This window comes from Oncorhynchus mykiss, chromosome 23, assembly GCF_057628025.1.
Source record: "Oncorhynchus mykiss isolate SJ-2025 chromosome 23, ASM5762802v1, whole genome shotgun sequence".
NCBI lineage: Eukaryota > Metazoa > Chordata > Actinopteri > Salmoniformes > Salmonidae > Oncorhynchus > Oncorhynchus mykiss.
In genome coordinates, this window is record NC_143044.1 from 44,349,876 (window position 1) to 44,421,964 (window position 72,089).

Below are 72,089 nucleotides of genomic sequence, written 5' to 3' on the forward strand. Positions count from 1 at the left end.
TACATAACTACTGCTGTACACACCTTTTCTGTTCATATACTGTCCATACTGTCTATACACACCATCCTATATAACTACTGCTGTACACACCTTTTCTGTTCATATACTGTCTATACACACCATCCTATATAACTACTGCTGTACACACCTTTTCTGTTCATATACTGTCCATACTGTCTATACATGCCATCCTATATAACTACTGCTGTACACACCTTTTCTGTTCATATACTGTCCATACTGTCTATACACACCATCCTGTATAACTACTGCTGTACACACCTTTTCTGTTCATATACTGTCCATACTGTCTATACACACCATCCTTTATAACTACTGCTGTACACACCTTTTCTGTTCATATACTGTCCATACTGTCTATACACACCATCCTTTATAACTACTGCTGTACACACCTTTTCTGTTCATATACTGTCCATACTGTCTATACACACCATCCTATATAACTACTGCTGTACACACCTTTTCTGTTCATATACTGTCTATACACACCATCCTATATAACTACTGCTGTACACACCTTTTCTGTTCATATACTGTCCATACTGTCTATACACACCATCCTGTATAACTACTGCTGTACACACCTTTTCTGTTCATATACTGTCCATACTGTCTATACACGCCATCCTATATAACTACTGCTGTACACACCTTTTCTGTTCATATACTGTCCATACTGTCTATACACACCATCCCATATAACTACTGCTGTACACACCTTTTCTGTTCATATACTGTCCATACTGTCTATACACACCATCCTATATAACTACTGCTGTACACACCTTTTCTGTTCATATACTGTCCATACTGTCTATACACACCATCCTATATAGCTACTGCTGTACACACCTTTTCTGTTCATATACTGTCCATACTGTCTATACACACCATCCTTTATAACTACCGCTGTACACACCTTTTCTGTTCATATACTGTCCATACTGTCTATACACACCATCCTTTATAACTACCGCTGTACACACCTTTTCTGTTCATATACTGTCCATACTGTCTATACACACCATCCTATATAACTACTGCTGTACACACCTTTTCTGTTCATATACTGTCCATACTGTCTATACACACCATCCTATATAACTACTGCTGTACACACCTTTTCTGTTCATATACTGTCCATACTATCTATACACACCATCCTATATAACTACTGCTGTACACACCTTTTCTGTTCATATACTGTCCATACTGTCTATACACACCATCCTATATAAATACTGCTGTACACACCTTTTCTGTTCATATACTGTCCATACTGTCTATACACACCATCCTATATAACTACTGCTGTACACACCTTTTCTGTTCATATACTGTCCATACTGTCTATACACACCATCCTATATAACTACTGCTGTACACACCTTTTCTGTTCATATACTGTCCATACTGTCTATACACACCATCCTATATAACTACTGCTGTACACACCTTTTCTGTTCATATACTGTCCATACTGTCTATACACACCATCCTGTATAACTACTGCTGTACACACCTTTTCTGTTCATATACTGTCCATACTGTCTATACACACCATCCTATATAACTACTGCTGTACACACCTTTTCTGTTCATATACTGTCTATACACACCATCCTATATAACTACTGCTGTACACACCTTTTCTGTTCATATACTGTCCATACTGTCTATACACGCCATCCTATATAACTACTGCTGTACACACCTTTTCTGTTTATATACTGTCCATACTGTCTATACACGCCATCCTATATAACTACTGCTGTACACACCGTTTCTGTTTATATACTGTCCATACTGTCTATACACACCATCCTATATAACTACTGCTGTACACACCTTTTCTGTTCATATACTGTCCATACTGTCTATACACACCATCCTATATAACTACTGCTGTACACACCTTTTCTGACTAATTAAGAATGATATTATATGATTAATTATGAATGATATGAAAATGAAAATCTTTCTTGCATACAAGTTTTAAAAAAGTGTTAAGGTTTTGGTCAGCTGGTTGAAAGTCACACCAACAACAGAATGGAATTAGGTTGCTACGGCTTTTTTGCTAGCTGGTTGGAATAAACCTCAATGGCACTCTGCCCTGGTTGAGACAGCAACCAGCAGCTAGTGGTCCAGACAGCAACCGGTAGCTAAAGGTCCAGACAGCAACCAGCAGCTAGTGGTCCAGACAGAAACCAGCAGCTAGTGGTCCAGACAACAACCAGCAGCTAATGGTCCAGACAGCAACCAGCAGCTAGGGGTCCAGACAGCAACCGGCAGCTAAAGGTCCAGACAGCAACCAGCAGCTAGTGGTCCAGACAGCAACCGGCAGCTAGTGGTCCAGAGAGCAACCGGCAGCTAAAGGTCCAAACAGCAACCGGCAGCTAAAGGTCCAGACAGCAACCGGAAGCTAAAGGTCCAGACAGCAACCGGCAGCTAGTGGTCCAGACAGCAACCGGCAGCTAGTGGTCCAGACAGCAACCGGCAGCTAGTGGTCCAGACAGCAACCGGCAGCCAGTGTTCCAGACAGCAACCAGCAGCCAGTGGTCCGGACAGCAACCAGCAGCCAGTGGTCCAGACAGCAACCAGCAGCCAGTGGTCCAGACAGCAATCAGCAGCCAGTGGTCCAGACAGCAACTAGCAGCCAGTGGTCCAGACAGCAACCAGCAGCCAGTGGTCCATGTTGAACATAATAAACGGCTCTCTATCCACCGGATGTGTACCAAACTCACTAAAAGTGGCAGTAACAAAGCCTCTCTTGAAAAAGCCAAACCTTGACCCAGAAAATATAAAAAAACTAATCGGCCTATATCGAATCTTCCGTTCCTCTCAAAATTTTTAGAAAAGGCTAAAACTTTTAGAAAAGGCTCACTGCCTTCCTGAAGACAAACAATGTATATGAAATGCTTCAGTCTGGTTTTAGACCCCATTATAGCACTGAGACTGCACTTGTGAAGGTGGTAAATGACCTTTTAATGGCATCAGACTGAGGCTCTGCATCTGTCCTCGTGCTCCTAGACCTTAGTGCTGCTTTTGATACCATCGATCACCACATTCTTTTGGAGAGATTGGAAACCCAAATTGGTCTACACGGACAAGTTCTGGCCTTGTTTAGATCTTATCTGTCGGAAAGATATCAGTTTGTCTCTGTGAATGGTTTGTCCTCTGACAAATCAACTGTAAATTTCGGTGTTCCTCAAGGTTCCGTTTTAGGACCACTATTGTTTTCACTATATATTTTACCTCTTGGGGATGTCATTCGAAAACATAATGGTAACTTTCACTGCTATGCGGATGACACACAGCTGTACATTTCAATTAAACATGGTGAAGCCCCAAAATTGCCCTCACTAGAAGCATGTGTTTCAGACATAAGGAAGTGGATGGCTGCAAACTTTTTACTTTTAAACTCGGACAAAACGGAGATGCTTGTTCTAGGTCCCAAGAAACAAAAGAGATCTTCTGTTGAATCTGACAATTAATCTTAATGGTTGTACAGTCGTGTCAAATAAAACTGTGGACCTCGGCGTTACTCTGGACCCTGATCTCTCTTTTGAAGAACATATCAAGACTGTTTCAAGGACAGCTTTTTTCCATCTACGTAAGATTGCAAAAATCAGAAACTTTCTGTCCAAAAATGATGCAGAAAAATTAATCCATGCTTTTGTCACTTCTAGGTTAGACTACTGCAATGCTCTACTTTCCGGCTACCCGGATAAAGCACTAAAGAAACTTCAGTTAGTGCTAAATACGGCTGCTAGAATCTTGACTAGAACCAAAAAAATTGATCATATTACTCCAGTGCTAGCCTCCCTACACTGGCTTCCTGTCAAGGCAAGGGCTGATTTCAAGGTTTTACTGCTAACCTACAAAGCATTACATGGGCTTGCTCCTACCTATCTCTCTCATTTGGTCCTGCCGTACATACCTACACGTACGCTACGGTCACAAGACGCAGGTCTCCTAATTGTCCCTAGAATTTCTAAGCAAACAGCTGGAGGCAGGGCTTTCTCCGATAGAGCTCCATTTTTATGGAATGGTCTGCCTACCAATGTGAGAGACGCAAACTCGGTCTCAACCTTTAAGACTTTACTGAAGACTCATCTCTTCAGTGGGTCATATGATTGTGTGTAGTCTGGTCCAGGAGTGTGAAGGTGAACGGAAAGGCTCTGGAGCAACGAACCGCCCTTGCTGTCGCTGCCTGGCCGGTTCCCCTCTTTCCACTGGGATTCTCTGCCTCTAACCCTATTACAGGGGCTGAGTCATTGGCTTACTAGGGCTCTTTCATACCGTCCCTAGGAGGGGTGCGTCACTTGAGTGGGTTGAGTCACTGATGTGATCTTCCTGTCTGGGTTGGCGCCCCCCTTTGGGTTGTGCCGTGGCGGAAATCTTTGTGGGTTATACTCGGCCTTGTCTCAGAATGGTAAGTTGGTGGTTGAAGATATCCCTCTAGTGGTGTGGGGGCTGTGCTTTGGCAAAGTGGGTGGGGTTATATCCTTCCTGTTTGGCCCTGTCCGGGGGTGTCATCGGATGGGGCCACAGTGTCTCCTGACCCCTCCTGTCTCAGCCTCCAGTATTTATGCTGCAGTAGTTTATGTGTCGGGGGCTAGGGTCAGTTTGTTATATCTGGAGTACTTCTCCTGTCCTATCCGGTGTCCTGTGTGAATTTAAGTATGCTCTCTCTAATTCTCTCTCTCTTTCTTTCTCTCTCTCGGAGGACCTGAGCCCTAGGACCATGCCTCAGGACTACCTGACATGATGACTCCTTGCTGTCCCCAGTCCACCTGGCCGTGCTGCTGCTCCAGTTTCAACTGTTCTGCCTGTGATTATTATTATTTGACCATGCTGGTCATTTATGAACATTTGAACATCTTGGCCATGTTCTGTTATAATCTCCACCCGGCACAGCCAGAAGAGGACTGGCCAACCCACATAGCCTGGTTCCACTCTAGGTTTCTTCCTAGGTTTTGGCCTTTCTAGGGAGTTTTTCCTAGCCACCATGCTTCTACACCTGGATTGCTTGCTGTCTGGGGTTTTAGGCTGGGTTTCTGTACAGCACTTTGAGATATCAGCTGATGTACGAAGGGCTATATAAATACATTTGATTTGGTCCAGACAGCAACCAGCAGCCAGTGGTCCAGACAGCAACCAGCAGCCAGTGGTCCAGACAGCAACCAGCAGCCAGTGGTCCAGACAGCAACCAGCAGCCAGTGGTCCAGACAGCAACCAGCAGCTAGTGGTCTAGACAGCAACCAGCAGCTAAAGGTCCAGACAGCAACCATCAGCTAAAGGTCCAGACAGCAACCGGCAGCTAAAGGTCCAGACAGCAACCAGCAGCTAGTGGTCCAGAGAGCAACCGGCAGCTAGTAGTCCAGACAGCAACCAGCAGCCAGTGGTCCAGACAGCAACCAGCAGCTAGTGGTCCAGACAGTAACCAGCAGCTAAAGGTCCAGACAGCAACCGGCAGCTAAAGGTCCAGCCACAACCAGCAGCTAGTGGTCCAGAGAGCAACCGGCAGCTAGTAGTCCAGACAGCAACCAGCAGCTAGTGGTCCAGAAAGCAACCGGCAGCTAGTAGTCCAGACAGCAACCAGCAGCTAGTGGTCCAGACAGCAACTGGCAGCTAGTGGTCCAGACAGCAACTGGCAGCTAGTGGTCCAGACAGCAACCAGCAGCTAGAGGTCTAGACAGCAACCAGCAGCTAGTGGTCCAGACAGCAACCGGCAGCTTGTAGTCCAGACAGCAACCGGCAGCTTGTAGTCCAGACAGCAACCGGGAGCTAGTAGTCCAGACAGCAACCAGCAGCTAAAGGTCCAGACAGCAACCAGCAGCTAGTGTTCCAGACAGCAACTGGCAGCAAGTGGTCCAGACAGCAACCGCCAGCTAGTGGTCCAGACAGCAACCGGCAGCTAGTGGTCCAGACAGCAACCGGCAGCTAGTGGTCCAGACAGCAACCGGCAGCTAGTGGTCCAGACAGCAACCGGCAGCTAGATGTCCAGACAGCAACCAGCAGCTCGTGGTCCAGACAGCAACCAGCAGCTAGTGGTCCAGACAGCAACCAGCAGCTTGTGGTCCAGACAGCAACCAGCAGCTAGTGGTTCAGACAGCAACCAGCAGCTTGTGGTCCAGACAGCAACCAGCAGCTAGTCTGTCTGTAGCCTACCATGTACCTGTCCTCTGGGATCTCTGCTCTTTGTAGTGTTTAGGAGGGGAATCATGCTGTCCTGACAGGAATCTGGTCTAGGGTCTGTAGTGTTGAGGATGGCGACCATGCTGTCCTGACGGGCATCTGGTCTGGGGTCTATAGTGTTGAGGAGGGGGACCATGCTGTCCTGACCGGGATCTGGTCTGGGGTCTGTAGTGTTGAGGAGTGGGACCATGCTGCCCTGACCGGGATCTGGTCTGGGGTCTGTAGTGTTGAGGAGGGGGACCATGTTGTTCTGACGGGCATCTGGTCTGGGGTCTGTAGTATTGAGGAGGGGGACCATGCTGCCCTGACCGGGATCTGGTCTGGGGTCTGTAGTGTTGAGGAGGGGGACCATGCTGCCCTGACCGGGATCTGGTCTGGGGTCTGTAGTATTGAGGAGGGGGAACATGCTGCCCTGACCGGGATCTGGTCTGGGGTCTGTAGTGTTGAGGAGTGGGACCATGCTGCCCTGACCGGGATCTGGTCTGGGGTCTGTAGTTTTGAGGAGGGGGACCATGCTGCCCTGACCGGGATCTGGTCTGGGGTCTGTAGTGTTAAGGAGAGGGACCATGCTGTACTGGCCGGGATCTGGTCTGGGGTCTGTAGTATTGAGGAGGAGGACCATGCTGTCCTGACCGGGATCTGGTCTGGGGTCTGTAGTATTGAGGAGGGGGACCATGTTGTCCTGACCGGGATCTGGTCTGGGGTCTGTAGTATTGAGGAGGGGGACCATGCTGTCCTGAAGGGGATCTGGTCTGGGGTCTGTAGTATTGAGGAGGGGGACCATGCTGTCCTGAAGGGGATCTGGTCTGGGGTCTGTAGTATTGAGGAGGGGGACCATGCTGTCCTGAAGGGGATCTGGTCTGGGGTCTGTAGTATTGAGGAGGGGGACCATGCTGTCCTGAAGGGGATCTGGTCTGGGGTCTGTAGTATTGAGGAGGGGGACCATGCTGTCCTGACCGGGATCTGGTCTGGGGTCTGTAGTATTGAGGAGGGGGACCATGTTGTCCTGACCGGGATCTGGTCTGGGGTCTGTAGTATTGAGGAGGGGGATCATGCTGTCCTGAAGGGGATCTGGTCTGGGGTCTGTAGTATTGAGGAGGGAGACCATGCTGTCCTGAAGGGGATCTGGTCTGGGGGCTGTAGTATTGAGGAGGGGGACCATGCTGTCCTGAAGGGGATCTGGTCTGGGGTCTGTAGTATTGAGGAGGGGGACCATGCTGCCCTGACCGGGATCTGGTCTGGGGTCTGTAGTATTGAGGAAGGGGACCATGCTGTCCTGACCGGGATCTGGTCTGGGGTCTGTAGTATTGAGGAGGGGGACCATGTTGTCCTGACCGGGATCTGGTCTGGGGTCTGTAGTATTGAGGAGGGGGACCATGCTGTCCTGAAGGGGATCTGGTCTGGGGTCTGTAGTATTGAGGAGGGGGACCATGCTGTCCTGAAGGGGATCTGGTCTGGGGTCTATAGTGTTGAGGAGGTGGATCATGCTGTCCTCATGGGGCGCCTCTTTCCTTCCCCGTGCTTCCCTGAGGACAATACCACAAAATATTTTTATAATTATGAGGTCCAGACTCTTGGAATAAATATTTCACTGTGGAGATGAAACATTAAGATTCACTCCAAACACAAACCATGCAATTCTGTGCTCCGCAAAGCGCCACCACCATCTCCCCACAACCCTGGGGTAACCATTACTGGTTGAGGCTAAGACGTAAATTAAAGACATACCTTATTATGTCTACATTTTTTATTTGCAGCGTATTCGATCTATAAACTCATGACAACTCTTGTATAACAGACAGAGACTTAAACACGTAAACAATGACAAGAAAAAGAAGAAAAGCCAGTTGTCAACATCTGCCTCAGACAGGCATGCAGGTAGACACACAAGTACACACACATGTACATGTCACACACACACACACATACACACACGCACACACTGGTAGTTCTGTTTTTGTCTTATTTTCACTAATGATTAGAGGGGTCTCAATATGTTGCTAAAATATTGAGTTCCTCTAAGGTGAAACAAATATTTTGACCCTACTAACCATGATATACAGTGCCTTACGAAAGTATTCGTCCCCCTTGAACTTTGCGACCTTTTGCCACATTTCAGGCTTCAAACATAAAGATATAAAACTGTATTTTTTTGTGAAGAATCAACAACATGTGGGACACAATCATGAAGTGGAATGACATTTATTGGATATTTCAAACTTTTTTAACAAATCAAAAACTGAAAAATTGGGCGTGCAAAATTATTCAGCCCCCTTAAGTTAATACTTTGTAGAGCCACCTTTTGCTGCGATTACAGCTGTAAGTCGCTTGGGGTATGTCTCTATCAGTTTTGCACATCGAGAGACTGAATTTTTTTCCCATTCCTCCTTGCAAAACAGCTCGAGCTCAGTGAGGTTGGATGGAGAGCATTTGTGAACAGCAGTTTTCAGTTCTTTCCACAGATTCTCGATTGGATTCAGGTCTGGACTTTGACTTGGCCATTCTAACACCTGGATATGTTTATTTTTGAACCATTCCATTGTAGATTTTGCTTTATGTTTTGGATCATTGTCTTGTTGGAAGACAAATCTCCGTCCCACTCTCAGGTCTTTTGCAGACTCCATCAGGTTTTCTTCCAGAACGGTCCTGTATTTGGCTCCATCCATCTTCCCATCAATTTTAACCATCTTCCCTGTCCCTGCTGAAGAAAAGCAGGCCCAAACCATGATGCTGCCACCACCATGTTTGACAGTGGGGATGGTGTGTTCAGCTGTGTTGCTTTTACGCCAAACATAACGTTTTGCATCGTTGCCAAAAAGTTCAATTTTGGTTTCATCTGACCAGAGCACCTTCTTCCACATGTTTGGTGTGTCTCCCAGGTGGCTTGTGGCAAACTTTAAACGACACTTTTTATGGATATCTTTAAGAAATGGCTTTCTTCTTGCCACTCTTCCATAAAGGCCAGATTTGTGCAATATACGACTGATTGTTGTCCTATGGACAGAGTCTCCCACCTCAGCTGTAGATCTCTGCAGTTCATTCAGAGTGATCATGGGCCTCTTGGCTGCATCTCTGATCAGTCTTCTCCTTGTATGAGCTGAAAGTTTAGAGGGGCGGCCAGGTCTTGGTAGATTTGCAGTGGTCTGATACTCCTTCCATTTCAATATTATCGCTTGCACAGTGCTCCTTGGGATGTTTAAAGCTTGGGAAATCTTTTTGTATCCAAATCCGGCTTTAAACTTCTTCACAACAGTATCTCGGACCTGCCTGGTGTGTTCCTTGTTCTTCATGATGCTCTCTGCGCTTTTAACGGACCTCTGAGACTATCACAGTGCAGGTGCATTTATACGGAGACTTGATTACACACAGGTGGATTGTATTTATCATCATTAGTCATTTAGGTCAACATTGGATCATTCAGAGATCCTCACTGAACTTCTGGAGAGAGTTTGCTGCACTGAAAGTAAAGGGGCTGAATAATTTTGCACGCCCAATTTTTCAGTTTTTGATTTGTTAAAAAAGTTTGAAATATCCAATAAATGTCATTCCACTTCATGATTGTGTCCCACATGTTGTTGATTCTTCACAAAAAAATACAGTTATATATCTTTATCTTGCGAAAGTATTCGGCCCCCTTGAACTTTGCGACCTTTTGCCACATTTCAGGCTTCAAACATAAAGATATAAAACTGTATTTTTTTTGTGAAGAATCAACAACAAGTGGAACACAATCATGAAGTGGAACGACATTTATTGGATATTTCAAACAATTTTTCAGTTTTTGATTTGTTAAAAAAGTTTGAAATATCCAATAAATGTCGTTCCACTCCATGATTGTGTCCCACTTGTTGTTGATTCTTCACAAAAAAATACAGTTTTATATCTTTATGTTTGAAGCCTGAAATGTGAAAAAAGGTCGCAAAGTTCAAGGGGGCCGAATACTTTCGCAAGGCACTGTATTTACTAACTGGTAAATTTACTAACCATGTCGGTTTTGGAGAAGTTCCCATTCCCATCTATACTTCAACAGTTATTTTGAGTTATGATAGATTTTGTCTACAGAACTATTTGATACTTTCGAACTGAAGCTCCCTTTCCACACTCAATATCTCATAGTATTTGTGGTCCACTGAAGTAGGCTATCATACACTAATTCAAATACTGTGTGTGGACAAAGAGCAGACATTACAAATCATATCATAGTAGCAAAACCAGCAAAAGTTCTACAAAATGTAGGTCATACTTGACGTGTTGTTCAACGTTAAGAGAACAAACAGATGGAGAAAATGTTGCCTTCTATGTTCTTTTAATCTCTATAGAGAACCACAGGAAGCAGGATGCAAGTTGAAAGCAGTGGGGTTGAGGCCTTTGTAAAAGACTAGTTCTGGGACGTTATAATTTGGTTGTCTTGTTATGTTACTTAATATAGATCAAGTCCTACAAAAATAAACCCAGAATTATTCTTGTTATAACAAAGTATCTTGAGGAGCCAAAAGTATCTACCACTGTAACTTTTTCAATGGATTGGAGCCCAGATGGATCATATTATAGACTGTAGAGACTACTGGGTATTGTTCCCCCTCAAGGGGCACCAACAGTCCCGCATGGTACAGTACACATTCTCTCTCAATCATCATTATTTCCTTTATTCAGAACATATGGATAATAATAATAGGCTGTCTCTCTTTGAGCGTGGCAAAGAGTAGCGATGTCTTTGCCTCAGGAATCACATAACTTTGGGGAGGATACTATGAAGACTCCTTAAGTATTTGTTGCCATGGCCTTTTTAACACTAGCCTAAACAAATAGTATAGGCAGATATAAATATATTTAGTAAATACATTGAGCGGATGGACTCTGTTTCATCTCACTAATAGACTCTGTGTTTGTGTAAATACAGTATGTGTGCCATGTTCACCGACACTGGGACCTCAACATGTTTCATTAGTGAGATTAATATGTCTCACCGGGCTGTGTTGTCCGTGGTCTGGCCAAGATGGTCTGGACTAGATGGTCTGACCTAGATGGTCTGGTCTGGACTAGATGGTCTGTACTGGACTAGATGGTCTGGTCTGGATGGTCTGGACTAGATGGTCTGGTCTGGACTAGATGGTCTGTACTGGACTAGATTGTCTGGTCTGGATGGTCTGGACTAGATGGTCTGGACTAGATGGTCTGTACTGGACTAGATGGTCTGGTCTGGATGGTCTGGACTAGATGGTCTGGACTAGATGGTCTGTACTGGATTAGATGGGCTGTACTGGACTAGATGGGCTGTACTGGACTAGATGGGCTGTACTGGACTAGATGGTCTGGTCTGGATGGTCAGGACTAGATGGTCGGGACTAGATGGTATGTACTGGACCAGATGGTATGTACTGGACTAGATGGTCTGGACTGGATGGTCTGGACTGGATGGTCTGGACTGGATCGTCTGGACTAGATGGTCTGGACTGGATGGTCTGGCCTGGATGGTCTGGAAAAGATGGTCTGGACTGGATGGTCTGTACTGGTTTGTCTGGACTGGATGGTCTGGCCTGGATGGTCTGGTCTGGACTAGATGGTCTGTACTGGACTAGATGGTCTGGTCTGGATGGTCTGGACTAGATGGTCTGGACTAGATGGTCTGGACTAGATGGTCTGGACTAGATGGTCTGGTCTGGACTAGATGGTCTGTACTGGACTAGATTGTCTGGTCTGGATGGTCTGGACTAGATGGTCTGGACTAGATGGTCTGTACTGGACTAGATGGTCTGGTCTGGATGGTCTGGACTAGATGGTCTGGACTAGATGGTCTGTACTGGATTAGATGGGCTGTACTGGACTAGATGGGCTGTACTGGACTAGATGGTCTGGTCTGGATGGTCAGGACTAGATGGTCGGGACTAGATGGTATGTACTGGACCAGATGGTATGTACTGGACTAGATGGTCTGGACTGGATGGTCTGGACTGGATGGTCTGGACTAGATGGTCTGGACTGGATGGTCTGGCCTGGATGGTCTGGAAAAAATGGTCTGGACTGGATGGTCTGTACTGGTTTGTCTGGACTGGATGGTCTGGCCTGGATGGTCTGGTCTGGACTAGATGGTCTGTACTGGACTAGATGGTCTGGTCTGGATGGTCTGGACTAGATGGTCTGGACTAGATGGTCTGGACTAGATGGTCTGGTCTGGACTAGATGGTCTGTACTGGACTAGATTGTCTGGTCTGGATGGTCTGGACTAGATGGTCTGGACTAGATGGTCTGTACTGGACTAGATGGTCTGGTCTGGATGGTCTGGACTAGATGGTCTGGACTAGATGGTCTGTACTGGATTAGATGGGCTGTACTGGACTAGATGGGCTGTACTGGACTAGATGGGCTGTACTGGACTAGATGGTCTGGTCTGGATGGTCAGGACTAGATGGTCGGGACTAGATGGTATGTACTGGACCAGATGGTATGTACTGGACTAGATGGTCTGGACTGGATGGTCTGGACTGGATGGTCTGCACTGGATGGTCTGGACTGGATCGTCTGGACTGGATGGTCTGGAAAAGATGGTCTGGAAAAGATGGTCTGGACTAGATGGTCTGGACTGGATGGTCTGGACTGGATGGTCTGGACTGGATGGTCTGGACTAGATGGTCTGAACTAGATGGTCTGGACTAGATGGTCTGGACTGGATCCTCTGGACTAGATGCTCTGGACTAGATGATCTGGACTCGATAGTCTAGACTGGACCCTCTGGACTAGATGGTCTGGACTAGATGATCTGGACTCGATAGTCTAGACTGGACCCTCTGGACTAGATGGTCTGGACTGGATGGTCTGGACTAGATGGTCTGAACTGGATGGTCTGGACTAGATGGTCTGGACTAGATGGTCTGGACTAGATGGCCTGGACTGGATGGTCTGGACTGGACTAGATGTCCAGGGTCTTGACAAGAGGATGAGCCAAGTTACAGTAAGAGAAACACTCCCCACTAGAGTGTACACTCAAGGTAGGGTTTCCCTTGCAATATATTAACTTCTATTTGTTTCAAATAGAAAACTTTGGAGCCACAATGCCTGTTGCTTTTAGGGCCTCATCTTGAAAATCAAATTGGGGAAAGACTGACTCGAAGTTAGAGGAGCCAGCTATCCTACTACCACTGTTACATTAGTTAATAGCTATAATCAACCCTACTACCACAGTTTTTTTTAGTTTTTTTTATTTAACTAGGCAAGTTAGTTAAGAACAAATTCTTGTTTACAATGACGGCCAAACCCTAACCCAGACGACGCTGGGCCAATTGTGCGTCACCCTATGGGACTCCCAACTATTGCCGGTTGTGATACAGCCTGGAATCGAACCAGGATCTTTAGTGACGCCTCTAGCACAGAGATGCAGTGCCTTAGACCGCTGCGCCACTCGGGAGCCCTGTTACAGTAGCTAATAGCTAGAATCAATTCTACTAACAGTGTTTCCACTTACTCACATTGCCCTCCAGCAGCTCCCGCTGTGGCCTCCATGAGTGAGCCAGCAGGTACTCTGAGTGGAAGAGCAGGCCGTCAAAGGTGTTCAGGGCACCAGCTGCTACATGGGGAAGGGGCAGCCGCAAGCGCTCTTGGCAGCAGCCAAGTGGGTCAGCCCTTAAACAAACAGAGAGCCCAGCTGAACCGCTCGGGGCTCCACATGAGAGACCTGCAGAGAAGATAGAAATGGAATGAACAGAGCTGACATGATTCTCTATTCTACATGTCATACAATTATATTTGTTCGACACCAAATGTTTCTATGGGAATGTTCTGTAATGTATGGTCCTAACTGTATGGCAAGTAGAAGAGTATGCTATAGCACATACAGCATGGAACCAGGCGAGTTACAGTAAATAAACTCTGTCCCAGAGAGTTGATCTGCAGCAGCACAGAGAGAGGAGAGCCAGGGGTCGCAGCAGGACAGGAGTGGTAGCTAGCTAGCCAACAGGCAGATGTCCCCTGTATTTACCCTCAGGTCTCACCTGGGCCCTCAGCCCATAGGAGATCAAATAGGGCTGATTAGGCCCTGTCAAACACATGGGCCCAGAGACCTGCCTGCCACCTGCTCCCCACTCAAACATAGCTTCAGCTAAAGCAAAGAGGGAAGAGAGATCAAGCTAAAGAGGCTGCAGCCAGCAGCAGGCGCCTTCCAGGCACACCACCCCTAAACAAAGCACTCATCCCACATTTAAACATACATACAGGCAAGCAAGGGAAGCAACTACTTTGGGGCTTCTTCAAAACGGAGTATCTCTGAGCATACAGAAGTAGTAATTTGACAATGTGTGGCTACACTTGTCCTGTTCATTGGTTGAAAGTGGCAGTTCAAAGTAGGAAACACATGCTTGTGTGTGGGAACCCTGGCCAATTAGCATAACAGTTACAATTTTCATTTTTCTAAACTTAGTTGGGCCTCCTTTCCATAATTTAGTGTGTTTTTCTCGAAACCAGAATGCTAATCTCCAGCCATGGAGCCACCCTCAATGAAGAAGGTTAGGAAGGCCCACGTCTTCATGTACAGGAGTGCAGCTGTCCACACAGTAGCTTCACCAAAGCATAAACATTAAAATCTCCTCCAATCAGGTGCCTGAGACAGTTGATACCCCTGGGGGCAACCCTCTATGTTTTGGACAACCGTCTCCCCGTCCATTACACAACAGAGGATATTACCGGTGAGAAACAGGTCTCTTTGAAACAGCACCACAATTCCCATTCTGCTGAATAAGCTTAGATGATCAGTGCTCATGACTAGGGTTCCAAAATTCCGGTGACATTCAATAGAATCTCGGTTGGTGGGTTCCAAAAATCAGGAATGAATAAGCAGGGAATCCGGTACCCTCCAATCAGGATTTCTGGAAAACCAGGGAATTTAATGAAAGTTCCATGAATTTTGCAACCCTACTCACAACACTAGTAGGAACTAGGACTGGTCTAATCTGTAGTCCTTGCCATTGAATAAAAGGGTTCATTTATGTGTATGGATGGCTGAATGCTGGCTCCCAGCAGCTCCCTGATGCAATGGCATCCCCTGATCCCCAGCCCTAGGCTTAATGGACATTCCCCCAGTATGAGAAAGCACTGCAGGGGGAGAGAGATTAGAGAGAGGGGGAGGGGGGCGAGAGAGAGAAAAAAAAGCATCAGACTGCCCCTGGAGAGTCTGCTGCCATCTGTCTCCCCCTTCTCCTCTCTCTACCCCTCCCTTCCCCTGGCTTTCTGAGATTTCAGGCAGATGTGACAATATCCTTCCTGATGGGATGCAACAATGGCGTGGGGCAACAGGTGCGTGTGGAGCCCCGGAGTAGGAGGCAGACACAAATCTACACACACTCTAATCTGTCCAGCAGCAGGCTGTCATCATCTCTCTCTCTCTCTCTCTCTCTCTCTCTCTCTCTCTCTCTCTCTCTCTCTCTCTCTCTCTCTCTCTCTCTCTCTCTCTCTCTCTCTCTCTCTCTCTCTCTCTCTCTCTCTCTCTCTCTCTCTCTCTCTCTCTCTCTCTCTCTCTCTCTCTCTCTCTCTCTCTCTCTCTCTCTCTCTCTCTCTCTCTCTCTCTCTCTCTCTCTCTCTCTCTCTCTCTCTCTCTCTCTCTCTCACACACTTTTATAATAACCTCCTCCTGCCCACGCATTCAACACCTGCTGCTACTGTGCACTCACTAAACAGAAATCTCCCCAACACAAACAATTTTTATTACCTCATATATTCTGGGATCTAGGGTTACACTAGCTGGAGTTTACTGAAGTTAGCTGTTACACTAGCTGGAGTTTACTGAAGTTAGCTGTTACACAAGAGGGAGTTTACTGAAGTTAGCTGTTACACAAGAGGGAGTTTACTGAAGTTAGCTGTTACACTAGCTGGAGTTTACTGAAGTTAGCTGTTACACAAGAGGGAGTTTACTGAAGTTAGCTGTTACACAAGAGGGAGTTTACTGAAGTTAGCTGTTACACTAGCTGGAGTTTACTGAAGTTAGCTGTTACACAAGAGGGAGTTTACTGAAGTTAGCTGTTACACTAGCTGGAGTTTACTGAAGTTAGCTGTCACGCTAGATGGAGTTTACTGAAGTTAGCTATTACACTAGCTGGAGTTTACTGAAGTTAGCTGTTACACTAGCTGGAGTTTACTGAAGTTAGCTGTCACGCTAGATGGAGTTTACTGAAGTTAGCTGTTACACTAGATGGAGTTTACTGAAGTTAGCTGTTACACAAGAGGGAGTTCACTGAAGTTAGCTGTTACACAAGAGGGAGTTCACTGAAGTTAGCTGTTACACAAGAGGGAGTTTACTGAAGTTAGCTGTTACACTAGCTGGAGTTTACTGAAGTTAGCTGTTACACAAGAGGGAGTTCACTGAAGTTAGCTGTTACACAAGAGGGAGTTCACTGAAGTTAGCTGTTACACAAGAGGGAGTTCACTGAAGTTAGCTGTTACACTAGATGAAGTTTACTGAAGTTGTTATATAAACAAACACACACAAAAACCGTTCGATGGTTACAACAAACATAACTTTTAAAATAAGAGAAAAACGACTGCAAAGTAATATGTACAAATAGTTACGATGCTAGGCTAACTGATACTTCTCCATAGTTAGGATGCTAGGCTAACTGATACCTCTCCATAGTTAGCTGTTACACTAGCTGGAGTTTACTGAAGTTAGCTGTTACACAAGAGGGAGTTTACTGAAGTTAGCTGTTACACTAGCTGGAGTTTACTGAAGTTAGCTGTTACACTAGCTGGAGTTTACTGAAGTTAGCTGTCACGCTAGATGGAGTTTACTGAAGTTAGCTATTACACTAGCTGGAGTTAACTGAAGTTAGCTGTTACACAAGAGGGAGTTTACTGAAGTTAGCTGTTACACTAGCTGGAGTTTACTGAAGTTAGCTGTCACGCTAGATGGAGTTTACTGAAGTTAGCTATTACACTAGCTGGAGTTTACTGAAGTTAGCTGTTACACAAGAGGGAGTTTACTGAAGTTAGCTGTCACACTAGATGAAGTTAGCTGTTACACTAGCTGGAGTTTACTGAAGTTAGCTGTTACACAAGAGGGAGTTTACTGAAGTTAGCTGTTACACAAGAGGGAGTTTACTGAAGTTAGCTGTTACACTAGATGGAGTTTACTGAAGTTAGCTGTTACACTAGATGGAGTTTACTGAAGTTAGCTGTTACACTAGATAGAGTTTACTGAAGTTAGCTGTTACACAAGAGGGAGTTCACTGAAGTTAGCTGTTACACTAGATGAAGTTTACTGAAGTTGTTATATAAACAAACACACACAAAAACCGTTCGATGGTTACAACAAACATAACTTTTAAAATAAGAGAAAAACGACTGCAAAGTAATATGTACAAATAGTTACGATGCTAGGCTAACTGATACTTCTCCATAGTTAGGATGCTAGGCTAACTGATACCTCTCCATAGTTAGGATACTAGGCTAACTGATACCTCTCCATAATTAGATACCAAAAAAGTGTTAAACACTCTTGGCATTCTCTAAACCAGCTTCACCTGGAATGCTTTTCCAACACTCTTGAAGGAGTACCCAGATCTGGGCACCCGAGTGGCGCAGTGGCCTAAGGCACTGCATCTCAGTTTTACAGGTGTCACTACAGACCATAGTTCAATTCCAGGCCGTATCACAACCGGTTGTGATTGGGAGTCCCATAGGGCGGCGCAAAATTGGCCCAGCATCATCCGGGTTTGGCCAGGGTAGGCTGTCGTTGTAAATAAGAATTTGTTCTTAACTGACTTTCCTAGTTAAATACATATATTTATTTACCTGTTGGCTGCTTTTCCTTCACTCTGCGGGCCAACTCATCCAAACCATCAATTGGGTTGAGGTTGGGTGATTGTGGAGGCTGATGCAGTACTCCATCATTCTCCTTATTGGTCAAATATCCCTTACATAGTCTGAAGGTGTGTTGGGTCATTGTCCTGTTGAAAAACAAATGATAGTCTCACTAAGCGCAAACCAGATGGGATGATGTATCACTGCAGAATGCTGTGGTAGCCTTGCTGGTGGTGTGCCTTGAATTCTAAATAACTCACTGAGTGTCATCAGCAAAAGCACCATCACACCTCCTCCTCTATGCTTCACGGTGGGAACCACACATGTGGAGATCATCCGTCACCTACTCTGCGTCTCAGAAAGACACGGCAGTTGGAACCAAAAATCTCAATTTTGGACTCATCAGATGAAAGGACATATTTCCGCCAGTCTGATGTCCATTTCTCGTGTTTCTTGGCCCAAGCAAGTCTCTTCTTATTATTGGTGTCCTTTAGTAGTGTTTTTTTGCAGTAATTTGACCATAAAGGCCTGATTCACACAGTCTCCTCTGAACAGTTGATGTTGAGATGTGTCTGTTACTTGAACTCTGTGAAGCATTTATTTGGGCTGCAATTTCTGAGGCTGGTAACTCTAATGAACATATCCTCTGCAGCAGAGGTAACTCTGGGTCTTCCTTCTCTTGTGGCGGTCCTCATGAGAGACAGTTTCATCATAGCGCTTGATGATTTTTGAGACTGCACTTGAAGAAACTTTCAAAGTTCTTGAAATTTCCGGATTGGCTGACCTTCATGTCTTAAAGAAATGATGGCCTGTCATTTCTCTTTGCATATTTGAGCTGTTCTTGCCATAATATGGACTTGGTCTTTTACCAAATAGGGCGATCTTCTGTATACCGCCCCTACATTGTCACAGCACAACTGATTGGCTCAAAGGCATTAAGAAGGAAAGAAATGCCACAAATGTACTTTTAACAAGACACAAGACACACCTGTTAACTGAAATGCATTCCAGGTGATTAGGTGGTTGAGAGAATGCCAAGAGTGTGCAAAGCTGTCATCAAGGCAGAGGTTGGCTCCTTTGAAGAATCTCAAATATATTTGTATTTATTTAACACTTTTTTGGTTACATGATTCCAGATGTGTTATTTCAGTTTTTATGTCTTCACTATTATTCTACAATGTAGAACACAGTAAAAAATAATTAAAAACCCTGGAAGGAGTAACCTTTTGACTGGTACTGTTTATGGCAGAGGCTCAATCAAGGTAGCTGTCTTGATTACTTTCTTATGTCATTCTCGCTGGTACCAAACGTTTAAAAAGTTTGATAGGGAACAGAATGCGGTCGGACCATAAAATAATTGGCATATACATTACTCTTAAAGAATTTCCACGTTGGCGAGGATATTGGAAATTAAATCAAAGCCTATTGGATGACAACTTGTTTTTAACTAAGACACAACTTACTTTTTCCTACATAACATAATGGCAAGAAAAAGTATGTGAACCCTGGATTTCTGCATAAATTGGATTTCTGGATTTCTCCATAAATTAGTCATACAATTTGATCTGATCTTCATCTAGGTCACAACAATAGACAAACACAGTCTGCGTAAACTAAAAACACAAACAATTATATGTTTTCATGTCTTTATTGAACACACCGTGTAAACATTCACAGTGCAGTATGTAAACAATTGGATTTAATAATGGTTGACACTCCTTTGGCAGCAACAACCTCAACCAAATGTTTTCTGTAGTTGCGGATCAGACCAGCACAACGGTCAGGAGGAATTTTGGACTATTCCACTTTACAAAACTTGGGATGTCTGGTGTGAACTGCTCTCTTGAGGTCATACCACAGTACCTCAATCGGGTTGAAGTCAGGACTCTGACTTTTCTTCCGTTGAAGCCATTCTGTTGTTGATTTACTTCTGTGTTTTGGGTCGTTGTCCTGTTGCGTCGGCCAACTTCTGTTGAGCTTCAATTGGTGGACAGATAGCCTAACATTCCCCTGCAAAATGTCTTGATAAACTTGGGAATACATTTTTCCGTCGATGATAGCAAGTTGTCCAGGCTCTGAGGCAGCCCCAAACCATGATGCTCCCGCCACCATACTTTACAGTTGGGATAAGGTTTTTATGTGGGTGTGCTGTGCCTTTTTTCTTCACACATAGGGTTGTGTGTTCCTTCCAAACAACTCAAACTGTAGTTTCATCAGTCCACAGAATATTTTGCTAGTAGCGCTGTGGAACATCCAGGTGCACCTTTCCAAACTTCACATAGCAATGTTTTTTTGAACAGCATTGGCTTCTTCCGTGGTGTCCTCCCGTGAATACCATTCTTGTTTAGTGTTTTACGTATCATAGACTCATCAACAGAGATGTTAGCATGTTCCAGAGATTTCTGTAAGTCTTTATCAGACACTCTAGGATTCTTCTTAACCTCACTGAGCATTCTGCACTGTGCTCTTTGCAGGACAGCCACTGCTAGGGAGAGTAGCAACAGTGCTGAACTTTCTCCATTTATAGACAATTTGTCTTACCGTGGACTGATGAACATAACGGCTTTTAGAGATACTTTTGTAATCCTTTCCAGCTTTATGAAAGTCAACAAATCTTAATCTTAGATCTTCTGAGATCTCCTTTGTCAGGAAATGCTAATTGTGAATAGTGTTTTTATAGGGCAAGGCAGGTCTAACCAACATCTCCAATCTTGTCTCATTGATTGGACTTCAGGTTAGCTGACTCCTGACTCCAATTAGTCATTAGCCTAGGGATTCACATACTTTTTCCAACCGACACTGAATGTTTTAATGATGTATTCAATATATATACAATAATTTGTGTTATTAGTTTAAACACACTATGTTTGTATATTGTTGTGACTTAGATGAAGATCAGATCAAATTTGATGACCAATTGATGCAGAAATCCAGGTCATTCCAAAGAGCTCACTTTTTCTTGTCACTATAGGTACTGCAGATCCCCTTATTGTATGGAATACTTTTAAATGTGCCTTTAGAGGCAATACAATTTAATACTCAACAATTTAGGTCAAAAGAGTTCATATTAACAAAGGAAATAGAGGGACTAACAGTACAGATAGCAATTGAAACTGTACCATTGAGGCACAGAATAAGTTACAGGAAACACTAAAATAACTGGAGGAACATATTCAAGAAAGATCAAGTGAAATATATTATACAAATAAAGTGAATTGGATGGAATATGTGCCACGTTCGTCATAGTGGGGAGACCAAGGCGCAGCGTGATATGAATACATCTTCTTTAATTAACGACGAACACTAAACAAAATACCAAAACAAAAAAACAACCTTGAAGCTACTCCAACGAGTGCTGACATGCAACTACACATAGACAATAACCCACAAAACCAAAATGGCAACCTAAATAGGATCCCCAATCAGAGACAACGATAAACAGCTGCCTCTGATTGGGAACCAATTCAGGCCACCACATTACCTAGACATACAAAAACCCATAGCTATACAAAAACCCTAGACAGGAAAAAAACCACACATACCCACCCTCGTCACACCCCGGCCTGACCAAAATAATACATAAAACATAGATAACTCAGGTCAGGGCGTGACAAGGAAAATATATATAATAATATACAGTAGAAATATATATTTCAAATAACACACACACACATATATTTACAAAAAATATATATGGGGAATTGAAAATGATGCAGACAATTACATTGTTAGAAGCCACAATCTGAAATATTAAATATTACCCTAAAACAAACAACAAACAACAAAAACATGCAGTGATTTGGCAAGACCAGAGAAACTGACTGACGCGAGCTTTAGGGGGGACGCTGGGAGGATGCTATGGAAGCACCGTAAATCAGGATGTGGCTTTCTGGATGTCTCCCACCAGGCTCTAATTTGTCGCTGCTATCATCCATTATCTCTACCGTAGGGAGCCTCTATCAAACCGGGCCCAGGATAACCGCCGGCCACTCTGGGCGGCTGGAGCAGAAATAGCAGGCGTAGTAGGGTTTAAAGTAGGGTGGGGAGGTGCAAATAGCCACTGTGGTCAGTGTCGGGGACAGCTTGGAGTCCGTCGCCAGAGCATCATTCTCAGGTTCAGACCACAGTTAGAGCAGTTTGAGCAGGAATGTTGCAATGCGCCCCAAAATTATCCCCTCTCAGCAGTTTCTGCTGCTACATCTTCTTGCATATTGAGAAAGAGACAACTGAGTTTCTTCTGTGGGACTTACTATATTGTTGAAAAATGGCTTCTTGACTATTCTCCCAGCCCCGTTCTCTTGTTGTTGTCCTGGGTGTGGTTGCATTAGGGCAGGTAGCATTCTCCTGTCATCCACCAAACCCAGATTTGTCCGTTGGACTTCCATATGGTGAGTGTGATTCATCCCTCCAGAAAATGTTTAACTTGGATGAGTAAGATAAAGATGCAGTGCCTATACTGGAAAGACTACTATGCGTTCCGAAAAGCTTTCCAAAAGCTTTCCAACTATCTTAAGTTTTTCCACAAAAGAAAGGTCAATCAATCAATCAAATGTATTTATAAAGCCCTTCTTACATTAGCTGATGTCACAAAGTGCGGTACAGTAACCCAGCCTAAAATCCCAAACAGCAAGCAATGCAGGTGTAGAAGCACGGTAGCTAGGAAAAACTCCCTAGAAAGGCCAGAACCTAGGAAGAAACCTAGAGAGGAACCAGGCTATGAGGGGTGGCCAGTCCTCTTCTGGCTGTGCTGGGTAGAGATAATAACATGGCTAAGATGTTCAAATGTTCATAGATGACCAGCAGGGTCAAATAATAATAATCACAGTGGTTGTAGAGGGTGCAACAGGTCAGCATTTGCTACACAAATAATTTATAAGAAAATGTACAACTACATAAGTAACAGGTCTTTATATCTGACACTTTCCCAAATATGATATAACCACTTTAGGAAGATTCTATAAACCCCATATAACGGGTTTATGTCAGAGACACTAGTGTATCTCACTCAGCCTTGCATAGGATATGTACTGACGCAGATAGCTTGGCTGAGATGTGCATCTATGTCTTCCAAGGAGAGGTGACCCACATAAAAACAAGCATGAGAAGTGTTCTGAACATTATTCAATCTCCACCAAACTTTACAGTCGGCACTATGCATTTGTGGCAGGTAGCGTTCTCCTACCATCTGCCAAACCCAGATTTGTCCCTGGACTTCCACATGGTGAAGTGTGATTCATCACTCCAGAGAACGTGTTTCCACTGCTCCAGATTCCAATGGCGATGAGCTTTACACCACTCCAGTCAACACTTGGCATTGCACATGGTGATCTTAGGCTGTGTGCGGCTGTTCGGCCATGGAAACCCATTTCATGAAGCTCCCGACAAACAGTTATTGTGCTGAAGTTGCTTCCAAAGGCAGTTTGGAACTCGGTCCTTAGTGTTGCAACCGAGGACAGACGATTTTTCAAATCTTGTGTGGCCTAACTTCGTGGCTGAGCCATTGTTGCTCCTAGACGTTTCCACTTCACAATAACAGCACTTACAGTTGACAGGGGCAGCTCTAGCTGGGCAGACATTTGACAGACTGACTTGTTAGAAAGGTGGCATCATATGATGGTGCCACGTTCAAAGTCACTGAGCTCTTCAGTAATGCCAATGTTTGTCTATGGAGATTGCATGGCTGTGTGCTCAATGTTATACACCCGTCAGCAATGGAAATAGCTGAAATAGCAGACTCCACTATTTTGAAGGGGTGTCCACATACTTTTGTGAAAATTCTGTAGCTTCATTGTCGAAGAGAGAACCACGGAGAAAAGGAGCCATCGAGTTTCAGTCAGAGCGTCAGGGGTAAATTACTTCAAATGAAATCAAAATATTATTTGTCACATGCTCCGAATACAACTGGTGTAGACTTTACAGTGAAATGCTTTCTTACGAGCCCTTAACCAACAATGCAGATCAATGTGGAGCTACATACAGGGAATACCAGTATCAGATCAATGTGGGGCAATATACAGGGAGGACAAGTGCCATATCAATGAGGTACGAGGTACTTGAGGTAGATATGTACATGAAGGCAGGGTAAAGTGACTAGGCATCAGGATAGATAATAATAAGGTATTTGAGGTAGATATGTACATGAAGCCAGGGTAAAGTGACTAGGCATCAGGATAGATAATAATAAGGTATTTGAGGTAGATATGTACATGAAGGCAGGTTAAAGTGACTAGGCATCGGGATAGATAATAATAAGGTATTTGAGGTAGATATGTACATGAAGCCAGGGTAAAGTGACTAGGCATCGGGATAGATAATAATAAGGTATTTGAGGTAGATATGTACATGAAGCCAGGGTAAAGTGACGAGGCATCAGGATAGATAATAATAAGGTATTTGAGGTAGATATGTACATGAAGGCAGGGTAAAGTGACTAGACATCAGGATATATAATAATAAGAGTAAAATAAAGAACAGCGTAGCAGCAGCAAATGATGAGTGTAAAAGTGTGTGTGTAATGTGTATGTGTTTGTGTTGTGTTGGTATGCATGTGTGTGCTATGTTTATAGTATATGTGAATGTGTGAGGGTATTGTGTGGGAGTGAGTGTGTATATGGTGTGTACAGTGGGGAGAACAAGTATTTGATACACTGCCGATTTTGCAGGTTTTCCTACTTACAAAGCATGTAGAGGTCTGTCATTTGTATCATAGGTACACTTCAACTGTGAGAGATGGAATCTAAAACAAAAATCCAGAAAATCACATTGTATGATTTTTAAGTAATTAATTTGCATTTTATTGCATGATATAAGTATTTGATCACCTAGCAACCAGTACGAATTCAGGATCACACAGACCTGTTATTTTTTCTTTAAGAAGCCCTCCTGTTCTCCACTCATTACCTCTATTAACTGCACCTGTTTGAACTCGTTACCTGTATAAAAGACACCTGTCCACACACTCAATCAAACATACTCCAACCTCTCCACAATGGCCAAGACCAGAGAGCTGTGTAAGGACATCAGGGATAAAATTGTAGACCTGCACAAAGCTGGGATGGGCTACAGGACAATAGGCAACAGCTTGGTGAGGAGGCAACAACTGTTGGCGCAATTATTAGAAAATGGGAGAAGTTCAAGATGACGATCAATCACCCTCGGTCTGGGGCTCCATGCAAGATCTCACCTCATGGGGCATCAATGATCATGAGGAAGGTGAGGGATCAGCCCAGAACTACACAGCAGGACCTGGTCAATGACCTGAAGAGAGCTGGGACCACAGTCTCAAAGAAAACCATTAGTAACACACCACGACGTCATGGATTAAAATCCTGCAGCACAAGCAAAGTCCCCCTGCTCAAGCCAGTGCATGACCAGGCCCGTCTGAAGTTTGCCAATGACCATCTGGATGATCCAGATGAGGAATGGGAGATGGTAATGTGGTCTGATGAGACAAAAATAGAGCTTTTTGGTCTAAGCCGTGTTTGGAGGAAGAAGAAGGATGAGTACAACCCCAAGAACACCATCCTAACTGTGAAGCATGGAGGTGGAAACATCATTCTTTGGGGATGCTTTTCTGCAAAGGGGACAGGACGACTGCACCGTATTGAGGGGAGGATGGATGGGGCCATGTATCGCGAGATCTTGGCCAGCAACCTCCTTCCCTCAGTAAGAGCATTGAAGATGGGTCGTGGCTGGGTCTTCCAGCATGACAATGACCCGAAACACACAGCCAGGGCAACTAAGGAGAGGCTCCATAAGAAGCATCTCAAGGTCCTGGAGTGGCCTAGCCAGTCTCCAGACCTGAACCCAATAGAAAATCTTTGGAGGGAGCTGAAAGTCCGTATTGCCCAGCGACAGCCCCGAAACCTGAAGGATCTGGAGAAGGTCTGTATGGAGGAGTGGGCCAAAATCCCTGCTGCAGTGTGTGCAAACCTGGTCAAGAACTACAGGAAACATATGATCTCTGTAATTGCAAACAAAGGTTTCTCTACCAAATGTTAAGTTAGGCTTTTCTGATGTATCAAATCAAATCAAATGTATTTATATAGCCCTTCGTACATCAGCTGATATCTCAAAGTGCTGTACAGAAACCCAGCCTAAAACCCCAAACAGCAAGCAATGCAGGTGTAGAAGCACGGTGGCTAGGAAAAACTCCCTAGAAAGGCCAAAACCTAGGAAGAAACCTAGAGAGGAACCAGGCTATGTGGGGTGGCCAGTCCTCTTCTGGCTGTGCCGGGTGGAGATTATAACAGAACATGGCCAAGATGTTCAAATGTTCATAAATAACCAGCATGGTCGAATAATAATAAGGCAGAACAGTTGAAACTGGAGCAGCAGCACGGTCAGGTGGACTGGGGACAGCAAGGAGTCATCATGTCAGGTAGTCCTGGGGCATGGTCCTAGGGCTCAGGTCAGTTGAAACTGGAGCAGCAGCACGGCCAGGTGGACTGGGGACAGCAAATACTTATGTCATGCAATAAAATGAAAATTAATTACTCAAAAATTATTCTATGTGATTTTCTGGATTTTTGTTTTAGATTCCGCCTCTCACAGTTGAAGTGTACCTATGATAAGAATTACAGACCTCTACATGCTTTGTAAGTAGGGAAACCTGCAAAATCGTCAGTGTATCAAATACTTGTTCTCCCCACTGTATATAAAGTCCAGTGAGTGTGCATAGGGTCAGTGTATGATAGAGTCAGAGCAGATAGTTTGGGTACCATAAATGGGCTATTTAGCAGTCTGGCTATTTACGGTGTCTTGCAAAAGTATTCATCCCCCTTGGCGTTTTTCCTATTTTGTTGCATTACAACCTGTGATTTAAATAGATCTTGGGGGGGATTTCATGTAATGGACATACACAAAATAGTCCAAATTGGTGAAGTGAAATTAAAAAATTACTTGTTTCAAAGAATTCTAAAAAACGGAAAAGTGGTGAGTGCATATGTATTCAGCCCCTTTGTTATGAAGCACCTAAATAAGATCTGGTGCAACCAATTACCTTCAGAAGTCACATAATTAGTTAAATAAAATCCATCTGTGTGCAATCTAAGTGTCACATGATCTGTCACATGATCTCAGTATATATACACCTGTTCTGAAAGGCCCCAGAGCCTACAACACCAAAAAGCAAGGGGCATCACCAAGCGAGCGGCACCATGAAGACCAGTTAGCTCTCCAAACAGGTCAGGTACAAAGTTGTGGAGAAGTACAGATCAGTTAAAAATATATATCTGAAACTTTGAACAGCCGACGGAGCACCATTAAATCCATTATTAAAAAATGGAAAGAATATGGCACCACACCAAACCTGCCAAGAGAGCCGCCCACCAAAACTCCCGGACCAGGCAAGGAGGCATTAATCAAAGATGCCAAAGAAAACCCTGAAGGAGCTGCAAAGCTCCACAGCGGAGAGTATCGGTCCATAGGACCACTTTAAGCCGGACACTTAAGCCGGAAATTCTTGAGGGAAACCTTTCAGTCTTCCAGAGATTTGAGACTGGGACGGAGGTTCACTTTCCAGCAAGACAATGACCCTAAGCATACTGCTAAAGCAACACTTGAGTGGTTTAAGGGTAAACATTTAAATGTCTTGGAATGGCCTAGTCAAAGCCCAGGACAATTAAGAATATGTGGTATGACTTAAAGATTGCTGTACACCAGCAGGAACCCATCCAACTTGAAGGAGCTGGAGCAGTTTTGCCTTGAAAAATGGGCAAAGATCCCATTGGCTAGATGTGCCAAGCTTTTAGAGACATGGGTAGTCGGTCGTAAGCAATTTTTCGGGCCTTCCTCTGACACCACCTGATATAGATGTCCTGGACGGAAGGGAGCTCGGCCACAGTGATGCACCACCCTCTGTAACGCTTTACGATCAAGGTCAGTCCATTTTCCGTACCAAGCGGTGATGACTGTGGAGGTGTGTGTGGACCATGTTAAGTCCTTAGTTTTTATTTTATTTCACCTTTATTTAACCAGGTAGGCTAGTTGAGAACAAGTTCTAATTTGCAACTGCGACCTGGCCAAGATAAAGCGTAGCAATTCGACACATACAACAACACAGAGTTACACATGGAATAAACAAAACATACAGTCAATAATACAGTAGAAAAAAGGGAAAAAAAAGTCTATATACAGTGAGTGCAAATGAGGTAAGTTAAGGAAATAAATAGGCCATGGTGGCAAAGTAATTACAATATAGCAATTAAACACTGGAATGGTAGATCGGCAGAAGATTAATGTGCAGGTAGAGATACTGGGGTGCAAAGGAGCATAATAAATAAATAAATAAATACCAGTATGGGGATGAGGTAGATAGATAGATGGGCTGTTTACAGATAGGCTAAGTACAGGTGCAGTGATCTGTAAACTGCTCTGACAGCTGGTGCTTAAAGCTAGTGAGGGAGATGTGAGTCTCCAGCTTCAGAGATTTTTGCAATTTGTTCCAGACATGGGCAGCAGAGAACTGGAAGGAAAGACGACCAAAGGAGGAATTGGCTTTGGGGGTGACCAGTGAGATATACCTGCTGGAGTGCGTGCTACGAGTGGGTGCTGATATGGTGACCAGTGAGCTGAGATAAGGCGGGGCTTTACCTAGCAGAGACTTGTAGATAACCTGTAGCCAGTGGGTTTGGCGACGAGTATGAAGAGAGGGCCAACCAACGAGCGTACAGGTCGCAATGGTGGGTAGTGTATGGGGCTTTGGTGACAAAACAGATGGCACTGTGATAGACTGCATCCAGTTTGTTGAGTAGAGTGTTGGAGGCTATTTTATAGATGACATCACCGAAGTCGAGGATCGGTAGGATGGTCAGTTTTACGAGGGTATGTTTGGCAGCATGAGTGAAGGATGCTTTATTGTGATATAGGAAGCCGATTCTAGATTTCATTTTGGATTGGAGATGCTTAATGTGAGTCTGGAAGGAGAGTTTACAGTCTAACCAGACACCCAGGTATTTGTAGTTGTCCACGTATTCTAAGTCAGAGCCGTCCAGAGTAGTGATGCTGGACGGGCGAGTAGGTGAGGGCAGCGATCGATTGAAAAGCATGCATTTAGTTTTACTTGTGTTTAAGAGCAGCTGGAGGCCACGTAAGGAGAGTTGTATGGCATTGAAGCTCGTCTGGAGGTTAGTTAACACAGTGTCCAAGGAGGGGCCAGAAGTATACAGAATGGTGTCGTCTGCGTAGAGGTGGATCAGAGAATCACCAGCAGCAAGAGTAACATCATTGATGTATACAGAAAAGAGAGTCGGCCCGAGAATTGAACCCTGTGGCACACCCATAGAGACTGTCAGAGGTCCAGACAACAGGCCCTCCGATTTGACACACTGAACTCTATTAGAGAAGTAGTTGGCAAACTAGGCGAGGCAATCATTTGAGAAACCAAGGCTGTCGAGTCTGCCAATAAGAATGTTGTGATCGACGGAGTCGAAAGCCTTGGCCAGGTCGATGAATACGGCTGCACAGTAATGTCTCTTATCGATGGCGGTTATGATGTCATTTAGAACCTTGAGCGTGGCTGAGGTCCACCCATGACCAGCTCTGAAACCAGATTGCATAGCGGAGAAGGTATGGTGGGATTCGAAATGGTCAGTAATCTGTTTGTTAACTTGGCTTTCGAAGACCTTAGAAAGACAGGGTAGGATAGATATAGGTCTGTAGCAGTTTGGGTCTAGAGTGTCACCCCCTTTGAAGAGGGGGATGACCGCGGCAGCTTTCCAATATTTGGGAATCTCAGACGATACGAAAGAGAGGTTGAACAGGCTAGTAATAGGGGTTGCAACAATTTCGGCAGATAATTTTAGAAAGAGAGGGTCCAGATTGTCTAGCCCGGCTGATTTGTAGGGGTCCAGATTTAGCAGCTCTTTCAGAACATCGGCTATCTGGATTTGGGTAAAGGAGAAATGGTGGGGGCTTTGGCGGGTTGCTGTGTAGGGTGCCGGGCAGTTGACCGGGGTAGGGGTAGCCATTTGGAAAGCATGGCCAGATGTAGAGAAATGCTTATTGAAATTCTCAATTATAGTGGATTTATCGGTGGTGACAGTGTTTCCTAGCCTCAGAGCAGTGGGCAGCTGGGAGGAGGTGCTCTTATTCTCCATGGACTTTACAGTGTCCCAGAACTTTTTTGAGTTAGTACTACAGGATGCAAATTTCTGTTTGAAAAAGCTTGCCTTTTCTAACTGCCTGTGTATATTTGTTCCTAACTTCCCTGAAAAGTTGCACATCACGGGGGCTATCCGATGCTAATGCAGAACGCCACAGGATGTTTTTGTGCTGGTCAAGGGCAGTCAGGTCTGGCGTGAACCAAGGACTATATTTATTCCTAGTTCTACATTTTTTGAGAGGGGCATGCTTATTTAAGATGGTGAGGAAGGCACTTTTAAAGAATAGCCAGGCATCATCTACTGACGGGATGAGGTCAATGTCATTCCAGGATACCCCGGCCAGGTCGATTAGAAAGGCCTGCTCGCAGAAGTGTTTCAGGGAGCGTTTTACAGTGATGAGGGGTGGTCGTTTGGTCGCAGACCCATTACGGATGCAGGCAATGAGGCAGTGATCGCTGAGATCTTGATTGAAAACAGCAGAGGTGTATTTGGAGGGCAAATTAGTTAGGATGACATCTATGAGGGTGCCCATGTTTACTGATTTGGGGTTGTACCTGGTAGGTTAATTGATAATTTGTGTGAGATTGAGGGCATCAAGCTTAGTTTGTAATATGTGATGTGGTCGCCAAGGAACTTAAGCTCTTGACCCGCTCCACAACAGACCTGTCGATGTGGATGGGAACTTGCTCTCCCCTCTTTCTCCTATAGTACACAATCAGCTCCTTGGTCTTACTGACTTTGAGGGAGAGGTTGTTGTCCTGGTACCACATTGCTAAGTATCTGACTTCCTCCCTTTAGACTGACTCATCGGCATCGGTGATCAGTCGTGCTTGGCCACAAAGTTGTGGGTGAACAGGGGGACTAAGCATACACCCCTGAGGGGCCCCGTGTTGAGGGTCAGCGTGGCAGAGGTGTTGTTGCCTACCCTCACTACCCTGGGCTGGCCCCGTCAGGAAGTCCAGTATCTAGTTGCAGAGTGAGGGTGTTCAGTCCCAGGGTCCCTGATCTTTGAGGGGACTATGGTGTTGAACTCTGAGCTGAAGTCTATGAACAGCATTCTAACATAGTTATTTCCCCTCTTGTCCAGGTAGGAGAGTTCAGTGTAAAATGCAGTTGAGATTGAGTCATCTGTGGATCTGTTGGAGCGGTATGCAAATTCGAGTGGGTCTCTAGGACAATGGTGTTGATGTGAGCCATGACCAGCTTTTCAAAGCACTTCATAATTACAGATGTGAGTACTTCAGAGCGATAGCCATTTGGCAGGTTACCTTGGAGCTCATGGAAACACGGACAATGGTGGTCACCTTAAAACATGTTGGGATTACAGACAGGGACAAGGAGAGATTGAAAATGTTTGAGTACGCGTCCTGGTATTCTGTCTACTCCGGCCTTGAGATTGTTAACCTGTTTAAAGGTTTAGCTCACATTGGCCATGGTGACCAAGATCACACAGTCATCTGGAAAAACAGGAGGTTTAATGCAAGGCACAGTGCTATATTCCTTGAAGTGAGAAAAAAACAAGCATTTAGATCATTTGAGAATTCTGCATTGCTAAGCATCTTATGGCTGGGTTTCCCTTTGTAATCCGTTATTGTCTGCAAGCCCTGCCACATACTGCAGCTGTACACTGCCCATCTGTAAATGGCCCATCCAATCTACCTACCGCATCCCCATATTGTTTTTATTTACTTTTTGCTCTTCTGAACACCAGTATTTCTATTTGCACATCATCATCTGCACATCTATCACTCCAGTGTTAATTTGATACATTTGAATTACTTACTCCTATTTATTGCCTTACCTCCTCACGCCATTTGCACACACTGTATATAGACTTTTTTCTATTGTGTTATTGACTGTATGTTTGTTTATTCCACGTGTAACTCTGTGTTGTTGTTTGTGTCGCACTGCTTTGCTTTATCTTGGCCAGGTCACAGTTGAAATTAGAACTTGTTTTCAACTGGCCTACCTGGTTAAATAAAGGTGAAATAAAAAATGTTTAAATAAACATACAACAAGCATCGGAACACTAAACGAGAGACCTCGGTTTATCGGTTTATTGTTTTTGACAGTGTGATTTTATATACTTTTCATTTTAATTTTGGATCCTGTGTAACAGTTGGGCTCAGTGACTGTGAACTCTACTATCTGTCCTGGGTTCCCACAGATTCCATGTAAAGAGAGAAACACGGAAACCCAGCTAGCCTAGCTGGCAGTCTCAAATGGAGGTCGCTATTGAACGTTCTCAATGCTGCAGGAGCTGTATTAACTTTGCTTTATTCCGGGACAATGTGGACCACTCTGACTTTCAATGTAGCAACTGTTTGCTTGCAGAGGACTACAGGGGCGAAGTGGCTACTCTTAGGAAACAAGTAGCGAACCTACACAAGCTGCTGGGGAATCCACGCCTGCCTGGTTTTTATTTTTCTTTTACCCAAGTAGCCGGACGCCGCTCTGGTCTGGTGGAAGTGTCGCAGGAATCCCTCCCCAAAGGGGGCTCACCTTCCCTGGTGAATGGAGCTCGTAGGATGCTCCTGGATGACTTGGGGGATGTTCCTGTTCTCGACCCAACCAACCAGCCTTGGCAATATGTCAGAACGGAGGTAGGACGGGTTTTATGTCGCTCTGCGTTAAAATCTCTGCCCACCAGAAACGCTGCCTCTGGGTGAGCGGTTAGTTGTTTGTTTATAGCCCGATACAGTTCGTTAAGTGCCAGAGTGGTGTTGGCTTGTGAAGGGATGTAGACAGCTGTGATAATTACGGATGAGATGGTCTGCAGCTTACCATGAGGTATATAAGGTGAGCAAAAGCTTGAGATTTCCTTCACACTTGAAGCAGCACACCAGTTGTTATTTATGAAAAAACACACTCCACATCCTTTTGACTTCCCCGAAGCCGCAGTATGATCCTGCCACTGCATGGAGAATCCACCGAGAACTATGTGCATAGCATCATCATCCTGCCATGTTTCAGTAAGACATAATATATTGCAGTTTTTCAAGTCTCTCTAATAGGAGACCCTCGAACTAAGCTCATCCATCTTATTCTCGAGTGACTGGACATTTAGCAATAGAATGGAGGAGTGAGTCATTCGGTTCTCTCTTTCAATTTTACCAGGACTCCACCTCGTCTCCCGCGTCTACGCCTGCACTGTTTAGGTAGCCATGGAAAAAATGAATATGGTCCGGAATGAACAGTGGAACAGCTGAGTCGCGTTTGAAGTGGAAATCGAGGTTTGTAAGTGTCGATCTGATGTCCAGAAGTGCTTGGTGGTCATATGTGATAATAGTATTACCTTTCTGTAAAAAAAAATGAAGATGAACACGATACAAGTCACTATATAGCGAGGTTAGGATGGAACTCATAAGATGTCGCCCTTCTCCGTCGGCGCTCTTTTGCACACCAGTATTTCTATTTGCACATCATCATCTGCACATCTATCACTCCAGTGTTAATTTGATACATTTTAATTACTGTATGTGATAATGCCAGCCCTTTTGTCATAATAAAGGTCAATAATAAGAGCAAGACCAATGACAACATTGTAAAACCCCAGAGGGGAAACTGCTTCTATGTTGTTCAGTCATGATAACACTCTACTTAGACGAGAGGCTGAAGTACAGGTGTTTCTAAATAACCAGACAAAAAAAACACTACATTAAAACATAGTATTTAATCACCTGCATAGCACAGCCATCAGAGAGCCTTCCAGGCGACCATGTTCCACTGAGAATGAATCCAACTCAAATACTGCCAAGAAAGTGGAGATGTGGAGGCATATCGTTTCGGAGTCCTTCCCAGACCATAGAATCTTAATCTGATTTTCCACATTGACAAGGAAAATATTAATTCAAGGTGAAATCCATCGACAGCACTTTGCATCAATATGAAATCACCTATTCCACGTTGTTAAATTAATGTTAAGAATTCACAACATACCAGCGGCATCCAGCGGCAAGGGAGATACTAATTTGGGCTCCTTTAGTGGGTTTCCAGGAAAGACAAGCTATTCCCTCACGGTTTGGGCCTGTCCACCACTGCTGAGAAAAGATGCATGATAAAAATGGCAAGAAATGTATCCAAAGATGTACATTGTATTTCTCTTTACTTCATAGTGAAACCTGTTTCATTATGTTACTAGTTTATTCAACTGAAACAATCTAGATCTGTTTCTTCCCTGGAGGACGTAAGGCAGGGTTTCCCAAACTGGGGGACAGGGGTGCACATTTTGGTTTTTGCCCTAGCACTACACAGCTGCTTGTAATAATCAACTAATCATCAAGCTTTGATAATTTGAATCAGCTGTGTAGTGTTAGGGCAAAAAATGAAACGTACAACTCTTGGGGTCCCGAGGACCGAGTTTGGGAAACGCTGCTGTAAACACACAAGCAGCTCTTCTTCAGATACCTCTACGAGGAGAGGTGTCACTAATGTCCCATAGTAGCTTTTGACCAGGAAGTAGATAGTACTGTATTCCTTTGTCCAGAACCTCTCATTTTGTTAGAGGCAGAGTTAACACCATGGGTTCCCACTCTGGACAGATTGTTGTTACTGATGGAATCTGATACAGCATACATTTTCTAACCTTGTGGAGGTTGTGGATGTCCTGTGAGCTGCCAGTGCATCACTACGTGGCCGCTGCATCTACTGCTCTCATCATTACAAAGGAGACACGCGAGCAGAGGGAGCTGGAGGGCGTGGGACAGTTTGTCTCTGGAAATCAGCATGTGGTCATGGTGTCTAGACTCAGCTGACTCACAGACAGATAGGGGACTGAGCCAAAGATTATGAAGTCTGTGTCATCCCAGGATGCCCTACAGTTGTGACGGAGGGCAAAGCTGGCGATCTCATAGTCGTCCTCGCGGGCAGAGAACCAGGTTTCCTGGCCTAGAGACTTGAGGGCAAAGCGAGATAAGGTGGCCAGCCCTGAGGGGAGGCAGAACAGCTACCGGCCAGGCTGTTGATGATGGCACTTTAAATGGTGGAACACCCTGGCAACCTTCTCGTTGACCCTCAATTGCTGTTTCACCAACTCTGCCTGTTCGCCTTCTTCCACTACCCAGTCAAAGAAAAACACAAGTCAGATACCTGCATTCGTGAAGGCACCCACAAACTCCTCCAGGCAATGCATTAACTCTTTCCATTGGCCATCATACCAGTCCCTCAGACAGGCCATGCCATCCACCACCAGTGTAGGAGGAGTGGTGCTGCTGCCCTGTGTGCTGTCCTGCACACACACATGCTGCAATGCCATCTCCCTGAGGTCCACAGGTTTCTGGACAACATTTCTCCATGAAATACTGCAAGCCTTTTATACCAACTCATACAAAGACAAATGAAATATGTTTTAAATAGTGGCTAGGAGCAATACAATACACTGGCTCATACCAGTCAATGTATGTCATGTAAGTGAATTAATAACTACTAATAATAAATAGGTATAATGCTCACAGAATATTCAGAAAAATAGTTTCAAAGCGCACTGAGTGTGACTCTCTGGCCATGCTTTTCAGGGAGACGTAGTCTAGCTAATGCAACAGAATGTTTGAACTGTGTAATAATAAGGACTAAGCCTAGGGCCTAGGCTATGACTCGGGTTGGCTGCTAAATAGCCTAAAAGTTGTCACACTTCATACCCTAATAATTTGTTGAACGTTTGAAAATAAAGTTGGAGAAAGAGTTCAATAGTGAAGTTGGTTAACTAGGCCTAATAAAAAGTAGATTTCAGCCTACTGCTGTTGAGAAATAGATGATCCAGGAGTTATAATACTGTGCACACAAAGCTTAATCTTCTATTGTGGCCGTGACAAGAAAAGTGTGAATAGGTTGGGAGCATATGCAGGCTGTCACCACAGGTGCCTACATCTGGTCATCTCTGGGCAGATGCTCCCAGGGACCTGGGGAGCCATTCTAAAGGGGCACCGCCCCGTTAAATCCTCCATTCAGTGGGATGGCGTTGTGCAGTAATTCAGATTGCCTTGCTCTGGAATTGGGGGTGAGGGGCTCATAATGACGGTCTGATGGTATCCTAGCACTGGAGCTCATCCCCAAGGTGAAATAGTGAAGGTGGTTTAATGGGGGTAGGGATGAAGTTTGCTAAAAAAAACTCTTACATGAAAAGAATCTGCCAATCTGTGCTAAAGCAATCTTGCACATTCCAGACACTTCAGGCCTTTAGTTATTGGGAAGAGGGTTCCAAAGAATTCACCTCAGCAGCTACTCCGAATCAAAAAAGGCTGGAGCATACAAAATTATTCTCAACAATATTTCCTGCTAATTTAATGGAGTGAATTAGACATTTTCCAGCCTACTTTAGGCTATGGGTCTAATCCAATGAATCAGGGATTAGAATATTATGCCTATAGGAAAGCATATGGCCTTCTTCTTGTTATTGCCGTTTGATCACCTATAACTTTTTATTGATATTTTCCAACCCCCTCTAGGACCCAAGCTTGACACACAAGGAAAAAGACACCCAAAACAGAAGCAGATGTTCTCCATTAAGCACGCGACTGCCTTCCACTCTGCTAAAGAATTCTAGAGGCTCAGCAGTAAACCCCGTCCTGAAGAATGCACACAAATACGCGCACGCGCGCACACACACGCAAAGTTACTCCAATATCCCCCCTTGACCCCAACAACATACAGGGCACAAAGAACGGCCTCTTTGAAATGGGTCCTTGTTCACTCACAGAGCAGCTGGCCGGAGTAATCGGACTTCTTGAAGACAAATGAATCTCGTCTCGTTCATAGGATCACAGGTAATCACACTGGTATTGTCATTAAAATAGGGGCAGGGCCAAAGCGAGCAGATGATTTGCTATCGAGTTTCTGTCGTCATGTGGTGAGGCTGCACTGCTGATATCCATCATCTGGAGGCAGGCATTTGAGCCACGCGACAGATTCTTTATAATTGTAATCAGCACAATTACTTTGCAGCATCACACAGGATGCCGAAGAGAAACTCATTGTCCTAAAATAAATCTGCGTGGAGATTCAGCGCGCAAACTCCGTCCTCTGTCTGAACTCCAGTCCAGTTATATCACTGAGAGAAACGATGGCCTGCGTGTCTATTTGGCAAAGCAAAAAGCTAGACATGTACGTTATGTTCACTGGTGTCTGTTGTTCAACTAATAACATATTTATTCAAGACAGTTGTAACAGCAGGTCATAATATTGATGACTTTGAATATTATTCAAAATGAACAATTGCGCATACCGCGGTAGGCTACTTAAAATTAGGTAGAATTTTAGTGAATGGTAACGTAGGCTATACGCCTGAGTTGCTATCTATCTGGTCGTTATGGTGTGATGTTCACAGTGTTTATGTTTCCCACGAGCAATCTATCCGAAAAACTTACATGTTGAACTAACCATATGGTCAGCATCATACCGTTGCAGTCTCTTTAACATGCTTCCAGTCCAATTTGGATGAAGATTGTGCAATATGTACAGAAACGCAGAGACATGCAGTTGAGGTTGGGGGGAAAACGCCATTTGGTGTGGAGCAGATGGTTGGCTTGGGAGGCTGTCCGCGTCTAAAGGCGTGTCGTGTCCTTCAGATAAAATCCCCAAGGGCTTCCCCTTGTATTCAAAATCAATGAAAATTAAAGCGCAAAGAAAAGATGAATAGTCAGACCTCGAGTCTCTCTTTTGTTCAATGGAGCTACTGGTGGGCAGGAGTTAAAGTACAACAGCCCCTTATAGAAACACTTAAGTTAAACAGTCTCCCCATAGTCCACCTTCAGAATGAAGGGGGAGTTCGAAGAAGAATCTTTATGCTTGATTTAGCCAAAACAGAATCTCGAGCCATACATTTCGTTTGAAAATAATACGTGTAATGATCATGATTCTGAAGGATTTCACCATGCCTTTCAGTTATGCTTTGCTGCCATAATCGATAAATGAATGCCACGTCAATAAAATAAATGCCTGATAGTGCAGCGTAGGCCTGCCTATATGTTGATAGAAGGGTTGGGAGAAGAGGTGATCGCGTAAACCTCAAGCACGCGGAATTACGTACAGAGCAAAAGCCTGTAAAAACATAGAGTCACATCCTTCGGATTACTGCATTGAGTGTACTGAAGAATCAACTGGTTAAATACAACACGGATCTTCGAATACATATGTCCATGTAAACACATGCATAATTGTATTAGTCATAGTGTTGAAATGTTCTCTCTCCGCCTATTCCACATTTGGAAGCGTCATATCTTGACCATTATAATGATTCTAAACATAAAAACATCACTCAGACATTACATCGACTACACACAATGTTTTAGTAAACCCAAGAGTAGACTAAAACACACGAGGAAAAACGTTGCGTAATTGCGCATGGGATCAATGCTTGTCTTGTTTTGGAACGCCGCTCAAAAATTCAAATGTCGTTGCTGCCACCCGCCAAAAAATGAAATTCCGTTTCAATTAGCGTCCTAATTAAGACCACCCGACCCACCCTCACAAACACACACACACACACACACACACACACACACACACACACACAGACAGTCTCAGTGTCACCAGAGAGGCAGAGCAATCAGCTTAGAGCCACCAGCACAAATGATGTCCTCTTTCACAGGACACAAATGTGTTTCTAAAAGTTTCACCAATGAAAAAGATTGGACAGTTTACCAAATGTTATAGGCTAGTTTAAAAATCTCTGTTGTTGGCTAATATTGAAATAACCAAAATACTGTTGACTTTTTTTCTGGAATAGCAAACAACGCGTTTTTCTTTAAACTGAGGACATTGTTGTAGGGACGGCAGCGTGCGCCGAGGGGAGCACTTTCTCCCTAGTACATTGTGGAGAGAGCAGGTGCTGCTGCCTGAATTACCATACAGCTGAGAGCAACAAAGAAGAAACGTATTCTTTCCCTCGGTCCGCACAATAACAAAGTGCCTTAATGACAGCCATGCGAACGACCCACCAGCTCAGTTTTTACTGCTCAGCGTACAAGAATGTAAAATGTTAAATCTATACATATATGCCTAAAGTCAACACAATATTTACAATTGTAAAAAAAAACAAGAAAAAAGCATCCACTTGACCTGTTGATGTGTAAAGTTGTCAAAACTCATAATTTAAACAATAAAAGTACATGTTTTTGTAGATTTCATTGAATTATATCAAGATAATATCCTTTGGTTTTTGGCAAGATTTTCCAAGAGTTATGTGAAAACCTATTTCTAAGTTATTGATTTTCCATTTTTATTAAATGTAAATTCATGTTGACCGTTAGTTTTATATTGTGATTAAATACATTAATTGTTATTGTGTGAATAAACAGTTTATGTGGGCACACTTTAACAATAATACAAAAAAATGAAATAAAAAGTTAAGTTTAGGATAAAAGCGGGATGTTGAAAAGCTAAAGAATGAAAAATAGTTTTACATTGGAGTAAGCGTGGAAGATGTAGGCCTATTTGGAGCATTCCGTAGCCTACATGGGTTTTACAATGCGGATATGTTATGTGATGTAATTTGAGGTTTATATCAGAGAGAGATGTAAATTATTCTTGACGTGAAAATTTGGTTGGAATCTAAATGAAAATGTTTTGTTTTGTGCCATGGGGAAGGGTTGTACATTTTACAGCTCAATGACCATTTGGCGATATTTTGAGAGGGAGGTTTTGAAAAGTGTCCCTTTGTGACAGCTCGAGACAGATTGGGGAGTAGACTAGCTCATTTGCATCTCATTACCGTAGCAGCGCAGTCTGTATATAACTGGCGGCAGGCTGGCCGGGACGTCAGACACACGCATAGTTACAAAGGGCGAAGATCCGAGAAAGCCTTGGGGAAGTGTTTTGGATCAGTACATTTTTTTATATCATTGTCAAACAAGGGGAAATAAACAAAACACAAGCAGCCTTAAAACTGGGTTGTCTCATTTGCACCCTCAAGTCTGAAGCTGTGCTGAACTGCAATATCTAATAACTGGATTGGTATTAACACCTTGGCACGGAATTTCGAGTTCATTCCCAATTTTTTCGTTGGGATTGAGGATTACATTGTATTGTAAACTTTGTTCATGAAGTCACACTGAGAAGCATCGAGATAAACAGTTCCATTCAAGACGTCTGTAGACCGTACGGATTTTTAAGTGGGACTTTTGATTACGGAAAATAACTTTCTCGATGATTTTCTGAGCTGGGTTATACATCAATTGCCCTGTCTCGTGGACATTTGACTATTTATTGAATATCCTCAGCACAATGGGACGCCAGTCGCTTGCGATAGCTGTCATCCTTTGTGTCTTGATATGCCAGGTATTGCGAATTTGACTCTCTTTTGAATTGATTTGTAATTTACGTGTATTCATTAGTCATGTGTAGGCTACATATCAAAAACATAATAGAATACAACCTTCATATTTTAATTGTGTTTTTACAGGGTTTTTGTTCAGGGGTTTTCGAGTTGAAGTTGCAAGAGTTTCTCAACAAGAAAGGAGTGACAGGCAATACAAACTGCTGCAAAGGAACCTCTGTGATTCAGAAGTGTGAATGCAAAACGTTTTTTAGAATCTGCTTGAAGCATTATCAAGTTAATGTATCACCGGAACCCCCTTGTACCTATGGTGGTGCGATGACTCCTGTCCTCGGATCAAACTCCTTCCAAGTGCCTGAAACAACTGCAGAAGCATTCGCCAACCCTATTCCGTTTTCTTTTGGATTCACGTGGCCGGTGAGTATTTAAACACAGCTTTGTCAAATTATACAATCATGGTCAGCATGCTCAAGGTTCACCACTTATGGGGCTTTGCCAATGTCATTAATGGTCATAGTGAAATGTAGCATATCCCAGGACAGGTGGACTAAGGCACGTTAAACAAATGCTATCAGGGTGGGAAAGTTCACATCCTCATAGTTGGGAGTATAATTGGCATCTCTGCATGCAACTTCAAGTAAATAGGGAAGTGGTGGAATTTAAGTTTGAAGCTTAAAGGTGGCTCACCTCTATCAGGCCTAACAGAAGCCTAACAGTGGCTCACCTCTATCAGGCCTAACAGAAGCCTAACGGTGGCGCACCTCTATCAGGCCTAACGGTGGCGCACCTCTATCAGGCCTAACGGTGGCGCACCTCTATCAGGCCTAACGGTGGCGCACCTCTATCAGGCCTAACGGTGGCGCACCTCTATCAGGCCTAACGGTGGCGCACCTCTATCAGGCCTAACGGTGGCGCACCTCTATCAGGCCTAACGGTGGCGCACCTCTATCAGGCCTAACGGTGGCGCACCTCTATCAGGCCTAACGGTGGCGCACCTCTATCAGGCCTAACGGTGGCGCACCTCTATCAGGCCTAACGGAAGCCTAACGGTGGCTCACCTCTATCAGACCTAACAGCCCTGTGGGGCCTCAGCACCTTCTAACCCGTTGGCACAGTTGTTCATTATTATAATTGTTTCTTCTTTTTTTTTCAACAGGGGACATTCTCTCTCATCATTGAGGCCCTACACACGGATTCTGACGATGATCTTTCAACAGGTAAATTCGATACAGGGCAACAGGTCACCAAACAAAATGATTAATTGTAAATATTTATAGGGATATAAGTACTAATTCCTGTATTCACAATTTTCAGATAACCCTGAAGGTCTGATCAGTCGCTTCACCACTCAGAAGCATCTGACAGTGGGCGATAAGTGGTCCTCTGATTTACAGACTAGTGGAAGAACAGAGCTGAAGTACTCCTACCGATTTGTTTGTGATGAGCATTACTATGGGGAGGGTTGTTCTGTTTTCTGCCGTCCACGAGATGATGCCTTCGGTCACTTCACCTGTGGGGACCGTGGCGAGATCATCTGCAACTCAGGATGGAAGGGAACCTACTGCACAGAACGTAAGTAGGCTGCGTCCTCCTTACTTCTGCTTTGCCCATACTAACTTTTGTTGTTCTGTTTTTCTTTTCCAAAAGTATGAATGTGATTCATTTGCAGTCATTAGTCAGAAGAAATTGTGCGTTATTACCAAATAGTTTCACTTATCAAAAATGTGGGTTGCACTGTTTAGGCAAATTTTAAATAAGAGAAGTTAACAGAATATTCACACGCAAGCCATAGATTAAATGTAATGCCTGATTGGCTACTTGGCAGTGCACTTGTCGATGATTGGCTTAGTGAGGTATTGTTGGAAGCGGGCAGCTGCTGAGTGAGAGTAGACAATGTACACCAGCTGTCCTGCACTGGCACCACGTACACCGGCTGTCCTGCACTGGCACCACGTACACCGGCTGTCCTGCACTGACTCTACGTACACCGGCTGTCCTGCACTGGCACCACGTACACCGGCTGTCCTGCACTGGCACCACGTACACCGGCTGTCCTGCACTGGCACCACGTACACCGGCTGTCCTGCACTGGCACCACGTACACCGGCTGTCCTGCACTGGCACCACGTACACCGGCTGTCCTGCACTGGCACCACGTACACTGGCTGTCCTGCACTGGCACCACGTACACCGGCTGTCCACATTGTATCTGCACAGACTCAGGGACAGGCTGTATAAGCAGAAAGAAAAAAGGGACTACTGTCCCATAGTTATGGTTAACCCTTCTGTCCCATAGTTAGCTGAAAAATAAGCCTTTGTATAGGCAGAAACTGTGTTAAGCAGAATGTTGGTCCCCCTGGTGACGAGTGGGGCCTATTTTCTAGGTAACGGCTAATGGGGCCACCAGCCTACTGAAATTAATGAACCAGTGTTTACTGAAAGGGCCCATCTGAAAATAAGCTCTGCTGGTATAAACACATGTTCCAATGAGTTAGATTCCCGTGATTCACTTGTGATGGTCTATCTCATTGCAGCAATCTGTCTTCCTGGTTGTGGCGAGGAGCACGGGTTCTGTGACAAGCCTGGTGAATGCAAGTAAGTCCCAGTGATTTGTCCATCTTCTCTCTGGGTTTAACACCAATCAACAGGATCACTGTTTGGTATAGTTTCATATATGCCAGATATCTAACCATGAGCATTGTGTGTGGTTACAGGTGTAGAGTTGGCTTCAGTGGGCGTTACTGTGATGACTGCATCCGCTATCCAGGGTGTCTTCATGGCACCTGCCAGCAGCCGTGGCAGTGTAGCTGCCTGGAGGGGTGGGGTGGCCTCTTCTGCAACCAAGGTAAGTTCTCTTTATCACCCATATGCAACTGACTAGTGCTCATCTGTCCTTCTCCACCAGATCCAGACTGTGCTGGTGTTGAGATGACATACAGTATCCCCACTATGTTATCTAAGCCACCATACCAATCAGGTTCAGAGAATAGGGCACATCTTGGCCTTAAAACAAGTCATAAAAACATCCTGGATATCACTGTACATTAACTCTCAGAAGACTAATCCACATGTGCCATTGTCTGTTTCAGATCTCAACTACTGCACACACCACAAGCCCTGCATGAATGGAGCCACTTGTACCAATACTGGCCAGGGTAGCTACACCTGCTCCTGTAAACCTGGCTTCACTGGGGCCAGCTGTGAGATTGAGGTTAATGAATGTTCCGACAACCCCTGCCAAAATGGGGGAAGCTGCACTGTAAGTATTTTTTTCTGAGCTTCCCCTCATTAGTTACATTATAAATTATTTCTCAGTGATATAGTGTCACATAGTGTGTGGTACTGTTATGTTAGAGCTGGCAGGCATTCCTCATGGTGAATGTAGCATAACAAATTAATAACAAGTCATTAACGAGTTGTACCTTTTGCTTAGCAAGTGCTTTGTCTCACCTCTGACAGGATTTAGAAAACACATACACATGTGCCTGCCCCCCAGGCTTCTATGGCAACAGCTGTGAGCTCAGTGCCATGACCTGTGCCGATGGGCCTTGCTTTAACGGCGGACGCTGTGCTGACAACCCAGAGGGAGGATACTACTGCCAGTGTCCTCTCGGCTATGCCGGATTCAACTGTGAGAAGAAGATCGACCACTGCACCTCCAACCCATGCTCCAACGGTAAGCTGAAACAAAGTTCTCCAGTTCTGTGTTTACCAGTTTAACCTTTATATTGAAAGTCTGAGGACATGAATGAATACTGGAACAGATGGTTTAACATGTCTTTTTAATGTCTCCAGGTGCCCAGTGTATGGACCTTGTGAACTCCTACATGTGCCAGTGCCCTGAGGGCTTCTCCGGAGCCAACTGCGAGGACAACATTGACGAGTGCGCCAACTACCCCTGCCAGAACGGTGGCACATGCTTGGATGGCATGAACGATTACACCTGCACCTGCCCACCTGGATACACCGGCAAGAACTGCAGCTCGACCATCAGAAAATGTGAGCACAATCCCTGCCACAACGGAGCCACCTGCCACGAGAGGTATAATCGCTATGTGTGCGCCTGTGTGCCAGGCTACGGTGGCCATAACTGCCAGTTCCTCCTGCCGGAGCACCCCCAGGGCCAACCCGGGGTGGAAGGAGCTGGTAAGAGATACTCTGAAGAGGACCAAGGCACATTCCCCTGGACCGCAGTGTGTGCTGGGATTATCCTGGCGCTGCTGCTGCTGGTGGCCTGTGCCGTGCTGGTGGTTTACATCCGGGTCAAGGTGCAGCAGAGGAGTCAGCATGGAGACACCCACAGTGAGAGTGAGACCATGAACAACCTGGCCAACAACTGTCAACGGCCTGACAAGGACCTATCTGTCAGCGTGATCGGCACGACAGGGGTCAAGAACACCAATAAGAAAGTGGACTTTCACTCGGACAATGCTGGAGGAGAGCAGAATGGCCACAAGTCCCGATGCTCGTCAACAGATTATAATCTGGTGCATGAGCTAAAGCCAGAAGATGTGTCGAAAGAGGACCAAGAAAAGAGTGACGCAAAGGGTTCCGAATCAAATGGTTCTGAATCTTTTTGTTCTGACAGTGAGTTTGAAGAGAAACGAAGAAAACGTTTGAGGTGAATATCTACACATTTAGATATAAATGATGTGCCACATATGGGAGTAGTCATGCTTGTCTGACGAGTGAATGTTGATGTTAATGTATTTCTTTTTCTTGTGTTCTCAGTGACGCCTCAGAACAGAAACGTCCAGAGGAGTCGACATGCAACGAAGCGTCGATGTGCAATGACACAAAGTACCAGTCAGTCTACGTCATATCAGACGAGAAAGATGAATGTATCATTGCAACTGAGGTGAGTTGATTTCCCTTTTTCACTGCTAATGATATCTCTTTGCAGTTTGCATATTTAGTTTTCACTGGTTTGCGAATAGCCAAATACTCTGAAACTAAAGCATCTTTGCCTGTTGTCTTCCCCAGGTGTAACACCACAGCTGAGCTGTAGCTCGTCTTCTCTACTGGAGGTTTTACTCTGGTGAATGCTGCTCAAACCCAGGGGGAAGGTTTCCCTTCGTGTGACTGCTGCTGTGAGACTAAGACATTGACAGTGATATTCAGAATGAGCTGGTTCTCAACTGAAGTAAGCTCAGTGGCTGCAGATAAAGGATGTTGGACCACACTGGTCCGTGCTCTCACAACTTATGTTTCCCAGGAACGTGCGTAATATGGATTTGTTGCACTGACAGTTGTACCTCATTGCACTATGGAGGGTTGCTTTTTAATACGTATTTAAACATACACATGAGTTAATTACTGTGTATAATGAGTATGCACCGACTGCAGTGTGTATTTGTAAAGCCTTTGAGGCAGTCTTCTGAATTAGTTTTAAGATGGGAAAATACTGCCTTTAAATGTGTAAACATACTGTGTTTTTTCAAAGATGTATTCTTTTAATTTAATTGTGTTATGTGTTCCATTTGTTTGTGCATTTGTAGATTTCATTTTGATATAATTTATGTCTAATGTATATAAGGCAGTTCAGGTCAATGTGACTTTGTTTTCCAACAAAAAATGTATTTAAGAAGCATTGTACAGAAGCTATTGGAATTGTTTTATCACTGTTGCCCATTAAGAAAATCAACTAAATATTTTTCAAAAATAAATAATGTATGAAATAATAGCATATTTTGTGATTATCCACCTACATAACATGTCACGCAAAACATCCAACATTGAATATTAGAGTGATTTCTCTTTGACATAAATGCATGCAATGTTTCACCCTAAGTTCTGTATGTAGTCTTACTGCAAACTGAGAATTCTTGGCCTGATGCAACTGTCTCCCTGAGGGACCTCACTAACTGACACAAAGGCACAACCAGTAATCACAAATTACTACCCTCATCTTGTTGGCAATTTCTTTTTAGGAAGAAAGAACCTTCTGGAAAATTTCCACCCCTGGAAATAATCTGGTCAGTGTTTTCCAACTTTATAAAAACCTTAGTCAATGTCATTTAGTAAGGCTAGATGGTAGCCTATAAGCAACTTGCACTTCGTACTCATCAAAGACTAATTTGGTCCTTACACAATGAGAATCCAAAACCAGCATGACAAATGGTTAGAAACCTATATGAAGGCAGGAAAAACAAACATCGTTACCATATGTACTGTACGACTGTCTTCACAATCACTCTTTGAAGCATTGAGTAAGAAGTGGACAGCTGAAAACTACATTGACCTGCAGCTGTCCAGATGGAGAGACACCCCATTCCAGAGTTGGGGTGCATGAGGCAAATGCATTATACTGTACCACTGTAGAAGCACAACAGAGCCAAGCATCCAGAGTTGTTATATTAATGTTCATAGAATGCTGATCCAGAGTTGTCATGTTTATGTTCATAAACTCAGCAAAAAAGGAAATGTCCCCTGTTTTTTCAAAGATAATTCTTAAAAATCCAATTAACTTCACAGATCTTCATTGTAAAGGTTTTAAACACTGTTTCCCATACTTAGTTCCCATAGTTCAATGAACCATAAACAATTAATGAACATGCACCTGTTGAACGGTGGTTAAGACACTAACAGCTTACAGACGGTAGGCAATTAAGGTCACAGGTATGAAAACATAGGACACTAAAGAGGCCTTTCTACTGACTCTGAAAAACACCAAAAGAAAGATGCCCAGGGTCCCTGCTCGTCTGCATGAACGTGCCTTAGGCATGCTGCAAGGAGGCATGAGGACTGCAGATGTGGCCAGGGCAATAAATTGCGATGTCCGTACTGTGAGACGCCTAAGACAGCGCTACAGGGAGACAGGACAGACAGCAGTTGCAGACCACGTGTAACAACACCTGCACAGGATCGGTACATCTGAACATCACAACTGCGGGACAGGTACAGAATGGCAACAACAACTGCTCGAGTTACACCAGGAACACACAATCCCTCCATCTGTGCTCAGACTGTCCACAATAGGCTGAGAGAGGCTGGACTGAGGGCTTGTAGGTCCTCACCAGACATCACCGGCAACAGCGTCGCCTATGGGCACAAACCCACTGTTTAACTTTGTTTTACAGCCAGCCAGAGAGGAGCGGTGGGACTGATTGCCCTGTAAATGCAGCGTGAATAAAGTGGCTCCAATAGGGACCAGTGAAAAGTATTTGTTGGACAGTTGTTTTCACATACCATGCTTAGCTTTTAACTTAACCTTTTTCAGTCACACAAATACCAGGAGACAGGTAAAAGCAACCCTTTGTTTCTTCATTCAGTGTAGTCCTCTTCCACGGCTCTGTCTGATGGGGAATATCTTTTTTTTAAATACACTGCTCAAAAAAATAAAGGGAACACTAAAATAACACATCCCAGATCTGAATGAATGAAATATTCTTATTAAATACTTTTTTCTTTACATAGTTGAATGTGCTGACAACAAAATCACACAAAAATTATCAATGGAAATCAAATTGATCAACCCATGGAGGTCTGGATTTGGAGTCACTCAAAATTAAAGTGGAAAACCACACTACAGGCTGATCCAACTTTGATGTAATATCCTTAAAACAAGTCAAAATGAGGCTCAGTAGTGTGTGTGGCCTCAACGTGCCTGTATGACCTCCCTACAATGCCTGGGCATGCTCCTGATGAGGTGGCGGATGGCCTCCTGAGGGATCTCCTCCCAGACCTGGACCAAAGCATCCGCCAACTCCTGGACAGTCTATGGTGCAACGTGGCGTTGGTGGATGGAGCGAGACATGATGTCCCAGATGTGCTCAATTGGATTCAGGTCTGGGAAACGGGCGGGCCAGTCCATAGCATCAATGCTTTCCTCTTGCAGGAACTGCTGACACACTCCAGCCACATGAGGTCTAGCATTGTCTTGCATTAGGAGGAACCCAGGGCCAACCGCACCAGCATATGGACTCACAAGGGGTCTGAGGATCTCATCTCGGTACCTAATGGCAGTCAGGCTACCTCTGGCGAGCACATGGAGGGCTGTGCGGCCCCTCAAAGAAATGCCACCCCACACCATGACTGACCCACCGCCAAACCGGTCATGCTGGAGGATGTTGCAGGCAGCAGAACGTTCTCCACGGCGTCTCCAGACTCTGTCACGTCTGTCACATGTGCTCAGTGTGAACCTGCTTTCATCTGTGAAGAGCACAGGGCGCCAGTGGCGAATTTGCCAATCTTGGTGTTCTCTGGCAAATGCCAAATGTCCTGCACGGTGTTGGGCTGTAAGCACAACCCCCACCTGTGGACGTCGGGCCCTCATACCACCCTCATGGAGTCTGTTTCTGACCGTTTGAGCAGACACATGCACATTTGTGGCCTGCTGGAGGTCATTTTGCAGGGCTCTGGCAGTGCTCCTCCTGCTCCTCCTTGCACAAAGGCGGAGGTAGCGGTCCTGCTGCTGGGTTGTGGCCCTCCTACGGCCCCCTCCACATCTCCTGATGTACTGGCCTGTCTCCTGGTAGCGCCTCCATGCTCTGGACACTACGCTGACAGACACAGCAAACCTTCTTGCCAAAGCTCGCATTGATGTGCCATCCTGGATGAGCTGCACTCCCTGAGCCACTTGTGTGGGTTGTAGACGCCTCATGCTACCACTAGAGTGAAAGCACCACCAGCATTCAAAAGTGACCAAAACATCAGCCAGGAAGCATAGGAACTGAGAAGTGGTCTGTGGTCACCACCTGCCGAACCACTCCTTTATTGGGGGTGTCTTGCTAATTGCCTATAATTTCCACCTGTTGTCTATTCTATTTGCACAACAGCATGTGGAATTTATTGTCAATCAGTGTTGCTTCCTAAGTGGACAGTTTGATTTCACAGAAGTGTGATTGACTTGGAGTTACATTGTGTTGTTTAAGTGTTCCCTTTATTTTTTTGAGCAGTGTATTTTTTTTCTCCAGTTTTGTGTCAATAATCAAACAAAGGTCACCGATTAATGCCAATATGCCAGAGTGTTTTGAATGAAGAACTTTGAAACGCTTTGATAAGCATGAAATAAAGGATTGTCAAAAAGTCTGATTTACTTGCATTTATGTTTGGAATTACACTAAACTATAACATTGAGATCTTAATATTCAAAATGTTTAAAATTAAGTTTTGTTTTTGACTAAAGATTCATTCTCTTGCTAAATATTCTGTTTCCTAAATTTAAAATGTATGTAATCTAACAGCCTGTATAAATGTACAACCACTATAAATCTGTCTAATGCATTACATAGTTACAAAATAACCATTTACATAATAAAAATCATAATGGCTCATGGTACTTTAAAAAAAACATACCTATTCATGCTTATAAATGCATTTGCAATGCAATTTTCACAATGTAATGGGTGTAATGCATACTTCTTGTGTAACATTCTGATTTTCAGCTATTGGTAGTGCATTCATCCTTAGGATTTACTATATGTTTGGAATATGGTGGGATGCCAAATGTGTGCGTGTATTGTTTTCTGTATTGTTTTCTGTTGCAAAACTGCTGTAACGAGTGCACTGGGAGTCGGAAAGCAAGTTCTGGGAGTGCATAATTTAATTGACAAATGAACAAAACACGAACAACACAAAGACAGGAAACTGGAACGCCTGGGGAAGGAACCAAAGGGAATGACATATATAGGGAAGGTTATCAGGGAAGTGATGGAGTCCAGGTGAGTCTGATGAGGCGCAGGTGCGCGTAACGATGGTGACAGGTGTGCGCCATAACGAGCAGCCTGATGTCCTAGAGGCCGGAGAGGGAGCACGTGTGACAGACGTGCGGCTCCTGCTGCAGGACACCGACCAAAGGGACGATCCCGGGGATCCGGTGATGAGCCGGCTCAATGGCAAGTACAATTTTGACAGATTGTGGAAAGAGGGGAATATGGAAGAAGAAAGGGGATCATTGGTTCAACAATGAGCCATCCTTTGTTCATGTATAGGTCACCTGTCATTCCCTACAATGCGGCACCACCCCACTTTCTACCACTGCAACCTGGAGCCTTAGATCTCATTCGATGGGCTAGGTTAGGATTTAGGGTTGTGCCAGTGAAGTCTTGGGAAACAAAACTGTTTCGTGCAGGACAATGGAAAGGACACAAAGGGAAGTGGTAGGTTTAAAAGGCAGCGTGTCATCACACACATCTCCAGAAAGGGGAATACTGTTGCCACAACACTCTCGACCAATCCCCACGCCGCACACAACCTCTACAGGATCGGTGGGTCCCCCGCGGGACGGTTGAGCTAACGTAGGCTAATGCGATTAGCATGAGGTTGAAAGTAACAAGAAAATTTACCAGGACATAGACATATCTGATATTGGCAGAAAGCTTAAATTCATGTTAATCTAACTGCACTGTCCAATTTACAGTAGCGATTACAATGAAATAATACCATGCTATTGTTTGAGGAGAGTGCACAGTTATGAACTTGTAAAGTTACTAATAAACCAATTAGAAAAACTTGGGCAGTCATGATACAAAATGTTGAACAGAAATGCAATGAGTCATTGGATAAGTCTAAGACTTTGCAAATACACTGCTGTCATCTAGTGGCATAAATCTCAATTGAGCCTGGGCTGGAATAATACAATATGGCTTTTCTCTTGCATTTCAAAGATGATGGTATTATCTTTTTACCAGATCTAATGTGTTATATTCTCCTACATTTTTTACTTAACTAAGCAAGTCAGTTTAGAACAAATATTTATTTAGAATGACAGCCTAGGAACAGTGGTTTAACTGCCTTGATCAGGGGCAGAACTTGCAACCTTTCGGTTACTGGCCCAACGCTCTAACCACTAGGCTACCTGCTGCCCCATTCAGTTCACATTTCCATAAACTTCAAAGTGTTTCCTTTCAAAAGACTATGCTTATCCCTGCATCAGGTTCTGAGCTACAGGCAGTTAGAGTTGGTTATGTCATTTCAAGCAACAACAAAAAATTAAAGGGGCGGATCCTTTTAAAGAGGTTTTAAACAGACCACTCCATGCTCCATTCACTGTAGACCGGGGGCTAAACTGAAGGCATCTCTAAATAAAGTTATTATGCAAACCGAGAGGATATTATGCAAAGGAATGAGGAGTACTACTCTGAGTAGTGATGAAATAGTTGGTAATGGACAAGCTTCTGAAGTTAAATAAATTAGATACATGATAATGAAGAAAAAGGAACAACTTTTTTGGGATGCACATGGATACATTTGTCAATGTTGCAGGGTAATTGTAGCCAAATGGATACATTTGTCAAAACTGCAGGGTAAATGTAGCTAAATGGATACATTTGTCAAAGCTGCAGTATAAATGTAGCTAAATGAATACATTTGTCAAAGTTGCAGGGTAAATGTAGCTAAATGGATACATTTGTCAAGAAGTTGCAGGTTAAATTTAGCTAAATGGACACATTTGTTAAAGTTTCAGGTTAAATGTAGCTAAATGGATGAATTTGTCAAAGTTGCAGTGTAAATAAACGCTTACCTTGGTCAAAGTTGCAGGATAAATGTAGCTAAATGGATACATTTGTCAAAGTGTCAGGGTAAATGTAGCTAAATTGATACATTTGTTGAATTTGCAGGGTAAATGTAGCTAAATGGATACACTTTTTTTTCAATGCTGCATGGTAAACGTAGCTAAATTGAAACGTTTGTCAAGTTGCAGGGTAAATGTTTTTAAATAGATACATTGGTCAAAGTTTGCAGGGTAATTGTGGCCAAATGGATACATTTGTCAAATTTTCAGGGTAAATGTAGCTAAAAGATTACTTTTGTCAAAGTTGCAGGGTAAATTATATCTAAATGGATACATTTGTCAAAATTGCAGAGTAATTGTGGCTAAATAGATACCTTTTTCTAAAATGCAGGTTAAATGTAGCTAAATGGATACATTTGTCAATGTTGCAGGTTAAATTTATTTAATTGGACATATTTGTCAAAGCTGTAGTGTAAATGTAGCTAAATGTAAACATTTTTCTAAATTGCAGGGTAAATGTAGCTAAATGGACACATTTGTCAGAGCTGCAGGGTAAATGTATCTAAATAGCAAATGTAGTTAAATTGATACATTTGTCAAAGTTGTTGGGTAAATATAGCTACATGGATACATTGGTCAAATTTGCAGGGTAAATGTAGCTAAATAGCAAATGTAGTTAAATTGATACATTTGTCAAAGTTGTTGGGTAAATATAGCTACATGGATACATTGGTCAAATTTGCAGGGTAAATGTAGCTAAATAGCTAATGTAGTTAAATTGATACATTTGTCAAAGTTGTTGGGTAAATATAGCTACATGGATACATTGGTCAAAGTTTCAGGGTAAATCTAGCAAAATGGATACATTTTTCTAAGTTTCAGGTTAAATGTAGCTAAATTGATACATTTTTAGAATTTTCAGGGCAAATGTAGCAAAATTGATACATTTGTCAAAGTTGCAGGGTAAATGTAGTTAAATTGATACATTTGTCAAAGTTTCAGGGTAAATGTAGTTAAATGGATACATTTGTCAAAGTTGCAGGGAAAATGTCACTAAATGTATACATTTGTCAAAGTTGCAGAGTAATTATAGCTAAATAGATACATTTTTTTCTAAATTGCAGGGTAAATGTAGCTAAATGGACACATTTGTCAAATCTGCAGGGTAAATTTAGCCAAATGGATACATTTGTCAAAAAATTCAGTGTAAATGTAGCTAAATGGATACATTTGTCAGTTGCAGGGTAAATGTAGCTAAATGGATACATTTGTCAGTTGCAGTGTAAATGTAGCTAAATGGATACATTTGTCAGTTGCAGGGTAAATGTAGCTAAATGGATATATTTCTCAGTTGCAGGGTAAATGTAGCTAAATGGATACATTTGTCAGTTGCAGGGTAAATGTAGCTAAATGGATACATTTGTCAGTTGCAGTGTAAATGTAGCTAAATGGATACATTTGTCAGTTGCAGGGAAAATGTCACTAAATGTATACATTTGTCAAAGTTGCAGAGTAATTATAGCTAAATAGATACATTTTTTTCTAAATTGCAGTGTAAATGTAGCTAAATGGACACATTTGTCAAAGCTGCAGGGTAAAGGTAGCGAAATGGATACATTTGTCAAATCTGCAGGGTAAATGTTGCTTATTTGATACGTTTGTCGAAGTTGCAGGGTAAATGTAGCTAAATAGCAAATGTAGTTAAATGGATATATTTGTCAAAGTTCCAGGGTGTAAGGGCATTCTTCCTCCTCTTCTGAGGAGGAGTAGCGAGAAGTATCGGAGGACCAATGCGCAGCGTGGTAAGTGTCCATAATGTTTATTTAAAGACTTAAACTGAACACTACAAAACAATGAACGAGAAACGAACTAAACCAAAACAGTACCGTGTGGCAACAAACACTCACACGGAAACAAACACCCACCACTCAAAAGTGAAACCTAGGCTACCTAAGTATGATTCTCAATCAGAGACAACTAACGACACCTGCCTCTGATTGAGAACCATACTAGGCTGAACTCAAAACCCCAACATAGAAAAACACACATAGACTGCCCACCCCAACTCACGCCCTGACCATACAAAATAAAGACAAAACATAGGAAATAAAGGACAGAACGTGACAGAGGGTAAATATAGCAGAACAGATATATTTTTCTAAGTTTCAGGGTAAATGTTGTTTATTTGATACGTTTGTCGAAGTTTCAGGGTAAATGTTGTTTATTTGATACGTTTGTCGAAGTTTCAGGGTAAATGTAGCTAAATAGACACATTTCTAAAATTTGCAGAAAAAATGTCACCAAATTTGTCAAATCTGCAGGGTAAATTTTGCCAAATGGATATATTTGTAAAAGTTGCAGCCAAATGGATACATTTGTCAAAGTTGCAGGGTAAATGTAGCCAAATGGATACATTTGTTGAATTTGCAGGGTAAATGTAGTTAAATTGATACATTTGTCAAAGTTTTTTTTATTTTATTTTTTTACCTTTATTTAACCAGGCAAGTCAGTTAAGAACAAATTCTTATTTTCAATGACGGCCTGGGAACAGTGGGTTAACTGCCTGTTCAGGGGCAGAACAACAGATTTGTACCTTGTCAGCTCGGGGGTTTGAACTCACAACCTTCCGGTTACTAGTCCAATGCTCTAACCACTAGGCTACCCTAGTTGCAGGGTAAATGTCGCTAAATGGAGACATTTGTCAAAATTGCATTTTAAATTTAGATTGATAGATTTAGATTTAAATTGATACATTGTCAAAGTTGCATTTTAAATTTAGCTACATACCTTGGTCAAAGTTGCAGGGTAAATATCAAATCAAATCAAATCAAATGTATTTATATAGCCCTTCGTACATCAGCTGATATCTCACAGTGCTGTACAGAAACCCAGCCTAAATCCCCAAACAGCAAGCAATGCAGGTGTTTAAGCACGGTGGCTAGGAAAAACTCCCTAGAAAGGTCAAAACCTAGGAAGAAACCTAGAGAGGAACCAGGCTATGTGGGGTGGCCAGTCCTCTTCTGGCTGTGCCGGGTGGAGATTATAACAGAACATGGCCAAGATGTTCAAATGTTCATAAATGACCAGCATGGTCAAATAATAATAATCACAGGCAGAACAGTTGAAACTGGAGCAGCAGCACGGCCAGGTGGACTGGGGACAGCAAGGAGTCATCATGTCAGGTAGTCCTGAGGCATGGTCCTAGGGCTCAGGTCCTCCGAGAGAGAGAAAGAAAGAGAGAAAGAGAGAAAGAGAGAATTAGAGAGCGCATACTTAAATTCACACAGGACACCGGATAGGACAGGAGAAGTACTCCAGATATAACAAACTGACCCTAGCCCCCCGACACATAAACTACTGCAGCATAAATACTGGAGGCTGAGACAGGAGGGGTCAGGAGACACTGTGGCCCCATCCGATGACACCCCCGGACAGGGCCAAACAGGAAGGATATAAATATAGAAAAATTGATACATTTTTCTAAGTTTCAGGGTAAATGTAGCTAAATTGATACATTTGTAGAATTTGTAAAGCAAAATTGATACTTTTGTCAAAGTTGCAGGGTAAATGTAGCTCAATGGATACCTTTTTCGAAAATGCAGGGTAAATGTAGCTAAATGGATACATTTGTCAATGTGGCAGGTTAAATGTAGTCAAATGGATACATTTGTCAAAGTTTAAGGGTAAATGTAGCCAAATGGATACATTTTTCAAAGTTGCAGTGTAAATGTAACTAAATGGATACATTTATCAAAGTTCCAGGGTAAATGTTACTTATTTGTCAAAGTTGCAGGGTAAATGTAGCTGAATGGACACATTTGTCAAAGCTGCAGGGTAAATTTAGCGAAATGGATACATTTGTCAAATCTGCAGGGTAAATTTAGCCAAATGGATACATTTGTCAAAAAATTCAGTGTAAATGTAGCTAAATGGATACATTTGTCAGTTGCAGGGTAAATGTAGCTAAATGGATACATTTGTCAGTTGCAGTGTAAATGTAGCTAAATGGATACATTTGTCAGTTGCAGGGTAAATGTAGCTAAATGGATATATTTCTCAGTTGCAGGGTAAATGTAGCTAAATGGATACATTTGTCAGTTGCAGGGTAAATGTAGCTAAATGGATACATTTGTCAGTTGCAGTGTAAATGTAGCTAAATGGATACATTTGTCAGTTGCAGGGTAAATGTAGCTAAATGGATACATTTGTCAGTTGCAGGGTAAATGCAGCTAAATGGATACATTTGTCAGTTGCAGGGTAAATGTAGCTAAATGGATACATTTGTCAGTTGCAGGGTAAATGTAGCTAAATGGATACATTTGTCAGTTGCAGTGTAAATGTAGCTAAATGGATACATTTGTCAGTTGCAGGGTTAATGTAGCTAAATGGATACATTTGTCAACTGCAGGGTAAATGTAGCTAAATGGATATTGTCATGACGTTGGCCTCTTTGAGTAAAGCAACTAGGCTGCTGTGGTCAGAGGTCTTAAATTCCTGAGAAGACCTCATGGACGCACAGTTATAGAGAGTAGTTTTTCATGGAGACAAAGGAAATCCACCTCACAGGACTTGAGGTACGAACAAATTTCATGTTCCGGAGAAAGTGTAAACGATCGGTGAAGAATCCAGCTACGAACTGGTCCGTTTGTCATAACTTGGGAAGCTCATGGGAGACGGTGTGGCCACATTACCATAACGCTGTTCATATAATAGCCCCAGATATAAGGTTTACATCTAATTGTTGAATAAGATGAATGAGTGAGTATGATACTGTTTACACAATTTTGCAATGTGATTTTGGACTGTTTAATGAAGGAAAACTCAAAAAGGGAATTGGATTTGAACTAAATCAGAGGACCGCCCCTGAGCCCAGTGAGGGTCAGACATCCTGGGACAACCCTTTTCTGCCATTCCGAATAAAACTCAACTTTGAGAAATTATCACCAGACCATGTTTTTCTCCATTAGGAGGGGGACAAAGGTTGTAAAAGATTGCTGAATCTTTTAACCATACCACGTGGTTAAACTCTTAGACTATCGATACCGACAGAATGAGAACAAGTCTTTGATATTAATTACTAGTCTGCAGCTATGAATTCGGTATCATTGAACGCGAAGAACGACAACCGCCGAAACATCCATCCTATAACGAGTGTCACTTTGAACTATCCCCTCTAACCAAGACAGATAGAGAGAGGGTGAGAGACGGACAATTCTACGAAAGACACAAACTTTTCACCAGCGATCAAGACGACACTGAGCATAACACATATGTTGATTGAAATTGTTCCCGAATGAGTGAGCGTTCATGTGTAAAGGATTAGCATTTTAATTGTTATAATTAACTCTGTTGTGACTTCTTAGTCGACCCCCCATTGCCCCTTTGTCTAACAAGCCGTCATGCCGGTTCAGCCCACTAGGGCACATTTTCCTATCATTTCATGTAACCACATTTACCATGTTTGTTTGTTTATGCATTTCTGTGAATTACTTAGTTAGTAATAAATAAATGATTTAAGACAATTGATGTCCTGTATGGATGACTCATAGTGAAGACTGGCTTTGTGCAGATAACCAACCATTTACAACGTTGGGAATGAGACTAACGTGAGGTAAAATAAGTGAGTTTATTAGCAAGTGCATCGGTGATGTTGTACCCACGACAAATATTAAAACCTTCCCCAACCAGAAACTATGGATTGATGGCAGCATTCGAGCAAAACTGAATGAGCGAACCACTGCTTTTAATCAGGGCAAGGCGACCGGAAACATGACCGAATACAAACAGTGTAGCTATTCCCTCCGCAAGGCAATCAAACAAGCTAAGCGTCAGTATAGAGACAAAGTAGAGTCGCAATTCAACGGCACAGACACGAGAAGTATGTGGCAGGGTCTACAGTTAATCATGGACTACAAAAACAAAACCAGCCCCATCGCGGACCCCAATGTCTTAATCCCAGACAAACTAAACAACTTCTTTGCTTGCTTTGAGGACAATACAGTGCCACCGACACGGCCCGCTACCAAAACTTGCGGGCTCTCCTTCACCGCAGCCAACGAGAGTAAAACATTTAAATGTGTTAACCCTCGCAAGACTGTCGGCCCAGACTGCATTCCTAGCCGTGTCCTCAAAGCATGCGCAGACCAGCTGGCTGGTGTGTTTATTGACATATTCAATCAATCCCTATCCCAATCTGCTGTTCCCACATGCTTCAAGAGGGCCACCTTTGTTCCTGTTCCCAAGAAAGCTAAGGTAACTGAGCTAAATGACTATCGCCCCGTAGCACTCACTTCCGCCATCATGAAGTGCTTTGAGAGACTAGTCAAGGATCAGATCACTTCCACCCTACCTGACACCCTAGACCCACTCCAATTTACTTACCGCCCCAATAGGTCCACAGACGACGCAATCACACTGCACACTTCCCTAACCCATCTGGACAAGAGGAATACCTAGGTAAGAATGCTGTTCATCGATTACAGCTCAGCATTTAACACCATAGTACCCTCCAAACTCGTCATTAAGCTCGAGACCCTGGGTCTTGACCCCGCCCTGTGCAACTGGGTCCTGGACTTTCTCTCGGGACGCCCCCAGGTGCTGAGGGTAGGAAACAAAATCTCCACCCCGCTGATCCTCAACACTGGGGCCCCACAAGGGTGCGTTTTCAGCCCTCTCCTGTACTCCCTGTTCACCCATGACTGCGTGGCCATCCCCTCCTCCAACTCAATCATCAAGTTTTCAGACGACACTTCAGTGGTAGGCTTGATTACCAACAATGATGAGACGGCCTACAGGGAGGAGGTGAGGGCCCTTGGAGTGTGGTGTCAGGAAAATAACCTCACACTCAATGTCAACAAAACAAAGGAGATGATTGTGGACTTCAAGAAACAGCAGAGGGAGCACCCCTATCCACATCGACGGGACAGTAGTGGTGAAGGTGGAACATTTTAAGTTCCTCTGCGTACACATCACGGACAAACTGAAATGGTCCACCCACACAGACAGCGTGGTGAAGAAGGCGCAACAGTGCCTCTTCAACCTCAGGAGGCTGAAGAAACCTCTACAGATGCACAATCGAGAGCATTCTGTCGGACTGTATCACCGCCTGGTACGGCAACTGCTCCGCCCACAACCGTAAGGCTCTCCCGAGGGTAGTGAGGTCTGCACAATGCATCACGGGGGCAAACTACCTGCCCTCCAGGACACCTACACACCCGATGTCACAGGAAGGCCAAAAAGATCATCAAGGACAACAACCACCCGAGCCACTGCCTGTTCACCCCGCTATCATCCAGAAGGCAATGTCGGTATAGGTGCATCAAAGCTGGGAACAAGAGACTGAAAAACAGCTTCTATCTCAAGGCCATCACTGTTAAACAGCCATCACTAACATTGAGTGTGTGCTGCCAACATACTGACACAAATCTCTAGCCACTTTATTAATTAAAAAATGTTATGTAATAAAGTCACTTTAAACAATGCCACTTTATACTGAATAATGTTTACATACCCTACTGTACTATATTTTATTTATTTTTATTTTATTTCACCTTTATTTAACCAGGTAGGCAAGTTGAGAACAAGTTCTCATTTACAATTGCGACCTGGCCAAGATAAAGCAAAGCAGTTCGACACATACAACGACACAGTTACACATGGAATAAACAAACATACAGTCAATAATACAGTATAAACAAGTCTATATACAATGTGAGCAAATGAGGTGAGATAAGGGAGGTAAAGGCAAAAAGGCCATGGTGGCAAAGTAGATACAATATAGCAAGTAAAACACTGGAATGGTAGATTTGCAATGGGAGAATGTGCAAAGTAGAAATAAAAATAATGGGGGTGCAAAGGAGCAAAATAAATAAATAAAATACAGTAGGGAAAGAGGTAGTTGTTTGGGCTAAATTATAGGTGGGCTATGTACAGGTGCAGTAATCTGTGAGCTGCTCTGACAGTTGGTGCTTAAAGCTAGTGAGGGAGATAAGTGTTTCCAGTTTCAGAGATTTTTGTAGTTCGTTCCAGTCATTGGCAGCAGAGAACTGGAAGGAGAGGCGGCCAAAGAAAGAATTGGTTTTGGGGGTGACTAGAGAGATATACCTGCTGGAGCGTGTGCTACAGGTGGGAGATGCAATGGTGACCAGCGAGCTGAGATAAGGGGGGACTTTACCTAGCAGGGTCTTGTAGATGACATGGAGCCAGTGGGTTTGGCGACGAGTATGAAGCGAGGGCCAGCCAACGAGAGCGTACAGGTCGCAATGGTGGGTAGTATATGGGGCTTTGGTGACAAAACGGATTGCACTGTGATAGACTGCATCTAATTTGTTGAGTAGGGTATTGGAGGCTATTTTGTAAATGACATCGCCAAAGTCGAGGATTGGTAGGATGGTCAGTTTTACAAGGGTATGTTTGGCAGCATGAGTGAAGGATGCTTTGTTGCGAAATAGGAAGCCAATTCTAGATTTAACTTTGGATTGGAGATGTTTGATATGGGTCTGGAAGGAGAGTTTGCAGTCTAACCAGACACCTAAGTATTTGTAGTTGTCCACGTATTCTAAGTCGGAGCCGTCCAGAGTAGTAATGTTGGACAGGCGGGTAGGTACAGGTAGCGATCGGTTGAAGAGCATGCATTTAGTTTGACTTGTATTTAAGAGCAATTGGAGGCCACGGAAGGAGAGTTGTATGGCATAGAAGCTTGCCTGGAGGGTTGTTAACACAGTATCCAAAGAAGGGCCAGAAGTATACAGAATGGTGTCGAATGGTGTATATACCATCTACTGCATCTTGCCTATGCCATTCGGCCCTCGCTCATCCATATATTTATATGTACATATTCTTATTCATTCCTTTGTTGTTGTGAAATTGTTAGATTACTTGTTAGATATTACTGCATGGTCAGAACTAGAAGCACAAGCATTTCGCTACACTCACATTAACATCTGCTAACTATGTGTATGTGACTAATAAAATTTGATTTGATACATGTAGCTAAATGGATACTTTTGTCAAAGTTGTAGGGTAAATGTATACATTTATCAACAGTGAGCTAGATCTCCTGAATTTCATCAAAGAAATAAAGGTATAAACAGAGAATAACAAACATGGTAATCTGGATGATTTAAAACCATCTCTGATCATCTGTCCATTGGCAGAAACCAACACAGATAACCATTTTTAAATTTATTTTACTAGGCAAGTCAGTTAAGAACCCATTCTTATTTACAATGACAGCCAAGGAAAAGTGGGTTAACTGCCCTTTTCAGGGGCAGAATGACTGATTTGTACCTTGTCAGCTCAGGGATTTGATCTAGCAAACTTTTGGTTACTAACCCAACACACTAACAACTAGGCTACCTGCCACCCCATTTAAGACAGGAGAGGCATGCCTCCATTCCTTTAGTGCAACACAGGTGGAGTCAAGTAAAATTCCACATGTATTATAATGACCATACCCACTCTGGCCCTTTGTGCCCCTTGACATTACCCAGGAGGGACCACACAGCTGGCGGGTGATAGTCCACCTCAGCCCCCACAGGGACCATCCATCACACGCCCTCTCATCTTGAGAGGGACAGAGCTCTCCACCCATGTAAATCACAGTCTGGTACAAACTCAGTGATTGAGAGAGCACAACCATCCCCTTTGTTTTCTCAACGAATGTTCTAGCTGACACTTTCACTGTCTTGGGACCACTAGCGCCCTTGGGGGAAGTGTTGGTCCTCCTGAAAGCCTCTGCAGGAGTCCAAGGTTTCCACTTTTCCTTAGTCATGGAAGACAGACAAGAAGCCAGGCCTCCTTCTCATCTGTCCAGAGATTGGTTCATCATGTCAGACAAATATGGTTGAGTAGAACTGAGTACCTCGGGCAAAGGTAGGAAAAGAAGCTTGAGTTGTTAAGGGAGAAATGTATTGGGAGGAGCTTATTAAAATCCTTGAATTTGATTGAACACTGTTGTGAATCAACATGATCTTTGGATGAACTGTGAAATGTCAGCATCTTTGTAGCCTGTAAATCCAGCCAACATCACTATATCAAATAGTCCTGAATGCACTGAGTAAACTGAGTTTATATTTTCTGAGTGCAAGATGGACACATGCACAAAAAAATGCAAACAAACGCCTTACATCAATGACTTTATTAATAACCATAGACCAGGACTTGACATTATTTAGATGTGGATCTAAACTTTGCTTGTTTGCTTTGCTTCTCTTCAGTCTGCCATAAAGGTTGTTAGTCTTCACTTTCCAAACTCTTCAACATTTTCATTAATGAGCGATGGCCACATTAAAGTAAAGGTTCATTTAGAAAATATACATCAGAAACTGTCAGTTTAATTATAAATGTGTTCTGTGTTCACAAACACATTTGTTTTATAAGGCACAGCTTGTCTGAAGCGCAAACACTCGCTTAGGTGCCACATTTTTTTCTTAAGTGTGCAAAAGAAAGCCTCTTTTGTGGTGTGGCAGATATATCATGCAAGTCTTTTATGCTGTCTGCAGCTTAGCAGGTTGTGAGTGGAACAGACCAATGACAGTCGTCATTAAGCAAAGTTTATCATTAAAATCTGCTGTGTCTTCCCAACGGTGGGCTATTATCTGATGTGTTTTACACCAACCCCACAGTGGGCTATAATCTGTTGTGTTTTCCCCACCAACACCACAGTGGGCTATAATCTGTTGTGTTTTCCCCACCAACACCACAGTGGGCTATTATCTGTTGTGTTTTACCCACCAACCCAATGGAAGGAAGATTATCTGATGTGTTTTCCCCACCAACCCCACAGTGGGCTATTATCTGTTGTGTTTTACCCACCAACACCACAGTGGGCTATTATCTGATGTGTTTTCCCCACCAACCCCACAGTGGGCTATAATCTGTTGTGTTTTCCCCACCAACCCCACAGTGGGCTATTATCTGATGTGTTTTACCCACCAACCCCACAGTGGGCTATTATCTGATGTGTTTTCCCCACCAACCCCACAGTGGGCTATTATCTGATGTGTTTTCCCCACCAACCCCACAGTGGGCTATAATCTGTTGTGTTTTACCCACCAACCCAATGGAAGGAATATTATCTGATGTGTTTTCCCCACCAACCCCACAGTGGGCTATTATCTGTTGTGTTTTACCCACCAAACCCACAGTGGGCGATTGTCTGATGTGTTTTCCCCACCAACCCCATGGTGGGCTATTATCTGTTGTGTTTTACCCACCAACCCAATGGAAGGAATATTATCTGATGTGTTTTCCCCACCAACCCCACAGTGGGCTATTATCTGTTGTGTTTTACCCACCAACCCCACAGTGGGCTATTATCTGATGTGTTTTCCCCACCAACCCCATGGTGGGCTATTATCTGTTGTGTTTTCCCCACCAACCCCATGGTGGGCTATTATCTGTTGTGTTTTCCCCACCAACCCCATGGTCGGCTATTATCTGTTGTGTTTTCTCCACCAACCCCATGGTGGGCTATTATCTGATGTGTTTTCCCCACCAACCCCATGGTGGGCTGTTATCTGATGTGTTTTCCCCACCAACCCCACAGTGGGCTCTTATCTGATGTGTTTTACCCACCAACCCCACAGTGGGCTCTTATCTGATGTGTTTTACCCACCAACCCCATGGTGGGCTATTATCTGATGTGTTTTCCCCACCAACCCCATGGTGGGCTATTATCTGATGTGTTTTCCCCACCAACCCCACAGTGGGCTATTATCTGATGTATCTTCCCCACCAACCCCACAGTGGGCTATTATCTGATGTGTTTTCCCCACCAACCCCACAGTGGGCTCTTATCTGTTGTGTTTTACCCACCAACCCCATGGTGGGCTATTATCTGTTATGTTTTCCCCACCAACCCCACAATGGGCTATTATCTGATGTATCTTCCCCACCAACCCCACAGGGCGATATTCTATTTGCATTGTGAGTCCCCCCCCCCCTCCCGCAACCTCTATTTTTATGCTGCTGCTACTCTCTGTTTATCATATATGCATAGTCACTATAACTATACATTAATGTACATACTACCCCAATGGGGCCGACCAACCAGGGCTCCCGCACATTGGCTAACCTGGCTATCTGCATTGTGTCCCACCACTCACCACCAGCCAACCCTTCTTTTACGATACTGCTACTCTCTGTTCATCATATATGCATAGTCACTTTAACCATATCTACATGTACATACTACTTCAATCAGCCTGACTAACCGGTGTCTGTATGTAGCCTTGCTACTTTTATAGCCCGCTATTGTATATAGCCCCGCTATTGTATATAGCCTGTCTTTTTACTGCGTTTTAAACATTTCTTTACCTACCTATTGTTCACCTAATACCATTTTTGCACTATTGGTTAGAGCCTGTAAGTAAGCATTTACCTGTTGTATTCAGCGCTCGTGACAAATAAACTTTGATTTGATTTGATATTCTGCTATGACTCAGTGGACAATGTGGCTCCCTATTTACCTAGCTTCTTTGAGTCCCTTGTGCTAACTCCTCCCAGAAGAGGCTCTTGGAAATCCTACCAGATACACCACAGGAGAGATAACAGACAGGGAATATTGGACAGATAGTTATAAAATTTTGCTGTGGTGAAAAATGCCCATTTCTATAGATTCACTTTGTTGTTCAAAATTTTTCTGTGCTCATTAATTTTCCAGTTCAATACAAATTTCAGCAGTTTCTACTTGTTTAGCAATATCATGAACTCAACTTTTCAGATGTTGATCTTTTTTTTTCATGCCCTCCTAGGAAAGTGAAATGAAGAGTAGCATCCTCACAATGAGGATCACTGTGCAGAGGCAATGACAACAGGTTTCTAAGCATGGCAATAACTTCCTTTGCACGTTTCGTGGGAACCGCCTGCGGCAGACAATGATTAAATTCACAATGGTGCATACAAAGGCCACCTTTGGGAGAAACCATATCCCACAGCATGATGGGAAAGGGTAGCAATGGCACCAGATGTCAGAACTATAAGCAACAGATGCCTCCTTGCAAGAATTCAGCCCTGCGCACAAGCCAAACCCACAGAGCTGTGCTGAGCCAAAGAGCGTTGAGAGCTCATGAATGGAAGTGCACACAAATAATAATGGATTACTCTCTGTTTGGTGGAGAGAAGGAAAATGTGATAAAATCAAGGTACAATCAATTTGTGATTGTTTTAATTGTATTCCAGGTTGTACATATTGATGGGAACTTCTTGGTTAGTTATATTTCAAGTTTTCTTCATGCCAAAAGAATAAAGATGTCAAAACGAAATCTGGGTAAAGACAACCACATACTCATTTCAGACCAGGGAAACCAGTAAGTCATTTAGATTTATCAAATTGTGAGTGAAATGGTCCTCACATCCCATTATATTGAAATATTTTTTTTTTAAAGACACTGAACAATGTTCTGGTTTTATAAGCTACTGTGAGTAAAATAAATGGATCATAATGAGTTTTATCCAACAGATCCATTTAGATTACATCATTTTACAGGTCTTCAGTAGCTCAATTCGGTTCCTGGGACCACCTGTACATGAAATGTATGCACACATGACTGTTAGTTGCTTTGGATACAAGCATCTTCTAAGTGGCGTATTTATTAAACCTAAACTCAAACTGAATTCTTTGAAATCCCTGGTGATCCAGTCCTTGCTTGGTGTTTTTGATCTGCTTCACTGAGAAATCACAAGGAATTTAGTGGAATTTATGAGTGATAATATTGCTGGGAGGAGATTATAAATTGTGCCAATGAGTAGTAATAGTTGCATTTGTATTTGAATGTATTATTGATTCAGTGAGATGCTGCTGTTGTTTCCAGTCAAGAATCATTGTTGTTTTCTTCTCTGTTTTGTGTTGTCTGGCCCTGTGGCCAGTGTGGCTTCTGGTCCATGCTAAAGGATCCTCTGAATATGAGGCCTTTTCTGAGGGCCCTTTGTGACCTATGGAGTTCATAGGACACAGGACCTTGATCCCAGGCACCGTAATTGACACGGTGCAAAAAGAGCCACGACACCACAATAAATAGCATGCACCCATCACGAGAGCAAATATAATGTGTATATAAATGCACAGCACCTTTACTCTCGTGCTCGGAAAGCGGCGGGTTGCCAGGTCTTCTCCATTGAAGCGAGAGCGGGGCGTGTCCCTTGGAGACAACGTTCAGTGTGGGGTGTGTGGGAATGGATCGGTGAACTGACGCCTGATTAATGACCACTAACACTGAATGCTCTCCTCTCTTGAGATCATTTCAAATGGCAGATGGGTAGGAAAGTTGAGGTTTGGCAATCAACTGAATGAAAATCCCTTCGTTTGAGAACAAAAGAAAAACTATTCCATGTCCTCCTTTGGCTTTTAGCTTAAGGCCAATTACAAGGAAAACAAGAGAGGGGACGGATGTGTGTTGTTCACCAGATTAACCATGAGGAGGCATCTCACCGGGATTATTGTGACTAGACATGTGAGATGTGACTCATCATTTCTCTTATTTATTTGAACAGTTATAACCCTGAGAAGAAAACATGAGAGGGAGAGGAGGACATGATGTCATCCCTGACAATACTGTATATGGGATCTTCCACTGCTGACACACAAGGACAGAAAGTCAGTCTCACATTCAGATTAATGACAATGACACAAGACAGTGAGAGTATCCCAGTCATGACGGGGGATGGATGTATCCATATACATCAGTGCTGAACAGCCCCTCTCTCACCCACCCATCCCCCCAGTACATTGTCCTCCCTTCTCGTGTCTGCATGGGACTGCTCTAGCCAGCGGAGCTCTGGGGACCTCACTCTGGCTCCAGTCTGCCTGTGATGCCATGCAGATGGGAGTTGACAAGGACGCTTCGCCACTCCAACGGACAGATGGTGAGCAACGCCCATCAATGGGCTGAGCAGTATTGCTCCGTCCCTTCTGGTATCTACCGGCCTGTGCTGGCATTTTCTCATCCTTCTCCTCCGGCAGACATGCCAGGGCCTGGCTGACTTGCCCCATACTTCCCTCCACAGTATGTAAATGCCTAGACAGAGAAGGCTTTCATCTGAATATGAATGGAGGAAGAAGAGACTGAGGGAGAGAGATCAAGAGAGAGAGAGAAAAGCCCGCCCCCCTCCCTTATAGACTTCATTCTAAAAACAAAACTCAGACAGGACACAATCAAACTGATTAAAACAATGCGATGTGTCCCATCGTCTCCCATCATTTTTCTCTTCTTCATTGTGTTTAGCATAACCATAACAATAATAAATGCTATTTTGGTCATATATAGCAAACAGTTTACATGAACACAGAATTGAATTTGGTTTGTGTTTAGTCTCGTTCTTTGAAAGGAGTAACTTCTGAACGGATCTAATGAGTGAGTTGAATTGACCCCCGTTTCTATGAATGAACATCAGGAAGTCTAATCAGAGAGCAAAGCAAGTCCTAAAGACCACATCAAAATGAGACATCCCACAGGGTGTGAATCAGCCACGCTAATCACTAAAATGTTTATTGTATTCTACTGAGTCATTTACTTTATGTTCATATTCTTATCTTTAATTATTTCTTATTTTTGTTCCATTGTCCAGAAGGAACCTGCAAGTAAGCATTTGGTTGGACAGTGTATACCATGTGTATCCTGCACATACGACCAATAAAACTTAAAACTTTAAGTAGTAGTCACACGGTCACATTGACCTAGGTTTCATCCCTGCCTTCCTCCTTTGACACAGGGTTTCATCCCTGCCTTCCTCCTTTGACACAGGGTTTCATCCCTGCCTTCCTCCTTTGACACAGGGTTTCATCCCTGCCTTCCTCATTTGACACAGGGTTTCATCCCTGCCTTCCTCCTTTGACACAGGGTTTCATCCCTGCCTTCCTCCTTTGACACAGGGTTTCATCCCTGCCTTCCTCCTTTGACACAGGGTTTCATCCCTACCTTCTCCTTTGACATGGTACAGTGTGGTTGAGCATGATGATCAGCTTGAGTAAAATCTGAATCTGAGGTCAGTGTGCAGGAGAGCAGGCATGCTGACAGGTTGAGCCCTGAATCAGAGGTCAGTGGGCAGGAGAGCAGACCTGCTGACAGGTTGATCCCTGAATCAGAGGTCAGTGGGCAGGAGAGCAGACCTGCTGACAGGTTGAGCCCTGAATCAGAGGCCAGTGTGCAGGAGGACAGGTTGATCCCTAAATCAGAGGTTAGTGGGCAGGAGAGTAGACCTCCTGACTGGTTGAGCCCTGAATCAGAGGTCAGTGGGAGGAGAGCAGACCTCCAGACTGGTTGATCCCTGAATCAGAGGTCAGTGTGCAGGAGAGCAGACATGCTGACATGTTGAGCCCTGAATCAGAGGTCAGTGGGCAGGAGAGCAAACCTCCTGCCTGGTTGAGACCTGAATCAGAGGTCAGTGGGCAGGAGAGCAGACCTGCTGACAGGTTGAGCCCTGAATCAGAGGCCAGTGTGCAGGAGGACAGGTTGATCCCTAAATCAAAGGTCAGTGTGCAGGAGAGCAGGCCTCCTGCCTGGTTGAGACCTGAATCAGAGGTCAGTGGGCAGGAGAGCAGACCTGCTGACAGGTTGAGTCCTGAATCAGAGGCCAGTGTGCAGGAGGACAGGTTGATCCCTAAATCAGAGGTCAGTGTGCAGGAGAGCAGACCTCCTGCCTGGTTGAGCCCTGAATCAGAGGTCAGTGGGCAGGAGAGCAGACCTCCTGCCTGGTTGAGACCTGAATCAGAGATCAGTGGACAGGAGAGCTGACATGCTGACAGGTTGAGCGTTCACAGGGGACTAATGAGAGCGCTCCGCCAAGTGAACAGAACAAAGTCAGACGGATTACATGGACTCATTTGTTGACTGGAGTCAATAACACCAGTCACTTAGACTCACATTTCCACCCTACGGTCGCCACTGGCCTGGGAAAGGCACCCATTCAGAAAGTGCCATGTCGTCCTCTCGCTCCACACGCATGCTGGCTCACATAGCAGCGGGCAACATTGATTTAGTGTCTCTTTCCACTTGGCTTGCAGCATTGTCATCATCCCTTTGGAGGGGAGCAGAGGAGGGGTTTCACTTTTTACTGAAGGCTTTTATCTGCCTTTTGTCCAATCACTGTTTGGATGTAGGGAACATGGACTTTTAAAGCAAATTGCATAATGTGGATGAATTATAATAATTAAAAAACAGAGCTAAATAAATTGTCACTGTCGACCTTAAAAACATTATTTCAAATCAAATCAAATTGTATTTGTTACATGCGCCAAAAACAACAGGTGTAGACCTTACCGTGAAATGCTTGCTTACAAGCCCTTAACCAACAATGCAGTGTTAAGAAAATAGAGTTAAGAAAATATTTACTAAGTAAACTAAAGTAACACAATAAAATATCAATAACGAGGCTATACAGGGGATACCGGAACCGAGTCAATGTACGGGGGTACAGGTTAGTTGAGGTAATTGAGGTAATTTATACATGTAGGTAGGGGTAAAGTGACTTTGCTTTCTGGTTAAAGCTAATTGGACAAGAGCAGTGTGTGTGTGTGCGCGTGGGTGTTCGTTCCAGAGGAATGCTTGAGATATAGATGGATTAGCTGACAACGTCATGAAAACGATGTGCGCACTTCAAAGGGGTGGAAGTCTGTGTATTGTTCTCAGTGGCGGTCGGTGGCTTTTAAGATGAGGGAAGATGATAATTTTTTAATGAGCATGGCCTTATTTCTATTACAGCACATTGGATGACTGTCATTCATATTCCATTAACCCAGCTCAATGTAACAGCGATATGTTTAGGCTACTACATGATACTCGAATTTGACCTATACCCATCATGAGGTTGCTACAACCTAGCATATTAATTAAAGTTTACAATGAAGGTGCATAGGTCGAGAGAACTTTGAGTAATCAAGGTGACAGGCATTGACACATTCGATATACAGCCTTGCACACTCTTGCCTGCATCTCGCAGATCTAGGGTGTAATCATTAGTCCAGCAGTTGCAAATGAGAGTTTCTATTGAACAAATTCAGGTATATGTATCGCTGTTTCATTCAGTTTGCTTCCGTTTAAGAAATGTTTTTCCACAGAATCAGTGGAATGAATACACCCCTGATCACACACACAGTTCACTTTCATAGCAGCAACATAAAAACAGCATGATCACTTTGCTCGTTGTATAATTCCTTCTCGCAACCATCTACAGGCTCTCCTCTCAACTGTTCCCTTTGCATGTGGACTTCAGTGAACAACACATCAGCTGTCAGTGACCAGGCAAAAAAAAACTTTCCTAGCCAAACCTTCATATCGTGGCCACTAACTTCTACACACAGCCTACATCGTTGTCACGTCATAGTCAACTAGAATTACTAGCACAAACGCGTTAGTAAACCCGCTACAATCATGCAGTACAGTGTACAGTCAGCAAGCAGTTTAGCAGTTACATCACCAGTTACAGGCACCAGTGGCAATAAATTAGTAAAACCAAAAGCTTGCCTTGACTTGGAAGAGTTCCTGTGTTGAATAGCCATAGCCAGCTAGCTACATAGCATCCCTCTCTGTTTGAGCCAGGCGCTTGAGTAGGCTAAACTTGCTAGCTGCATTTTCTAGCAAACTGAAAGTTTAAAGAAGACAACCAAATATAGCTAGCTCTCATTCTCCCTCTCTTGTGCTATTATCCTTAATTTTATAAGAAATGTATTTGTTCCAAACTTTTCAACTATTGTCTTTCTCTAGCTTCGAGTCTATTCTCCACATACTATTCTCCACATTTTATGCACTGCAGTGCTAGCTATCTGTAGCTTATGCATTCAGTACAAGATTAATTCTCTGATCCTTTGAGTGGGTACAACATGTCAGTTTATGCTGCAAGAGCTCTGATAAATTGGGGGATGTCCTCCGGAAGTCATAATTACTGTGTAAGCCTATGGAAAGGGGTGAGAACCATGAGCCACCTAGATTTTTTATTGAAGTCAATGTACCCAGAGGGGGACAGGAGCTAGCTGTCCTCCAGCTATACCATGGTGTTACCCTACAGAATTATGCTGAGGCAACTGTAGGCCTTCATTGCAAAACAGTGTGTTTTAATCAATTATTTGGTGACGTGGATATATTTAGTATAGTTTTATCTAAAAGGGATAACTTTAAAGTTTCACTATTTTTATTTTTATGAAATTCACTGAGGAGGATGGTCCTCCCCTTCCTCCTCTGAGGAGTCTCCACTGGTTGTTGTGATTCTGGATGGCCAGATAGCTAGCAACAATGACAAGAAACTGCCATGTGGGAAATCGGCAGTGGCTCGTTTCAGCTAGTTTCATCTTGTCCTTGATACCATATCTTGTTTTGTGGTGTTTTGACAGATGTCACGTCGATGTTAATATAGCAAACATTTGTTAGCTTGCTAACCAACAACTGTATCTATGTATTTGAGAGACAACTGCTCATTGTGCAACTTTATTTTTGTTTTCAATAAGCATTGGAGACAAAATTTAGTTTACATGTTGTCAACAATCTAAGCCAATCCTGTCTGTTTTTCCCCATAGTTGCTCACGCATTGCTTTTGTTGCTGAACAACCATCGAGTCTATTGTTCACACTGACTGATGATGTCTGGGCAAAAGTTTTACTGAGGAAATGAATATGCAAATATGCAAATGTTTTTCCTCACACCATGACTAGACCTGCCACGTTGGGTGCGCGAGCGTTGAAAAATAAATGTGCACATACATGTTATTCAATCATTTTATGCACACTGCTTGCGCGCATCAACAAGCGTCTGCATTGCCAAACGCTAACATGCTGACCACACCGCTCACGTCGCGTGAGCGAGTGTTGCAAAATAAATGAACACATACACGTTATTCAAACATTGCACCCACACTGCTCGCAGGCGTCTGCGTGGCCAGATGCTAAAATAGAAATTGGTTATATTTCTAACTGTGTGCTGCAAGTCCCATCTCCTCATTGGTTTTTAGGAGCATATACCCACGTGGGTGATTGAAAAATGAACTGAGGTCCACACTCCAGTCCAGTTGGTAGTGGTAATGCACCTTAAAGTTGGTTGCCAACCACCATACAAAGTCCAAAGAAGAAGAAGAAGCCTGAAAGAGGAGAGATTACCAGAAACAAACTCCGCTTACCCATTTATCTGTGGATTAATTATTGGAGTAGAGGACCTAGTGCATTTCAGGTAAAATTACAACCCAATGTTTATATCCCAGGACAAATGAGATAGCAACAGCAAGATAGGGGGCCTAGTGGTTAGTGTGTTGGGCCAGTAACCGAATCCCC

At 43.6% G+C, this 72,089-nt stretch overlaps 1 protein-coding gene and 2 pseudogenes across 1 annotated transcript; 1 reads left to right on the forward strand and 2 right to left on the reverse strand.

The window, feature by feature from the left end:
- Positions 1-7,718: 7,718 nt before the first annotated feature.
- Positions 7,719-34,223, reverse strand: LOC149972610 (constitutive coactivator of peroxisome proliferator-activated receptor gamma-like; annotated as a pseudogene).
- Positions 34,224-34,509: 286 nt separating this feature from the next.
- LOC149972611 (constitutive coactivator of peroxisome proliferator-activated receptor gamma-like) lies at positions 34,510-36,019 on the reverse strand (annotated as a pseudogene).
- Positions 36,020-39,862: 3,843 nt separating this feature from the next.
- Positions 39,863-46,064, forward strand: LOC110502965 (delta-like protein D). The gene is made up of 11 exons (XM_021581314.3): positions 39,863-40,382; positions 40,507-40,797; positions 41,537-41,597; positions 41,695-41,952; positions 42,915-42,975; positions 43,095-43,225; positions 43,470-43,639; positions 43,840-44,056; positions 44,176-45,001; positions 45,112-45,238; positions 45,364-46,064. The coding sequence occupies exons 1-11, from the start codon at positions 40,329-40,331 to the stop codon at positions 45,367-45,369; spliced, it is 2,202 nt and encodes a 733-aa protein (XP_021436989.3). The 5' UTR covers positions 39,863-40,328; the 3' UTR covers positions 45,370-46,064.
- Positions 46,065-72,089: the final 26,025 nt, after the last annotated feature.

What these genes read in the sequence shown, in the direction of transcription:
- LOC110502965 (XM_021581314.3), top strand. Translation starts at nt 40,329, where the DNA reads ATGGGACGCCAGTCGCTTGCGATAGCTGTCATCCTTTGTGTCTTGATA. An exon ending in GGGAACCTACTGCACAGAAC is followed by an intron (nt 41,953 to 42,914) that starts GTAAGTAGGCTG and finishes ATCTCATTGCAG; the next exon opens with CAATCTGTCTTCCTGGTTGT. An exon ending in AAAATGGGGGAAGCTGCACT is followed by an intron (nt 43,640 to 43,839) that starts GTAAGTATTTTT and finishes CACCTCTGACAG; the next exon opens with GATTTAGAAAACACATACAC.